The 68,092-nt window shown below is 44.9% G+C and overlaps 7 protein-coding genes across 12 annotated transcripts in view; 3 read left to right on the forward strand and 4 right to left on the reverse strand.

Annotated features, from left to right (window-relative positions):
* Positions 1 to 16,287, reverse strand: part of Pcp4l1 (Purkinje cell protein 4 like 1) — a 19,801-nt gene extending 3,514 nt beyond the window's left edge. Inside the window, exon 1 of the mRNA XM_015492065.2 lies at positions 16,037 to 16,287. Coding sequence (XP_015347551.1) covers positions 16,037 to 16,045 — 9 coding nt within the window. The 5' untranslated portion in view covers positions 16,046 to 16,287. The remainder of the gene's footprint in view (positions 1 to 16,036) is intronic.
* A 10,079-nt stretch (positions 16,288 to 26,366) lies between these two features.
* Positions 26,367 to 32,654, forward strand: Nr1i3 (nuclear receptor subfamily 1 group I member 3). Of its 4 annotated transcripts, none has more exons than XM_015491938.2 (9): positions 26,367 to 26,588; positions 26,937 to 27,076; positions 27,992 to 28,122; positions 29,737 to 29,906; positions 30,121 to 30,260; positions 30,878 to 31,023; positions 31,120 to 31,233; positions 31,407 to 31,527; positions 32,393 to 32,654. In XM_015491938.2, exons 2-9 carry the CDS (start codon positions 26,943 to 26,945, stop codon positions 32,520 to 32,522), a joined length of 1,086 nt encoding a protein of 361 aa, XP_015347424.1. In that variant the 5' UTR covers positions 26,367 to 26,588; positions 26,937 to 26,942; the 3' UTR covers positions 32,523 to 32,654. The 4 variants fall into 4 exon arrangements, with proteins under 4 accessions (XP_015347424.1, XP_015347426.1, XP_015347423.1 ...); XM_015491940.2 differs by having other exon boundaries at positions 31,422 to 31,527; XM_015491937.2 differs by having other exon boundaries at positions 26,368 to 26,588; positions 31,117 to 31,233.
* Positions 32,229 to 38,367, reverse strand: Tomm40l (translocase of outer mitochondrial membrane 40 like). 2 transcript variants are annotated; one of them, XM_015491941.2, is made up of 10 exons: positions 36,162 to 38,361; positions 35,694 to 35,941; positions 35,346 to 35,413; positions 34,955 to 35,047; positions 34,573 to 34,674; positions 34,318 to 34,423; positions 33,995 to 34,117; positions 33,816 to 33,892; positions 33,492 to 33,594; positions 32,229 to 33,354 (listed from the first exon to the last, which is right to left on the reverse strand). In XM_015491941.2, the coding sequence occupies exons 2-10, from the start codon at positions 35,806 to 35,808 to the stop codon at positions 33,215 to 33,217; spliced, it is 927 nt and encodes a 308-aa protein (XP_015347427.1). In that variant the 5' UTR covers positions 35,809 to 35,941; positions 36,162 to 38,361; the 3' UTR covers positions 32,229 to 33,214. The 2 variants fall into 2 exon arrangements, with proteins under 2 accessions (XP_015347427.1, XP_048666124.1); XM_048810167.1 differs by lacking the exon at positions 35,346 to 35,413 and having other exon boundaries at positions 36,089 to 38,367.
* Positions 38,368 to 38,442: 75 nt separating this feature from the next.
* On the forward strand, positions 38,443 to 39,762 carry Apoa2 (apolipoprotein A2). Of its 2 annotated transcripts, none has more exons than XM_015491942.2 (4): positions 38,443 to 38,526; positions 38,696 to 38,770; positions 39,037 to 39,169; positions 39,546 to 39,762. In XM_015491942.2, exons 2-4 carry the CDS (start codon positions 38,719 to 38,721, stop codon positions 39,664 to 39,666), a joined length of 306 nt encoding a protein of 101 aa, XP_015347428.1. In that variant the 5' UTR covers positions 38,443 to 38,526; positions 38,696 to 38,718; the 3' UTR covers positions 39,667 to 39,762. The 2 variants fall into 2 exon arrangements, with proteins under 2 accessions (XP_015347428.1, XP_015347429.1); XM_015491943.2 differs by having other exon boundaries at positions 38,501 to 38,522.
* A 2,679-nt stretch (positions 39,763 to 42,441) lies between these two features.
* On the reverse strand, positions 42,442 to 45,690 carry Fcer1g (Fc epsilon receptor Ig). The gene is made up of 5 exons (XM_015491946.2): positions 45,532 to 45,690; positions 43,564 to 43,655; positions 43,376 to 43,411; positions 42,948 to 42,968; positions 42,442 to 42,807 (listed from the first exon to the last, which is right to left on the reverse strand). The coding sequence occupies exons 1-5, from the start codon at positions 45,578 to 45,580 to the stop codon at positions 42,745 to 42,747; spliced, it is 261 nt and encodes an 86-aa protein (XP_015347432.1). The 5' UTR covers positions 45,581 to 45,690; the 3' UTR covers positions 42,442 to 42,744.
* A 496-nt stretch (positions 45,691 to 46,186) lies between these two features.
* Positions 46,187 to 56,934, reverse strand: Ndufs2 (NADH:ubiquinone oxidoreductase core subunit S2). Its single transcript, XM_015491945.2, has 14 exons — positions 56,778 to 56,934; positions 56,061 to 56,167; positions 53,652 to 53,842; positions 50,666 to 50,786; positions 50,354 to 50,466; positions 49,795 to 49,869; positions 49,537 to 49,614; positions 49,315 to 49,400; positions 48,980 to 49,099; positions 47,834 to 47,963; positions 47,059 to 47,154; positions 46,801 to 46,884; positions 46,600 to 46,657; positions 46,187 to 46,426 (listed from the first exon to the last, which is right to left on the reverse strand). The coding sequence occupies exons 1-14, from the start codon at positions 56,870 to 56,872 to the stop codon at positions 46,389 to 46,391; spliced, it is 1,392 nt and encodes a 463-aa protein (XP_015347431.1). The 5' UTR covers positions 56,873 to 56,934; the 3' UTR covers positions 46,187 to 46,388.
* Positions 56,935 to 60,123: 3,189 nt separating this feature from the next.
* Adamts4 (ADAM metallopeptidase with thrombospondin type 1 motif 4) overlaps positions 60,124 to 68,092 on the forward strand; it is a 9,345-nt gene continuing 1,376 nt past the window's right edge. The window contains exons 1-8 of the mRNA XM_015491947.2: positions 60,124 to 61,206; positions 62,336 to 62,659; positions 62,912 to 63,044; positions 63,563 to 63,733; positions 64,985 to 65,271; positions 65,376 to 65,562; positions 66,019 to 66,194; positions 67,367 to 67,542. Coding sequence (XP_015347433.1) covers positions 60,529 to 61,206; positions 62,336 to 62,659; positions 62,912 to 63,044; positions 63,563 to 63,733; positions 64,985 to 65,271; positions 65,376 to 65,562; positions 66,019 to 66,194; positions 67,367 to 67,542 — 2,132 coding nt within the window. The 5' untranslated portion in view covers positions 60,124 to 60,528. The remainder of the gene's footprint in view (positions 61,207 to 62,335; positions 62,660 to 62,911; positions 63,045 to 63,562; positions 63,734 to 64,984; positions 65,272 to 65,375; positions 65,563 to 66,018; positions 66,195 to 67,366; positions 67,543 to 68,092) is intronic.

The raw sequence follows: 68,092 nt of genomic DNA on the forward strand, positions 1-68,092 counted from the left end.
TATTTAAAAAATAAATAAATAAAATAAAGGGATGTCTATAGCCCCCCAAAAGAGGTTAATCCAAAAAACTAAAGGCCAAATGTTCTGTCTGATATGTGGATGCTGAATCACAATAGGCATAGGGGTGGGGGGAGTGGAAGTTCACAGGCTGGGGGTGGGGGACGGGGATGGGACAGGAAAGACAGTAGAATGAAAATGGGACATAAATTTCCTATGTTCACCAGTGTGACTCCACATCATGTACAACCACAAAAATGGGAAGTTATACTCCATGTATGTAATGATATATATCAAAATACATTCTATTGTCATGTATAACTAAAAAGAATAAAAAATTTTTAAAAAAGTTTAGTCCACACTGAAAAAATATGACATAGATGGATGTGCAGTAATAGGATAACAGCCAATTGTCCAGACAAGAGGGTCAGGGGTCAAGAGGCAAGTTCTATAGTTCTATGATCACTAACTTCAAATCCTCCTTTCTCTATTATCAGAAAATCCCTGACTCTCTTATTTTTGCTTTAACCATTATCCGTTAGACTCTAAACCTGTTGCCTTAATCCATCAACTCTTCTCCCTCTTCCCACCCCTCCCCTTTGAAGGAAAAAAATCTGGATTCCCATTCTAAATATCTCTTCTCAGGTGGCTGTTTCCTCAAATTTTCTTATATCAGCTGACCTTGAGAATTCTTTAATCAAGAGTGTCAGGATTGAACCACCCAGCCTGCCACTTTCCCTGCCAGCTGCCCCACTTCCTGAGCCTCTCCTGAGATTTCTATCCCTGGAATGAAACAGTGGCTCAGTTGCCATCTGGCTTTCCAGGAATCCCAGATCCATTTGCATTAAATTTATGAAAGAGCAAGGGTCTCCACTGGGGAGGACAGAAAAGTGTGTTGTAAGGAGAAGAAAACTCCTAATGCTCAGAATGCCCCTTACACCTTCTGTTGAAAAGCAGGGTGCTAGAGCTTCTACCTCCTTCTCCTCCTCCCTCAATTTTCTCTAGTCAGTTCTCAAAATAGCCACTGTAGACACTGGCTTTAGTTGTTTGCAACTTGCTGAGGTTGCCTCTCACCACTTATATGGTACTCATTCCTTCATTAATTCCTAGACTTTGCCTCAACTTTCCTATTCATTTTCCAGAAATTCTGTAATTTTAGATAAATTGAGGTTCTCTGGTATGTCCATGTACAGGCCATCAGACTAGCCATACTTCAGGTAAACTAAGGAGGCATGGAAGTCCACTCTGCATAAACCAGAAACCACACTGTCTGTAAGAGTACCTTTAAAAAAAAACTCACACCTCTGGAGGAGTGATGCTAACTCACAAAAACTATACAGATCAGTATTTCCCATCCTCTCTCAATCCCTCATTCCAGGCAGATACAGATTATATTCCATTATATTCTCAGTGCTATTCCACTTCTTCTAATATTAGGCTTTTCTGATCAGAAATAACAACAGTGAAATGGTTTAGCAAGTCCTTCCTTCTCCTTAGGGAATCCAAGTAGAGAAACTGGTAAAAATCAAGGAGTTTAGAACATTACCTCACTTATTTTACTAATGATCACATGTATAATACTTTGTGCTCATCACTTTCTGTGCACTTTTAAAACACACTGAATCATTTTTAACAGTCTCATAAAATAGATATTGTTATTATTCTCATTTCACTGATTAGGAAACTGAGGTCAAAAGATGTTAATTTTCTTGCCTAAGGTCATAGAGCTAAGAAGTTACAAAACCAAGATTTGAACTCAGGTAGTCTGGCTTAAGAGTCCAGGTTCTTGAACATTATGCTACACTCTTTCTGAAGATCTCCAACCAAAAGCATGGGTCAATGTGTGCACACTTGAGGAGGATGTTGTGTGTGAGATTGATCTGACTACACAAATTCTCCCACTCAGCAAAGCAATTCCCAGATAGAAAGGAGTCTTAAGAATCATGGTTTTATTCCATTCCCACAGTCAGGCAGCTGAACACAAGGCCTGGCTTCTCAATCCCCAGTCCTCAACACTTTCTTCATATACACGACACAGAGAACATAAAGAACTGAGTCCTGTTCTCCCATTATGGAGCAATCTTATGTGTTATGTGAAAACTTAATCCCACACCATACCTGACAGATGACTGCTCTAACCCTGATGTTTGCTCTGTGGGCCTCCTTACACATACTAGGCTGACCCCTGGGGGACAGTCCTAGCTTATGTGTAAGTTCTTCACTCACAGGGCAAAATCCTACCCCTGCAGCATCTGAAAACTCTACATATAGTATCATCCCATTGCTTTCCATTTCACATGACTCCCTTGCTTACATTAAAACCTATTATTACAAGCTTCTAGTGAGCTTGGAGCTTGGTTCAGTTCAGCCTCATTGCCCACACAGGACTAAATGTTTCTTACTTCTTAATACTTACCAAACACTAATTAGCAACAGTGAGGCCCATCAACACTTGCCTTTCCCTAGAGGGCCTTAGTTTCTTTCCTTGCCTACCTTCCTGTATCCCTTTCCTGCTCACCTTGGGATCTGATGTATACCAATGTTCCATTCCATCATCTAGGCAGTAGTTGCCAGTTCTCCATGAGTATGCTTTTGTATCTTCTTCAACTCAAAGTTTGTATCTTCTTCAACTCAAAATTACAGGCTCTCCTTTCTCGTAGGGAAGAAGGAGGTAAAGCCCAACATCTTAGGAGTATTCCCCTCTACACCACCCTTTTAGGCTTTAAAACTATAGAAAGGAACATAATACAGCAACATCCTTTATTCTCTAGTATGTCCTCCAAGAGTATTGACCTTTTTGATCTACTCCCACTTCTAAAAAAAAAAAAAAAAAAAAAAGGAAGCACTATACATTTGCCCTGTCCACCTCCTCCTAGGACATTTATTAACATTCAAATGAGATCTTGTTGTTCCATCTGCGTTCTAGATCCTATCCCCTCCTCCCCAGGAATCTTGATCTTCACTTTCTTATATATAAAGCTTCTCCCCCTCTTTAAGAAAAAAGGAAAAACCCTTTCTCAATCTGAATTCCTTTTTGAGTACCATTAGAATAAAAAGAAGCAGGTCTAGGACTCAGACTTGGGGAACAACAATATTAAAAGGTTAGGGAGATCTTTTCAACAAATAGTGCTAAAATGATTGAGCAGCCATATGCAGAATAAAACAAACAAAACAAAAAAAGGCCCACCTCAAGCCATACCTTGAATCTTATACAAAAATTAACTCAAAATAGATATAAAACCTTAAACTAGCTGGGCATAGTGGCACATGCTTGTAATCCTGGTGGCTCAGGAGGCTGAGGCAGGAGGATCTCAAGTTCAAAGCCAGCTTCAGCAACTTAGTAAGGTCCTAAAAACTCAATGAGACCCTGTCTCTAAATAAAATACAAAAGATGAGGATGTGGCTCAGTGGTTAACTGTTCCTGGGGTTCAATTCCTAATACCAAAAAAAAAAAAAAAAACACCTTAAACTATAAAACTTTTAGGGAAAAAAAATATTTGCAACCTTGGAGTAGGTAAAAATTTCTTAGATACACCAAATACACAACTCATAAAAGAAAAAAATTATAAATTGAAAAATTAAGAACCACTCTTAGACACTCCTAAAAGAATGAAGGGACAAGCTATAGACAGGAAGAAAATATTTACAAATTACATATCTGACAAAGAACTTGAATCAAGGGTTAAAGATATAGTTCAGGGGCTGGGGTTGTGGCTCATTGTTAGCACATTTGCCCGGCATGCATGAGGTGCTGGGTTCGATTCTCGGCACCACAGACAAATAAATAAAAATAAAGGTCCATCAACAACTTAAAAAAAAAAAAAAGATATAGTTCAGTGGTAGAGTGCTTGCCTAGCATGTGCATAGGCCCTAGATTGTGGAGTGGGGAAAATTTGTATTCAGATTTTTTTCACCAGTACTAGGGATTGAATCTAGGGGCATTCTACTACTGAGCTACATCCCCAGTACTATTTATTTATTTATTGTAGTACTGGGGATTGAATATGGGGCGCTCTATCACTGGGTTATATCCCTAGTCCTTTTTATTTTTTGAGAGAGTTTCTCTTTAAGTTGTTGAGGAGCTCACTAGGATGCCAACGCTGTCCTCCAACTTCAGATCCTTCTGCCTCAACCTCTCAAACTGCTAGGATTACAGACATGCACCACCATGCCCAGTGCTTTTTATCTTTCACTTTGAGACATGGTCTCATAAAATTGCCCAGGTTGACCTCTAACTTGTGATTCTCCTGCCTCTCAGACTGCCCAGTCACTGGGATTAAAGTGGACACCATGCTCAACTAATGACTCTCCTTTAAATAACCAGTATTTTCCATGATACTAAATCGAATGCAAAAGTTTCAGCTCCACTTGAGTAGACTCTTGACTACTCCCCCTTCCTTAACACATACTCCTTGCCTGGCTTCTGAGATATCCTAGTTTTTCCTGGATTTTCTCCTACCTTTCTGGATACTTCTGTCCAACATTTAAGGGTTAGAGATTCTCAAGATTTGGGATAAGTCCTCTTCTGTTCTCTCTTCCTAGATGATCTCATCTCTACCTATTACTTCCTAGATGATCTCATCTGTACCTATTACTTTATACCAAATTATACTTTATACCAGCACTATCCAATTCAGAGACTGACAAACCACAACTCACAGGCCAAATTGGGTCTGCAACCTGTTATTGTAAATAAAGTTTATTGGAATGCAGCTATGCCTACTTGTTCACATATTACATATGGCTGCTTTGGCACTACAGCAGTAGAGTTGAGAACATAGTTCCACAAAGTCAAAAATATTTACTTTCTAGCCCATTAAAGAAAAAGTTTGCAGACCCTTTTACTGTAACTTTCTACAGTGCTAGAAAGCTTTTATATCTGCACTATTATGATATCCACCAGGCACATGTGGCTATCGTGTACTTTAAAATGGAGCTAGTGCAATTGAGAAATAAAATTTATAATTTTATTTTATTACATAAGATTTAAGTTAAATAGCAATATGTGGTTAGTGGCTATCATATTGAATGGCACAGAATGGCATTTCTATCCCAGATCACTGCTCTGGGCATCCACTCTGTGGCTAGTTCAGAGGTTGTGGGGAAGGTATCAGAAGCCAGGTCTTAGCCGGGCTTGGTAGCTCACACTTATAATCCCAGTGACTTCAAAGGCTGAGGCAGGAGGATTGCAAATTCGAGGCCAGCCTCAGCAATTTAGTGAGGACCTCAGCAACTTAGCGAGACCCCATTTCAAGATAAAAAATGAAAAGAGCTGGGGATGGGGCTCAATACCATGTGCTCCTGGCTTCAATCCCCCATACCAAAAAAAAAAAAAAAGAAGCCAGGTCCTTGCTTTTCTTCCCTTTAGCATATATACCTGAAAAAGTGCTGAGGGTGAGAGGAAGGTCTTCTTAGAAAGTAGAATTCATATTACCTGTAAAAAAAGACCCCATTCCTTTTTCATTTTTCATTTTGAGACAGGGTCTTGCTAAATTGCTTAGGGCCTCACTAAGTGGTTGCAGCTGGCCTTAAGCTTGCAATTCTCATGCCTCAGCCTCCATAGTCCCTAGGATTATAGGCATGCACCATTGCACCTGGCTAGTAATTGTATTTTTTAAATTGATGCATTATAATTATACATAATAGTGGGTTTGTCACTTATTTATATGTGCACATAATAACAATTTGGTCAGTTTCATTCCCTAGTACCCATCCTGGTTCTCCCCTCCTCCTCTCTCTAATTATTATGTCTTATTTCTCCTTCCCTACCTTCAGCACCCCTCCAGACTTCATTTCATTGAAAGCACAGTCCATATATTTTATTTATTTGTGTGCCACCTATAAAAACTACAACCCATATCTTGTACATGGTAAGGTATTCAATAGATATTTGTTTATATGAATTAATATTTTCTCAGACTTTAAATTTCTGGAATGTCAGTGCAGTCAAATAGATCACAATTCATATCCTACAGCTGCATAGACTATTTGTTCAAATCCCAGCTCTGCCACTTATAATTGTGTGACATTGGATAAATTAGTAAGCCTTGCTGTGCTCAGATTGATTATTTGCAGAAGAGAGATAATATCTATTTTAAAAGGTGAAAAATAGTAGAGGAAAAATATATAAAGTGCCTAGAGTGTATTAAAATAGTTATTATTCTGAAGTAATATAACCCTGGGTTAAATGTAAGAATAGCTCTATGCTTAGCATATGCAAGGTCCTAGGTTCAATCCCCAATATAGGAAGGAAAAACAAACAAACAGTCCAGGTCAAGTTACTGGGGGTACTGCACAGTTAAAGTACTGGGATCAAGAATGGAGTTAGCGGGGCTGGGGATGTGGCTCAAGCGGTAGCGCGCTCGCCTGGCATGCGAGCAGCCCGGGTTCGATCCTCAGCACCACATACAAACAAAGATGTTGTATCTGCTGAAAACTAAAAAATAAATATTAAAAAAAAAAAAAAAAAAAAAGAATGGAGTTAGCAGGGCATGGTGGCAAATATCTGTATTGCTAGCGACTCTGGAGGTTGAGGCAGGAGGATTGCAAGTTTTAGCTCAACCTCAGCAACTTGAAAACAAAACAAAACAAAAAGAGTAGAGTTACCACCAGGTGCACTAACATTACAGCTATAGTCCTGGAGACTGACAGGCCAGGGCAAGAGGATCACAAGTTTGAGGCCAGCCTCAGCAGCTTAGCAAGGCCCTAAGAAATTTAATAAGACCCTGTCTCAGAATAAAAAATAAAAAGGAGTCAGGCATGGTGGTACTTGCCCATAATTCCAGCAGCATGGGAGGCTGAAAAGGGAGGAGGGAGGATCATAAGTTCAAAGCCATCCTTAGCAAAAAAAATGAAGCAACTCAGTGAGACCCTGTCTCTAAATAAAATATGAAATAGGGCTAGGGATGTGGATCAGTGGTTGAGTGTCCCTGAGTTCAATCCCTGGTACCCTAAATAAATAAATAAATAAGGCTGGAGATGTAAAATAAAAAGGGCTGTCAGTGGTAGAACACACCTGGGTTCAATCCCAGGGAACAACAACAAGAAAGTAGAGCTACCACAGAGTAGACCTTTACTAAATGGTGCTGAATAGCTGGGATTGCTCTAAGGGTCCTTGGGATTTATTCTGCAACCAAAGAACCTTACTAAATGATCTTTTACTCTAAACTAATCCCAAGAAAAACAATCTCCTATCTTCCCAGTATCTGTCCTGTCCTCCAAAATGCTAAGAATGTCTCTAAACCTTTGGAAGCTCATAGACACTTTTTCTTCTCTCTCTCTTCTTCTTCTTCTTCTTCTTCTTCTTCTTCTTCTTCTTTTTCAGTTATAGAAGACAGAGATTAGAAGCAAATAAATCATATCTCTTTGATCAAGAACTTTTGTCCTGGGCTGGGGATGTGGCTCAAGCGGTAGCGCACTCGCCTGGCATGCGTGCAGCCCAGGTTCGATCCTCAGCACCACATACAAAGATGTTGTGTTGCCGAAAACTAAAAAATAAATATTAAAAAATTCTCTCTCTCTCTCTCTCTCTCTCCCTCCTCTCTCTCTTTAAAAAAAACAAAATAAACCAAAAAAAAAAAAACACAACTTTTGTCCTCTCTAGTATCACAAAGATGATTATGTAAGTCTGTTCCTTGCCCCACAGGTTAGTATTGTCTTGGCAAAGCACCTACAGATAGTCAAAAGAGCATCTCAGGTGTTATTTCCCTGCTGCCACTAATGGGAAAACAGTCACCCTATAACTCTAGGCCTGATGCACCCTGCTCCCTCCTCCTGCTGCATTTCTTTCTTCCTTTGTTGCTTTCCTCTTTAATGGTGTTACCACAGCAACCATTGTCACCAGAAGAGGGAAGATAACATTACCCCTGCCTGCTCCAAGCAGTGGGTTAAAATTAATCTTGGGGAGGGTAAACCACCCAGTTTTCCCTGTACTCTTTAAATCATGGAACTCTTTAAAGAGGGATCACAGATTGTTAAGAGCAGTAATAAACAGGAACAGGGTTCACTTCGTTATACCTGGGTCAACTATACCCTGTACTCTTGCATAACATAGTTTGGATGCTGTGCAAATGAAAACACATGATGAACACATACTGATACTGCCACAATCACTGGCAGTTTAGATGAATATGTTACTGGCAGTACTGTTGCCTCTCAGGGGAAGAGGTTAGGCTACACGCTTGTTGCTCCAAAATAACCAGAGTCAAATTGACAGGATGATAAGTTTTAATCGAAGCCAGCTTTGAAGATTTTCCCCAATTTGATCAAACTGCATAAAACACAATCGATTTTCCTTTTTCCATTTTTTTGCTTATTTTGTAAGCTGGTGGGTAGCCAAATACAGCCAGCTAGTAGCCAGGCAGGGTCCCTGGGCCAGGCTGTTGGGTACAAATAAGTACAGGGGGGCTGGGGTTGTAGCTCAGTGGTAGAACGCTCACCTAGCACGTGCGAGGCCCTGGGTTAGATCCTCAGCACCACATATAAAAAATATAAAAGTATTGTTTACAACTACAACTAAAAATAAATAAATATTTATTTAAAAGAAAGAAAAAAATTTAAAAAAAAAAAAGTACAGTTACTCAGAATCCTTATGTCCTACAGGCCAGGGCAGAGAACCTTAAAAGAGTTTGAATCCTAAAAATTCTAAATATGAGCCTTAAAAAGGCCCTTTTCTTGCCTTTGTATGGACTTAAATCCTAAGCTTCATAAAATCCCTACTTGCTCTAGAGATGCAAGAAGTGAAGCAGAACAAGAGTTAGTGGATACTTCCAAATGATTACAAAGAGGTTTTCTACCCCACTGCTTCCCAGGGACTCTTTTATCCCTGTTGACATATTATTCTACAATGTTAAATGAAAGTCACTGCTAAAGGAACTTATAGAGGCATCTGGGATCCCCTGGTGCCCCTGGATGACCCTAGACTGCTGTTTTTGGAGCATTGTTGGAACTGTTTCAATTCTTTCAGTGCAGCAACCAGCTGCAGTCCTCAAACAGTGTCAGAAACTTGCTCAAGGTCACCCTCAAGATAATAACAGAAAAAGAATTAGGAATCCTTACTCCAGGTTCCACAGATACACAATCCTCCCCTAGTATATGGAATATAACCCAGATGCCCTACATCTTGGTGATTTCCCAAGAAAATAATAGAACTGAAACAGTTCTAACTCCCAAGCCCCTGGTTTGTCCCTCTTCCCTTAGCCACCCTACCCCATTTCCTGGAATAGAAGTACCCCCACTGAAGTCAGAGGCAGAATTCCTTATCCATGCCAGCTCATGGTATGCAGTGAGTCAACAACCCCAGCCCAATCCCCCCAGCATGGGCTGCCACAATTTAATGAGTGGTTATTTGTGATACTTTGCACATGGCTTGGAGCTGTGCCTTTACCCCATACTGGGGGATAAGAAATGGGGGAGAGAGTAGTGCCAAAGCATCACTTATTACTATAATCTTCAATGTGCATCCCACCCCTGGTGTTAATGTCCTAAAATAAATGCATTAATCCCCCCACAGCCTACAAGGCAAACACTCAGCTGGAGGGCTTTGTGTGGGAGGAAAGCAGCACCAAGGACAACAGAATGGTAAATGGCACCTCTTTTCCCCAGGTGGGGGTTGGGAAACCTAGGTGGACATGCCTTCAGGAGTCAGCCCAGAGGGATGTAGACAATCAGGATTTGGTGAGCCTGATCAGTATGGAGAAATTAACAAGGTCTAGGTTTCTAAACACTTGTATAAAAGCACTTTTAAGGGATACAGACTTTTTGCAAAAAGTAGTTTGAATCTGCTTCTGACTTCGCTTACTCTTGCAACTGAAATATTTCTGAGGCAAGTCAAACCATTATGAGCAGCAGGTCTGGAGTATGGATTTAGAAAACCATGCACTTCGAATTTTGGAATCCCAATAGGCTTTCATTACATACATCACTTACAGTCTAATACAATCTTTCCTCCCCACCTCTTCTTACTTTCTCCCTCTGGAGGGCTTTGTACTCCTTTCTTGGAAGTCAATTGGCCAAATAAAGGAAAACGGAGTACACAGAGAGTATATACAGCCTGTTTGGTTGTCAAGTGTACTAATTTTACTTATATACCCTGTTTTTCTGCACTGGGTTCTCCAAGTCAAATAAAAGTAAGAGGGCTATAGCTCAGTGGTAGAATGCTTGCCTAACAAGTGTGAAGCCTTGGGTTTGATCCCCAGCAACCGACACATACACACACACAATTAAGAGAACTGCTTTCATAATAGTGTGCTAGATTTCAAAAAGAAAGCTTCTCCTTCTGGTTCTTGATACCCTATAATTAAGTAATTAAGTGAATCAATGATGGACATCAAAAACTAAGAACCTATGGCTGGGTGTGGTAGCCCACACCTATACTCTCATCAACTTTGAGGCTGAGGTAAGAGGCACAAGTTCAAGGCCAGTTTGAGCAATTTAGTGAGACTCTCAGTAACTTAGTGAGACCCTGTCTCAAATAAATAAAAAGGATGGGGGATGTAGATCAGTGATAAAGTATCCCTATGTTCAATCCTCAGTATGAAATGAAAGAGAGGAAGGAAGGAAGGAAGGAAGGAAGGAAGGAAGGAAGGAAGGAAGGAAGGAAGGAAGGAATTTAAAAGCTATGAAAAGCTGGGTGTGGTGGCACAGGCCTGTAATTCCAGCAGCTCAGAAGGCTGAGGCAGGAGGATTGTAAATTCAAAGCCAGCCTCAGCAATGGCAAGGCACTAAGCAACTCAGTGAGAATCTGTCTGAAATAAAATACAAAATTGGAGATGTGGCTCAATGGCTAAGTGGCACTGAGTTCAATCCCCAGTAAAACAAAACAAAACAAACAAACAAACAAAAAAACTCTTTTACCCCCTGTCAAAAAAAAAGCTATTAAAAGATGGCCTCTAGACTTCCTTTTTCATTCATCCCTATCAGTTTAGCTACTTCACTCCAGTATATTCAATGCAACCTTTGTTTTTTCTTTCTGTTCTAGAATTGAACCCAGGGCCTCTTACATGCCAGACAAGCATTACCACTAAGCTACATCTCCAGCTTCAACGTACCCATTTTTAAAGTGACTAGGCATCTATCAAAATGTGCCCAATTGATAAATGTTATCCCCTATAGGTCTCTCATCTCTATTTTCTTTCTTAATGTTTATTAAACCACAACTGCTTGCATTTCTTATAAAATGCATCTTTAACACGTTCATGGCTCAGTGGTAGATGCTCACCTAGTGAGGCACTGGGTTCAATCCTCAGCACCACATAAAAATAAATAAAATAAAGGTATTGTGTCCATTTACAACTAAAAAATATATTTAAAAAACCTTAATGTAAATTAAATGATTCTATATTCATTTGGGTAACAAGTTAAAGAGGTCCAAAGGAAAGTTCTTTTGGGATAAGAAGGCAGTTGTACTGTGCCCTAGTTTCAATTCTAGTCCTGCGTAAACTTTGATAAGTTTGGGTATCAGTTTCCTCACCTTTTAAATGAGAATAATGGGCCAAATGAAAATATCTCTTTAACGAATTTTAAATTATATCACTAAATTTCATTATTTATTTATTTGTTTGTTTGTTTGTTTATTTATTTATTTTGGTACCAGGGATTGAACTCAGGGGCACTCAACCACTGAGTCACATCCCCAACCCTTTTTGTATTTTACTTAGAGACAGGGTCTCACTGAGTTGCTTAGGGCCTCAGTAAGTTGCTGAGGCTGTTTTGAACTTGAAATCTTCTCACCTCAGCCTCCATGGCCGCTGGGATTACAGACATGAGCCACCTTGCCTGGCATCACTAAAATGTTTTGATATTTTATTTGAGATTATCTTGGTGGAAAATAATATATCTAATGTTCTATCTTTAATTTTTTGCAAAATTTAGTTTGTCTTTTTCCATAATAAATCAGACTTATGAAAGACCATTTTAAAAAGAAAAAAAAAAAAAAAAGGAGGGAGGCAGTCACAGAACCACTACCTCGAAGAGACAATTATTGATCCATCTTTTCCTTCTGCACAAGTAACCTGACCTCTATCACATTCATCAATTAAGTCATGAAAGATATATTAGGTCTGTGTATTTGGACTCCAGCCATATTATTTACAGTTGCCTGCACCCAGAAACTTGACATTCTGCACCAGGCATGGCGATATACTCCTATAATCCCAATGACTTGGGAGACTGGAATAGGAGGGTTGCAAGTTCAAGACAAGACTGAGCAATTTAGCAAGATCCTGCTTCAAAATTAAAAGGGCTGGAGACACCACTGGGCATGGTGGCACACACCTATAATTCCTGTCTCAGGAGGCTGAGACAGGAGGATGGCAAATTCAAGGGCAGACTCAGTAATTTAGCAAGGCCCTCAGCAATTTAGTGAGATCTAATCTCAAAATAAAAATTAAAAAGAGCTAGGGATGGGGCTGGGGTTGTGGCTCAGTGGCAGAGTACTTGCCTCGTACATGTAAGCCAGTGGGTTCAATCCCCAGCACCACATAAAAATAAATAAACAAAATAAAGATATTGTGTCCATCTATAACTAAAAAATTCTTTAAAAAAAAAAGAGCTGGGGATGTAAATCAGTGATAAAATACTCCCGGGTTACATCCCCAGTACCAAGGGAAAAAGGGGATGCTGTTCACATTCTAAGGGATAATTGATCACAGCTGCCACTTGGGAGAAAGTCATCTATATTTCCAGGTCACAGGATAAAAAAGTCATCCATTTCTACCAAGTAGAAGCTCCTGCTCAAGCAGCTAAACCAGCTAAAGCAACAACCTAAATTGATGGCCAAGAAAAAGGTAAGCAAGCTTAAAACCCAAGTTCTAGTTTTCTTACTTTGGAAGAAAGATATTTCCAGAGATAAAAGGCATTATCAATAACAAGTAGCCAGTCCTTATTTTATATATTTAATACCACTATAATAATAAATAAAATAAATGAGAGAGAGAAACTTGGATCTCTTCCAAATCCCTACTAGGTTTCCTAACAACTGACTCACAGAAGATATAACAGAATTGTCACTCTGACCTAACATCCATTGTCAGGGAGGTTGCACATTCAGACAGATGTGCAAAGGAAAAAGAATGTGATCCCCAAAGTGTGACATCTCATTCCCAGAAGACAGCAAGAAGAAGAATAAATGAGAAAGTAAAAGCCTTCCACTAATGATCTAGTTGATCTGTCCCTTGCCCCTGCCAGCCAAAACACAGGACAGACACCCAGAGGATTGTCACTAGTAATCCATGACTCCCTTTTCAGCAGAATGATTGCTGGACCAAGGGATTCTTCCCACAAGGTTTCTTACAGATGAAGAATGCAACAGGATCACAGAAGAACCTGCAATTCTACTTTTAAGCAACCAGCTACACTGTATGAAAGGGATTATAGAAAAGAGCCCTTTGGGACCAAATGCATCTCCTCTTCTCATCCTTCACTGAAACTAGGGTAAAGTTATTAAACTATAAGAGACAGACTGTGATTCACAGCAATCAAGTCCTGCTTGCAGCTGTGAATGTAGACAAGCTGGAGATGAGTCCCTGTAGCTCCTCTGTGCATGAGTACACACATTTACAAGGAAATGCTCTGCTGCAGTACTGAGTGACAGCAAAAAGCCACCAAGGCAAAGCAGAGCTAGAGATCCGGTAACCCCAACAGAATCCCTACACTGTTAGTTGCTCTAAGTCTGGAGATTCCTTCCCAGTTTTTATTCTTTAGTTGACATGGGAATCTCTTGAAGACATTCCAAATTCTCTCAATATCATGCAGTTTCTCTAAAGCAAGAAAATAAGCAGATGGGGGAGGTGAAACTTACATAATATTCAGGGTACACAGAACTTTCCTGGCCTGGGCACTTCAGCCTGAAAGAGGAAACCCATGGGGCTGGGTTGATAGAAATGAAGCAGTTTGGAGTCTCCCTGGGGCTCCAGAGCTCTGGGCAACACTTCCGCTTTTCATCATAGATTTTATAAAAGGAAGAAAACAGGCTGGGTCTTTGCCTCTAGGGAAGCAGAGATCCCTAGGGTATATGGTTTAAAGACAACTGGTCTCTGTGTACACCCAGGTGGCTGCTTCAAGATATTATAAATACTCATCCCTGTAGTTAGGCTTAGCTCTGTATTAGGAGGCAAGCATGTATAGCTAAATGGCTAGTTAGAACCAGTTTGCTCTGACATCTAGGAGGCTAGCCAGTCTTGTATACACTGAATTAGTCCCTATCCAAGGATCCTACTCTCATTACTCTGGGAGCCCCTTCATTGGGGATAGCCAAGGCTTACTGTCAAGAAGAGCCTCAAGACTTTATTTCCCCTAGCAAGAGCCAAATTGTTTTCTTTGTTACAAAACAGCTTTGTCACTTCACCAAATGCCACTATAAATGCTAGCCCTTATAGTGTGTCCTACAGAAGGGCCATTCGCTTCTCCCCCAAAGCATAAGCAAACACAAATCTTCAAGTTGGCATAGCCTTCAGATAAACTCCCAGGGGACGGACTGGATTAAAACTCATATTTAGAAACACTGGGGTGGGAAGGAGTGGTTTGAACCTTAGACCTCAGTGAAAATAGAGCAAAGAAAATCTCTCTGCTCATGTTAGAGCTGAAAAAAATCAAGGGGAGAGAAGGTTGATCCATTTTTTCCTTTTCTTTCTGAAGGACTGCCATAGTCACAGTCATAACCAGCTGAGGGACTAAAAACCACTTTGTTTCTTCTTAAGCCCCCCCATACAAGCTGAATTTTCCAGGATAAACTTAGTGGACATGGCAACCAAGACAACATAGCAGTTGGCACTAATTGGCTCCCTAGGTGACAAATTTTAGTAGGAGCCAGCAGAGCTCCTACTGAAAATCTTCATCTTTTGTATCTAAACTGGGACCTGGGCCCCAGAGACCTTCACTAAGATGATATCCTTGGGAATTCTTGTGCTAGTTTTCTATAATACTATAACTGAAAACAGAGACAAATGAACACACAAACACACACACATACACACACAGATAATAGCTAACATACATTGAGTGCCTACTCTGTGATAGATAATGTATACTTTGATTATACCATTTAATCTCATTTAATCAGAGAACAACCTGTATTATCCCCATTTGACAGATAAAAAGTCAAAGCTCAGAAAATTTGTGTAATTTACCTAAGGCCACATAGCTAAGTAATAGAGCTAGGGTCTGACAGATAGTTGAGAAGCTGGATTGAACACAATCTGTATGCTAGGAAGGATCTGTATGCTAGGAAGAGGACTGCAGAAAGCAAGCTTGTGATGTTACTTATCCAGACAACTTTGCTTGGTACCTTTTTTCAGGATATGAGACTGCCTGGATAAGAGATTACAAATACAGTCAGACAATGGGAGGGGTCTTTCCAAAGTCTTGCTTTGACCCCCACCATGGATAGTGTTATTTGAAAAGAGTAGATCAGTTAAAGGACTGGACCTGGCTCCAATGAACATCATAGAGCCCATTCGAAGATAGATGTAACAAGCATTGTAGAAGGAGGTCCACTCTTGAAGGGGACATCTCCCATGGAACTGGACATGCCTCCACTACAAGGCTTGTGAACGTCAGAAATGGTCCCTCCAACATTCCTGACAATGAGTGAAAGATGCCACCTTCCTAAAAGAGGGAAAGTGATCATCCCAGGGATGGAAATCTTGTTGGTTGCTACATGAGGAATATAGGAGTAATACAACCCTAGGAGACAAGGACATAGGTGAAGTGAGGGGTCAGGAGGAGCCTGAATAACCTCAGAACAGTAACAGATGCAGAGGGCAGTACCCCGAGGAGATGGTTTATCACCCGATAGCAGAGTCCCCTCCCTCTATGGCCAATTCAAATCACCTCAAAAGCGGCATCCACAGTTGGCAGATTTAAAGCCTTCCCTTATCCAATCCAGTGCCCAGAGGTGGGAGCTTTCCCAGAGGGGCAATGGAAACCCCAGAGAATCTCCGAGGTGTCGCACTCTCCCTCACCTCCCTGGGACCCCAAGCCGCAGTCTCCTCCCCGCTGCAGCCCTCTCCCGGAGCGCGGTGGGCCTGGCCGCGCCGCTCACCTCGCTCATCGCGGCAGCGGGACTAGGAGCGCCAGGCGCGGCACGCGCAGGTGAGGCGAAGGGCCCTCGGGGATGTGTGGACAGCGGCCGAGAGTTGCCGGGATCTAAGGCAGAGACTCCGGCTGACTACGAGAAAAGAGTAAACGCGGAGATCCGCTGCTTCAGCGCCTGCACCCCTTGTTCTCAGCGTTCAGCTTCCCGCCAGAGATCCCCCTTCGACCCTGTCCTGTCAGAGCCTCTCCGCGCGCCTCCGCCGACCCCACTTTTTATAGTCAGCTTCGGTACCCGCCTCCAGCCTGACCAATAGGAGGGCCCCCTGCGGAAGAGTGACAGCCCCTTGCATCCAGTAGTGTCAGACTCGAGCTTTGCTGCATTTCCAAACTAGGGTAGGACAGACAGTGAGCGGGAAGGAGGGGGAGGCCGTCGGGGGATGAGAACATAAAAAACGAAGTACCGAGAGCAATGAAGGAGAGGTAGAATGAAAGGAAGGAGGAAGAGGGAAGAAAGAGTGTGTTTGAGAAAGAAATGAAAGAAGAACTGGGAGAAAATCAAGAAGGCACGAGGGAAACAGGAACCAGTGAATTAAAGGGGCGAAACTAAGATGTGGCAGGTTAAAATTGAATAGTAAGGTGGCAGTCTGGAGAGACAGACAGACAGACAGACAGACTGGAGCAAGTGAACAATGTTCAATGCTCTGAAGCAAAGAACAGGAAAATTGGGAAGTGCCTATTTGACGTGGAAGATCATAAATCTTAGGAGTTGGGAGACATTTTAGGATTCATTAATCCTATTTCCTACAGGAGGCTAAACAAAACAAAATCTTTCCAACAGAATGTTGATCTTCCAGGTTCACTTGAATAGATAATGAGCTCTTCCTGTTAATTTACAACTGCACTTTTTCCCCCCAGCTCAATCTAACAAATTACTCTTAGCCTCTATTGTGTCATGACTATGAGGCTTTTTTTTTTTTTTTTTTTTTTTTTGGTGCTGGAAATTGAACCCAGGGGTTTAACCATTGAGCCATATCCCCAGCCCTTTTTCATATTTTATTTAGAGACAGGGGTCTCCCTGAGTTTCTTGAGGGCCTCACTGAGTTTGCTGAGGCTGGTTTTGAATGTGCAATCCTCCTGCCTCAGGCTTCGGAGCCGCTGGGATTACAGGCAAGCACCACCACACCCAGAACTATGAAGCTGTTTAAAAAAACAAAAACACACACTGCCAGTGGTAATGGTGCACACCTGTAATCCCAGTGACCAAGACAGCTGATGCAGGAGGATCTCAAATTCAAGGCCAGCCTCTACAATTTAGTGAGACCCTGTCTCCAAATGAAAAGTAAGCTCTCTGCTTCCTACTGCCATGTTCCCAGCTGCTTTCCTCCACCACACCCTTTTGCTGTGATGTTGTGCCTCACCTTGAGACCCCAGGAATGGAGTTAGCCTTTCAATAGACTAAGATCTCTGAAACTGTGAGCCCCAAATAAATTTTTCCTCCTCTTAAATAGAAAAGTAAAAAGGGCTGGGATGTAGCTGAGTGGTAGAGCACCTCTGGTGTGGATACCCAACACCAAAACCAAAAAACAAACAATACAAAAACAAACAAAAAACCCAAGACACACCTTGAACCTATTGTTGTCACTAAAACATGTAAGTCTTGTCTCTTAGAGGCCAGCTTGTTTCCCCTGCAATTCAGGTAGCAACCTACCATTGGGGTGGTAGATATCTAAATACAAAAGCTAACAGAGTGGTCTCTCCCAGAGCATAAGGAACAGATGTGAAAGATGAAGCCCACAATCCAATCTATATAGATTATTTCCAAATAATATGGAAGTTTACTAAATAATTACTAGGCTGTATAATTTTTAAGAAAAAGATGATTAAGGAAGAAAAGAAATAGAACATCTAGGTAAAAGGTGTAATTCCTGCTTGTCTATCTAGCTTTCATTTTTTCTTTTAAAATCCTTTAAATTCTCATGCCTATGATTCTGGGCATTGTAAAACCTTACTTACAGCTTTAGTCAGCCAAGACTAAATATTTTCAGCTTTAGCAGTTAAAATCTTTTGGTGGTGTGTTGGTTTGTTGCAGTTCCAGGGATGGTATCCAGGGGCGCTCTACCACTGAGCTCCATCCCTAGCCCTTTTTATTTTGAGGAATGTTCTTGCCAAGTGGCCCAAGATGACCTCAAACTTGCAATCCTTCTGCCTCAGCCTCCTCAGTTGCTGTGATTATTATAGGCGTGTGCTACCACAACCAACTATTATAACAATCATGAGAGCCTCAGTCAGCAACCACTTTCAGATCAGTTTCAGACCACAAATAGACCTTTCTCTAGTTAGACCCTCTGTGTTTTTACACTTTCTCTGCCTGGTTGGAAACAAAAAAGATTGGGAAAAAAAGATGACCTCTTTTCTGTCATCCACCTTAGATCCTCGACTCTCACTTTCCAATGGGAATCCCGTTGCCTGAGTTACTAAATTTCTAACCAGCCTACTCCTCTGGCTTCCCCCCTTTCTAATGAACAGCTAATTAGCATTGAAAAGATTGCCTTTAATGAAACAGACCTTTCTGAAGTTTTTAAACAGCTATGAAAATATTCTAAAGAGAATTCAAGACCTTATATCAGGGATCAGCAAGCTTTCCCTATAACAATCAAATGATAATTATTTTAGGTTTTGCAGGCAGTATATGTTCTGTGGAGACTACTCAACTCTCCTATGATAGCTTGAAAGAAGCCTGAACAATATGTAAACAAATAGGTATGGCTATGTTCAATAAAACTGTATTTGTGAGCACTAAAGTTTAAATTTTATATAATTTGCATATGCTACAAAATATCCTTATTTTTAAATTTTAGTGTAAAAACCATTCTTAGTTTATATACAGCAAGCTGGATTTGGCTCACAGACCACAAATTGCCAATCCCTGCTATAGATGATTACATGTTCAAGTATGCCACAATACTAAATAGTATGATAATAAATAGTATTGTTCAAAGAAGGAAGACATCAGATAGAACCAAAAGAATCAAAAGATTCCTGGGGAAAGTGATAGGTTGGGCCTTAAAGAAAGAGCAAAATATAGGCAAGTGGAGGAAAGAGAAAGGAAGGAAGAAAAGATATGTCTTCCTGGCATCTGAGTAATAATAAGAGAAAGAATGAAAGAAGACACTTTTATGATCAAGTTGATTCAGGAGATATGTAAAGGTCCTGGATATCAAAATAAGAAAATTAAACATAGCCTTCATACAAATAGAATTTCTATATTATTCTTGCAGAGAAAAGAGCACTGATCTACAAGAGAAAGACTAAAAGCAGGTAGAACTAAGATGGGTATACTGCAGTTGTATAAAACGCAAGAGCCTGGTGACTGTAATGATGGTAATAGAAGAAAAGGCACAGTATCAGGAGACACATGGCATAAGGAATCAATAATACCTGAAGAATAAGAATATTTAGGCGAGGATTCAAAGTGACTCTTGGAATTCAGAATCAGGAAATAGGGAAAATTATAAATCATCCATTGGCTATTAAGCCCACATTATGGCCAGGACCAATGTGGCTGTCAGGATAGAAAAACCCATGCAACACAGATGTTACAATCCAGTAGGCAAGGGACAGTTATGTGAATATAAAGGTATGGTATTGTTGCAGGCACCATAATAGAAGTCTGAGAAAGTGTGGCTGCAGTCCAGGGAAAGCAATAGAAGACTCCTAACTTGAGGAAGCATCAGAAGTAACTACAAAATTGCTGGGCTTACAGATGGCACAGGCCTGTAATCCCAGTAAATCAGTAGGCTGAGGCAGAAGATCTCAAGTTTGAGGCCAGCCTCAGCAACTAAGTGAAACCCTGACTCAATAAAAAGATTTGGAGGTGTAATTCAATGGTAGAGCACACCCCTGGGTTCAAACCCTAGTACCTCCCCATCCTCCCCACCACACACACAAAAAAATGTTAGCTATTTTACTTTTTTTTCTTCTTGGTACTGGGGATTGAACCCAGGGGTGTGCAGTATGCCCATCTTGGTCTACCTGCTCTTAGTCTTTCTCTTGTCAGATCAGTGCTCTTTTCCCTGCAAGAATAATATAGAAATGCTATTTGTATGAAGGCTATGTTTAATAACCACTGAGTCACATCTCTAGATTTTAAAAATATTTCTTTATTTTGAGACACTGTCTTACCAAGCTACTTAGGACCTTGCTAAATTGCTGAGGCTGGTCTTGAACTTGCAATTCTCCTGTCTCAGCCTCCCAAGCTATCAGGATTACAGGCATGTATTACTGCACCCAGAAGCTACTTTACTTTTTTACTGAAGATTTTTATATAGAGGAATCATTAGGGCAGAACATAAAAGAAAGGTAGCACAGTTATAATGTGGAATTAGGAAAAAGAAGAATCCATTAGAGGAGAAAGAAAAAAATAGCTATTAGTATATTGGTGCAAGGGTTGGGGGTGTAGAGAGGAAGAGAATGTAATTGTCAGGGGTTCAAAAGCAGTAGGAAGGTTGATTGTTGATTAGGAGAAACATGGGAGAAAGCCCAGTGAATTCAACAGACCACGGGAAATCATTGATGATTTTAAAGAAAGGAGATTAAAGCCAGATTATAAAGCTCCAATGAAAGGAACCCTTCCTGTTCCAAGAAGTGTTTGTGCCAGCACCTGGGGTGCCAAACAGATTAGAGCAATAAATAGAGCAAGCCCAGATTAGAAATTTGGCTCAAATCCTGATAGCTTTGACACCTGAGTGAGGTTGGCCAGATATCAACTATGAACATGGCAGGTAGGAACAGCATGTAGCAGTAGTTAAGAAGTCAAAACCACCCTCCCCCCCAAAAAAGGAAGAAGAAGAAGTCACAAACCAGTTAGGAATCAGACCAGAGGACTAGTGGAGAGCTGGAGGTATAGCTCTGTGATAGAGCATTTGGCTAGCATACAAGAAGCCCTGGGTTCAATCCCCAGGTACACACACACACACACACACACTCTTAATGGAAATCCTGCCAGAGAATCAGGACAGCAAAGGATGACCAACTATGAAAGACAGTAGCTAAGAGGAAAATAGGAATGTATCCAAATGACCCCTTGGAACTTACAGTGCTAGCGAAATGTCTGGCACAAAATAGGTTCCCCTTAAATATTTATTGGACAAACAAATGGCACAAATATAGGATACAATGCCATGTGGAAAGAGCAGGAGTTTGGAATCAGAACTTAATTCATACCCTAGCCCATTTACTCATCCATAAACTTTCATTATATATGCCTGAAGTAATAAAAAGATGTGGCCCTTGACTTCAGCAACTCATAGTTGATTGACAGAGTCAGAAAGAAACAGGCAATTGTTCTGCAACGTAATTAAGTGCTGTGACAAATTTGTGTGCAAAGGTACAGCTCTAGCCTCTACAGCTCACAGGTTCTCCAAAGTGATCTGCTGCATTCAGGCCAGAAGAGCCAAGAGGATCAGGAAAACCAAGGATGGAGTGTTTGAGGTGGGGGTGCTTGAGGTGATTCCAATCAGACAGAACAACAAGGAAAGCTGCTCAGAGGTGAGTGAGCACAGCCTGTTCAGGGAACTCCAAATGTTTAAGCACATCTAGAGCCAGAGTGCTTTGTGCTAGGTCAGCGGAGGGAAGTGAGGTTAGAATAGATGAGGACAGAGTGATAAATAGGGGCCAGATCACAAAGGACTTTGTGTGACATGCTAAAGAGATTGGATTTTTTTTTTCCCTGAAGGTGATGGAAAGCAAATGAAGAATTTTAAGCAGGGAAGAGACATGATCAAATTTGCATTTTAGAAATAGCAACAGCATGGAGGATGGGTTGGAAGGAGATGAGGCTGGGAATAGGGAGAATAATTTAATAGGCTACTGCAGTGATGAGTGAAAAATGATGAGGCCTTGAACTCAGCTTAGAGATAGTGGGTGGTTAGAAGTCAAGAGACAGAAATAACAGGTCATGGGCATGAGGGAGAGAAATGAGGCTAGGTGACCCCCACCCCCACATCTTCTGGCTTGGCATCTGGGAAAGGGTGGGGAAGAAAAGGAAGAAGGGAAAAAATGAATATGTATCTATTTTCTTCCATGTTCCAAGCACTGTTTGAGGAATTTTACATATATTACTTTATTTAGCCTTCACAATGAACCCAGATAATGGGTGTTATTAACTCTTTCTTCCAGATTAAAAAATAAAAACAAAAATCTAAAATTCAGAGAGCTCAATCCACCAGGCTATGGCCAACACAGGTATTTTTCAGACTCTGGCTCAGGATAGATGTGTTGGAAGAGGATGGGGGCATCAGTTAACCCTGAAGTCTATTTGGATGCCAGGTGCCTTCTGCAGCAGATACCAGTCTCAGTCTGATCCACAGAAGAGACTCTAAAGTTGGGAGACATTTCTGTCTCCCAAGCTCAGGGAGGTCTGTCCCCAAGGCAACTTTATCTCAAAGAACTGTTAGGTGAACTTCTCCATGAACAAAGCTCACAATAATCCCCAGACCTCCAGTCAAGGGACAGCTCTGAGCCAGAACATCTGTCTCCACCTGGCCTCTCCCTAAGCATTAAATATTGACCTAGGAGAGGAAGTGTACCAGTTGGCCCAGCATGATGATATATGAATCCCAGGCCCCATGGAGCTGGGTTAGTCATGACAAATAATTTAGGAAGAAAATGAATTCAAGTATCAAGGGCCAGAGTCACAATTTGAACCTAAGTCTGTATGACTCCAAGGTCCATATTTTTTCCACTTTCTCAAGTTGGGATAGTCACCAAGTTAGATTATACAGAGAAGTTAGTTTGTGGGGAATTGGACATAGTGACATTTTAGACCTAGTGAATTTGAGATGCCTCTGTGACATTCAAGTGAAGTCATCTAATAAACTGTTGGATATATTGTTCCCTTGTACAAATTACTTAAAGTATCTGAGTTGTTGAAAAAAATACTAAAGTCTCTGAGCCTCAGTTTCCTCATCTGTAAAATGGTAATATTATCTATCTTAAAGGGTTAACGGAGGTAAGATTCTTACATAGTACGCTGCTCACATTAGGCAGTCAATAAGAATAAATGAAGCTGGGTGTGGTGGGGCATGGCGGCACATACCCATGATCTCAGCGGCTCCAGAGACTAAGGCAGGAGGATTGCAAGCTCAAGTCTAGTCTGGGCAACCTAGTGAGACCCTGTTGCAAAATTTAAAAAAAAAAAAAAAAAAAAAGCGGAAGTGGCGGGGAGGCACTGGCAATGTAGTTCAGTGGTAGAGTGCTCTTGGGTTCAGTCCCCTGAACCAACTACACACACACACACACACACACAAAAGAATAAATGAATAAAGCACTTGCTACCTATGATATTATGCATATTCATTACTGCACAATTTAGAATGTGATTATTTCCTTTTTTAAAAAGCATATTTTTTAGTTGTAGATGGACACAATACCTTTATTTAGTATTTTTTATGTGGTGCTAGGGGTCAAACCCAGTGCCTCACACGTGCTACGCAAGCGCTCTACCACTGAGCCACAACCCCAGCCCTGCTTATTTCCTTTTAAGATTTAGTAGTTTAATTAACTTAGTCTCCATAGTTAGACTATAAATTTCTTTGTAATACGGATGCCGTCTTTTGTTATTCCTTATGATGCCTAATCAGAGAATGGGGACTTGACAACTTATTACTAGAAAAAAAATGTTGATGTGGAAGTGGATTGGGACCTAAGTATGGGAGATGCTTTTCCTTTCGTTGTCTCTTTCCCACCGGCTGCTTAATCAACCAAGCTAGAAACCTGGAGCAATCTTTAACTCTTCCTCTTTCTCAACCCAGACATCTAGTAGTCACAAAATTCCAAATTACTTCACCTATATATCTCAAAACTCTGTTCTCTCTCTACCACTGTCCTAAACCACCTGATCTCTCACCTCCATTATGGGTTTTCTTTCATTTGTTTGTTTTTCTATTTATTTATTTTTATGGGGTGCTGAGGATCAAACCCAGCACCTCCCACTTGCTAGGTGAGCACTCTATCACTGAGCTACAACTCCAGCCCTGGGCAATAGTAACTGGTTACTTTGCCTCCAGTTCTGCCTCCTCAAATCCATCTTCCAAAGAGTCAACAGAGTAAACTACACAGAACACAGATCTGGCCATGTCATTTCCCAGCTTACCCTTTCAAAGCTCCCTGATGGACTCAAACTGTTTAGTCTGATACATATGGTCCCTAATGCTCTATACATAGCACCACTGTTCATCTGAATATATTTCTTTATGTTTCTTTAAAGGTCTGTCTTCCTACCAGCATTTCAATGCCATGAGGTCAGGAAAGCATCTTATTCATCATTTTGTCCCAAGTATCTAAACACATAGTAGATTCTCAATCAATATTTGTTGAGTGAACAAATTAGTATGAAATCTCAGTCACATTTGAGCAAAGACAACAACAAATATATATACACATAGATATACTCACCATCTCCCAAAGACCAGATCCAAACACCTCTCTAAACTCAGCTTATTTTAAAATACCAAGTTATGCATAGTTGAATATTGTACCACTTGAGGTTAAGGATTCTACCAATTCACTCTGGGAACCTAAATGAGGTTCTTTTTTCAACTTACTATTGTGTGTGTGTGTGTGTGTGTGTGTGTGTGTTTGTGTTTATGACTCTAAGCTGCACTTGGGTTTTTAACCCATCTTTAAAGAAACAATTATAGGTTAGCTCTTAAGAAACTGAAGACATGAGAGAAAAAGGAAGAAGAAGGAAAAAATTCTCTTTTATTCTGTGGGAACAGTTTATGCAGGGCAGAACCAATTAATACCTAGGAATCCTCAATGAGAAGAATCTCTTTTTAAAATTTATTTATTTATTTATTTTGGTATCAGGGATTGAACTTAGGGGTACTCAACCACTGAGCAACATCTCCAGCCCTTTTTTGTATTTTTTTTTTTTTTTAGAGACAGGGTCTCACTGAGTTGCTTAGAGCCTTGCTAAATTGCTGAGGCTGGCTTTGAACTTGTGATCCTCCTGCCTCAGCCTCCCCAGCCACTGGGATTACAGGCATGCACCACTGCACCCTGCTTAATTTTTTTTGTTGTTGTTTCTTTTAGTTGTAGATAGACACAATGACTTTATTTTTATTTATTTATGTTTGATGTGGTGCTGAGGATTGAACCCAGTGCCTCATACATCCTAGGCAAGCATTCTAACCCTGAGCCACAAACCCAAGCCCCCTACTTCTGATTCTTAAACGCATTAATCAGAAGTCCTTCATCTTAACTCCAGACATGCTGTGTACATAGTTTTGGAGACCCACTGAAAAATGAAAACCCTTATTTAAAAAAAAAAATCTTATTTCAGGACTGCAGAGCAGAGCATTGACCCAAGCAATGAACTCCTCTGAATGCAGGGCCTAGTGCAATCTACATAGGTCACATCTGAAGTCAGCTCTGGCACAGGAGTTCACAAATCAACCCCAGCTACCTCTGATTTACTAGAATTCACTCTGAATTAATTCTCAGCCATTCATAGTAAGAAAATGGGACCCTCTTCTAGGCTCTTAGTTAGACCAATTCCTCCCACCCCACTTACCGGGGATTGAACCTAGAGGCACTTAACCACTAAACTACATTCCCAGCCTTTTTTTTTTTTTCTTTTTCTTTTAATATAAGCTGGGAATTGAACCCAAGGAAGCTAGACAAATCTCTACAATTGTAGACAAATGAGCTACAGTTACAGCCCTTTTGTCTTTAATTTTGAGACAGGTCCTAAATTGCTGAGACTGGACTTGAATTTGTGATCCTTCTACCTTGTCGTCCCAAGTCTCTGGAGATTACAAGCCTGACTCTTTTTTTTTCCAGTTGTAGATGAACACAATATCTTTATTTTATTTTTTTAATATGGCTCTGGAGATCAAACCCAGTGCCTCGTATGTGCTTGGCAATCTCTCTCCCACTGAGCCACAAACCCAGCCCTTCTGCCTGGCTCTTAAATTTTTTTTATTACATCCTTCCATTTTATTTCTTTCTGAAGCCTAATTTTAAAGTCTTTTTTAAAAGAACTTTTCTGAGTCTGGTATAATTGTAAGATATCATTGTTAGTAAAATAGTTAATTTTACTACTGACATAGTGCATGTGAAAAGTTTGCTCTGTCTCTCCCTTTCTTTCCCTCACAGCTTGTCCAGGATCCATGTATAGAGGAGGCTGCAGATCTACCCTGAAGCTCAAAAGTAGAAAAAAAAACTTGGTGAGCCTGATAAGAAGCAGCTTCTAATGAGTCGTGAGGTCCCGCCCACCAGGAACCCTCCCCATGTGCCACCAACCAGCACCTTGGGCATGCTGGTAAACTTCCTACACAGGCCTTTGCCCTAGGTCCAGAGTATGTGCCCTACCTACCTTGGGCTCTGAGAGCACCCAGAGGCCACATACATAGACATCCCTTGTTTTCCAGGTAGTGAAAAATACCATAATTGCTAACTCCTGAGATCACAAGGAAAGCAGAGTCACTGTGGGAATTTGGCAAGACGCATCCTGCACCAAATTCTGTGGCCTGTGGTGTGTTACCTAAGAGAAGCAGGTAAGAAATCTTTTGGGGTCCAGGTGTGGTGGTGCACACCTGTAATCCCAGCAGCTTGGGAGGATGAGATAGGAAGATTTTAAGTTTGAAATCAGCCTCAGCTAGCAAAATTCTGCCTGGGGATGTAGCTCAATAGTAAAATACTCCTGGTTCCTGGGTTCAATTCCCAGTATCCCCCCACCACCACCACCAAAAAAAAAAAGCTTTTTGTTCAGGGCCAGAGACTTAAGCAACTGTCTTGCTTTTAGTATAAATAGTGATGGGGAGCAGGTTTGGAAAGAGGCTCTACAGAAAGAAGAGAAAGTCACAAGTGGCTCAGAGCTGTCTGCTAAATCTTCTTACATTCAGGGGTCCATGACAGCCACATCAACACCTGGAATCATAGCTAGTGGGGAAGATGAGCCAAGGAACTGTGTGGTGTGTGGGGACCGAGCCACAGGCTATCATTTCCATGCTCTGACGTGCGAGGGCTGCAAAGGTTTCTTCAGGTAAGACCCTCCTCCTCCATAGAAACAACCCTGTTCCCAGCTCCTATCAGTCAGCCTTTAAACCCTGGCACATGCCCAGCCTTGTCCAGCTACATTCCTCCTGTATTTAAGTCTCACTACTCTGTGGCTAGCACTCTACATCTTGCCAACCACACCACTGTATAAACTGACGGCATGATAAAAGAGAGAGGACCAAATGTTTGTCCCATGCACACAGTCCATTTGTTCCCCCCCCCCTTCTGTGTGCGTGTGTGTGTGTGTGTGTCAAGAGTACTTATTATGTGCCCACTGCAAAGCACTAAGGTAATACTATATTGACTAGGCTTGCCCCAATGATCCTGTGTGTTGTGCTTTATTCACTCCTGAAGTGCTTTGAACTTGTGCTCTATTCACTCCTGAAGTTCTTTGCTGAGTGAAGGTGGGAGACAGCTGTAGTCCCAGCTACAGAGGCTGACATAGGAGGGTGGCAAGTTCCTGGCCAGCCTGGGCAACTTAGCAAGACCCTGTCTCAAAATAAAAAATAAAAAGGGCTAGGTATGGGGCTGGGGTTGTGGCTCAGTGGTAGAGTGCTTGCCTAGCACATGTGAGGCCCTGGGTTCGATCCTCAGCACCACATAAAAATAAATAAAAATAAAAGTATTGTGTCCAACTACAACTAAAAAATAAATATTTTTTAAAAAGGGCTAGGTATGTGGCTCAGTGGTTAAGGCCTCCCCACCCCAGGAGGGTTTGATTCCTAGTACCATAAAAATTAAAAATGTCTCTGTTGGGGCTGGGGTTATGGCTCAGTGGTCTAGAGTGCTTGCTTAGTACGTGTGAGGCATTGGTTTCAATCCTCAGCACCACATAAAAATAAATAAAATAAAGGTATGTGTCCATCTACAACTAAAAAACAAAAATGTCTGTCTTTCACAGACGAGCAGTCAGTAAAAGCACGGGTCTCACCTGCCCCTTTGCTGGAAGCTGTGAGATCAGCAAGACCCTGAGGCGCCACTGCCCGGCCTGCAGGTTGCAGAAGTGTCTAGGTGCTGGCATGAGGAAAGACAGTGAGTTGGTCTCCTACCTTCCCAGTTGTCCATTGACTGTCTCTGTGTTTTGTCTTTGTTCCCAATAGTACATTTTGCATTAACAAGCACAGTAAGATTTTTTTTCCAAATTCGACAGATGATATCACTATTCTACTCAAAACTTTCAATGGCTCCCCATCTCTTTTAAAGTACAAGATCTCTTGATCTGGTTCCTGCATACCACCTTTCAGACTTCATTTCCTCTTTCCCCCTTGCCCAATCCAGTCCAATGACATTGACTTCAATGTTCTTCTTAAACCCACCAATCACACTCTTCCCCAGGACTTTTGCACTCCTCATTCCCTCTACCTGAAAAGTGCTTCCCTTGGTATTCATATGGCCGGCTTTTTTCTTTTATCTCTTGAATATAATGCCTATCACCTAGTAGATGCTCTATAATTTTTAATTAATTAATGCTTTCTCTGTGCCAGGTAACTATGCTATGCTCCCAATAGATGATATAACTGGGACTCAAAGAAGTTAACTTACCCAAGATCAACCAGCTAAAAAGTTGTACAGTCAGTATTCAAATTCAAGTCTGCCTGATACTAAACTCTTGTTTTTTCCATAAGATTGCAGTACTTTTCAATAGGATGGAAAGAAAACTATCTATAAACCAAAAGATCTTAGTTTGAATTCAGTCTGCATCATTTGTTTTATGACCCTGGACCTGTTGCTGGAATCTAAGCCTATTTACATTTCTGAAAAATATGAATAATACCTACTTTGTCTACCACAGTGTTGTTTCATCCAGTGAAATCTAACCTCAGAACCTTTGAAATTATAATGCTGTGTCGTGGTTTGGATCTGGAATGTCCCCAAAGTCTTATGTGTTGAAGTCTTGGTCTCCAATGCAGTAATATTCAGAGGTAGGGCTTTTAGGAAATGACTGGATCATGAGGGATATAACCTCATCAGTGGATTAATCCATCTGATGGAACTAATAATTTGAATGGACTATTGGGACGTGATTGAAACTGTAGGAGTTGGGACCTAATTGGAGTAGCTTACTGGGAACATGCCCTGGAAGGGTTTGTCTTATCTTCTTCCTCATCTTCTTCCTCCCTCTCTCTGCTTCCTGCTGCCATGAGCTGAGCAGCTTTTCTGCCATGATGTTCTGCCTTGCCTCCGCCCCAAAGAACAGAACCAGCCAACCATAGACTGAAATTGAGTCAAAAGAAATGTTTCCTCCTCTAAGTCATGTCAGGTATTTTGGTCATGGCAATGAAAAGCTAACATATTATACAAACACAAGGGGCTGCCTTAGCACTTTATTAAGCCCCTCTTTATTGTTTCCCCCCAAAGCCAACCATCTTATACCTTTCCCACTTTACTCTCCATCCTTCTCTCCTTTCCCACAGTGCATTGTTTTCTGCCATGTGCCTTACAGGTAACTGAGGTTGGTGAAAGGGGGCAGGAATTCCCCACACCTGAGGTCTCTAGGAGTCAATCAAGTTCAAGGAAGCCTCAGGAACTCTCCTTCCTTCCCCAGTTCTTCCTTGTGTAGGGCGGTTGAGGAATCCCAGATCAGGGACTGGCTGAAAGATGTTCTCTGCTGGTCTAAATAGCTTTGTTACATCTCGTCTGGTACAGTGATACTGTCGGCAGAAGCCCTGGCATTACGACGAGCAAAACAGGCACAGCGGCGGGCACAGCAGACTCCTACACAACTGAGTCAGGAGCAGAAAAAGCTGGTCCAGACCCTTCTGGGGGCCCACACTCGTCATGTTGGCACCATGTTTGACCAGTTTGTGCAGTTCAGGGTGAGCACTGATCGGGGCTGAAAGTGACCAAAAGGGTATCTAGGAGGTGGCCTAAGGGAGAGGGCTGTGTACCATGTACCAACAGAGGATAGATCTTCTCCAGAACCCCAGTCTGGGCAAGTTCCTCTAAAGAACCTTTCCAAGATAAGGCTGGTGAGGCCTCAACAAAAGCCCTAGGAGCCAGGGACTCTGGCTCACATCCTGATCTCTACAGCCTCCAGCCTACCTGTTCATCCATCATCAGCGTTTGCCTACCCTGACCCCTGTGCTACCTCTGCTCACACACATCGCAGACATCAACACTTTCATGATGCAGCAAATTATCAAGTTCACAAAAGATCTGCCCCTTTTCCGGTGAGTGATCTTCCCTTCTCTCTCATGAAGCAAGGGCTTCATAAATTATATACCATCTTCATCTCACCCCACCCCTAAAAGTTGCTGATCAGATGGGCATGGTGGCTCATGCTTGTAATCCTAGCTACTCAGGAGGTTGATGAAGAAGGATTGCAAATTCGTGGCCTGTCACAGCAACTCAGTAGACCCTGTCTCAAAATAAAAAGTGCTGGGGGTGTAGCTCAGTGGTAGAGAGCCCTTGGGTTCAATCCCCAGTACTAGGGTTGGGGGAGTCCTAACACACATGGTGGTGCATGCCTGTAATCCCAACAATTTGGGAGCTTGAAGCAGGAAGATGGCAAGTTTGAGGCCAGCTTCAGCAATTTAGCTAGGTCTTAAGTAACTTATATGAGACCCTGTTTCAAAACAGAAAATAAAAAGGGCTGGTGATGTAGCTCAGTGGTTCAGCATCTCAAAATAAAAAAGTCATTCAACAAATTACCACACCCCTTAGTCTTTCCAAGCATCAGGTCTCAAAACCAGGTTTGTTGTTAAGTGTGTCACTCAGGACCGGAAGTTCCTCTCCCTCTCCTAAGCTCAGACTTGTCTAAAATGCCCTTTTTTTCGTTTCTCCACAGATCCCTGCCCATGGAGGACCAAATCTCCCTTCTCAAGGGAGCAGCTGTGGAAATATCTCACATTGCACTCAATACCACTTTCTGTCTCCAAACACAAAACTTCCTGTGTGGACCTCTTCACTACACAATGGAAGATGCAGCCCATGGTGAGAAGGTGCTAGAGCAGTAGGGGCATGTGTCCTTGTGGTATGGGATGAGGTGAGGTGACCTAGAGGCTCTAAGCCTCATATCTCCTACAGCAGGGTTCCAGGAAGAATTTTTGGAGTTGGTATTTCGCTTCCATGGGACACTAAAACGACTGCAGCTCCAGGAGCCTGAGTATGTGCTCATGGCTGCTATGGCCCTCTTCTCTCCTGGTGAGCATTTCCCAAAGCCCAGAAACTTTGGTTCCACCATCTCTACCCAAACTGGGTCCCTTGAATCCATCCGTCCATAGCCATCTAGCCTTTAAACCTTTGGAGTGGGTCTCTATCATCCTCAGACCCTGGGACACTGTGCAGGCCTCCCCCCTCCCCCTTGTCCCTCCCAGCTCTCTCTCTTACAGATCGGCCTGGAGTTACCCAGAGAGAAGAGATTGATCAGTTGCAAGAGGAGATGGCACTAACTCTGGACAGCTACATCAAGGAACAGGAACCAAGGCCCCGAAATCGGTAGGTGGGAGCCTGGGAGCTTGGAGGCTGCACTGGGGAAAGAAGAGGTTATGGAAAACACTGAACTCTGGATGAATGCTTTTCCTGTCTTTTCCTTTGGCAAACCAGATCTCTTGGGGTCTGGTCCTTTCCTCTGGCCATCCCAGTTGCACAGTTCCAGCATTCAAATTGCTCTTACTGATGCTTAATCTCACTTTTTCCAATTTTTTTTTTTTTATTCAGTAGAGATGCAAAGTAGTAGCTCACAGGCTCTTATAATAGCATTCCTGAGATTGATGACATCTATCACCTTAGCACTACAACTTCTCCAGACTAAAGTGGACCATTAAGAATCTTGCTCACTTTTGTTCCTTGGCCCTTTCTCGCCTCTCCACTTGGCCAATTCCTTGAATTTTTCATTTCCCTTGAAGTTAGGGTCATTCACAGTTTTGTGTCCCTGATTCAGGATCTATCTAGGCTCTGAGGTATGTGCAACTTCTGTTCTTACTCATTCCTCAATAAGTCAGTTTGCCAGAAGGAGGATACTTTGTACCACAGAACAACCCACCCATCTTCTAGAACTTGCTCTAGAAGGCCAAACCCTCAGACTCTACTCAGTTGAAGTTCTGGCAAGGTCTGGGGCTTCTTTCACACTTGGCCCTCAGAGTTCAGGAAAAACTGGGCATTGTGAGAAGATAGTATCAGACAGACACTCCTTTGGGGACTTTTCAACATTTGACAGATTTTCATATCAGAGCATGATTTTCTCTAAATTTCAGACTTAGCTTCACTGAGGGTCAATTCAGTGGGTCAGGGCCTCAGGACAAGACTTCTAGCTGTCTTATTTCCTTCCTCTTCCCTGGTAACCCCACTACTTCCTTCAAAGGTTTCTATATGCAAAGTTGCTGGGCCTGTTGGTTGAACTCCGGAGTATTAACAACGCATACGGGTACCAAATCCAGCGCATACAGGGACTATCTGCTATGATGCCACTGCTCCAGGAGATCTGCAGCTGAGCCCCAGCCTGGCCTCCTTCCCCAGCCCACTTGGGACACACTGGACTGGAAAGGGGAAATTGCTAGGACGAGGAGAAAGGGAGTTCAGTGATTGTAATGAAAGACTAAAGCAATAAATGCCTCTTCATGCGATCATTGGGGTACTTAGGGGTGACCGTGGGGATAAGGTTGTCCTTTGGATGCATAGAAGATGAAGAAGAGGAAGCCTCAGGCTAAGAGGTAAAACTTCTGGGAATGGGTAGGTCCCATTTTTCAATGCCCAAAATTTAGCCCTTCAGCCCTACTTTCTCAGCCTCTGGGATGGGAAAACAGGATGGGGAAGTTATCCCATGCAGTCTTTTCTGCTCTGGAGAGGAAGGAGCTAGGGGCTTTAATCCAGAGGAAAACAAAGATGGAAATGAAGGGGGGAGTTCAACCAGACATATTCCTTAATCCTTCTCCCTTAGTCCAGAGCAACAAGAGCGTGGGGAAGATGATACTGGGGCTGGTGGCAGAAGTGGGAGCCTCAAACCACTGCCTTATCAGCTGACCCAGTGGCAGCGCCAGTTTTGAGAAGGGTATGGTCCTGTTCCCCACTCTGCTCCTAGGACCTAGAGGTCACCCATCGAGGTGGGCTCTGGAGAGGAGCCTTGTCTCTGGCCCTAGGACACCTGACTCAGGTTCCAGCTGTGGGGGCTGACTCTGGGACAACCTCAGCCCACAGTGATGCTGAAGCCACAATGGAATCTGTTGCGCCAATGATTAAGGAAGGCTCCAAGGGCCAAGGTGACGGGCAGCGGGGGCATCTTCTTCTCCAGCACAGCACCTACACACCAGTTACTATCCACCAAGCCTATTGGGAAAGAAAACATCAACTAGGTTATTGAACAAGACTTGGAGAAAAGGGTTGGCAAAAATAAGGTAGAACTTCCCTCCCTCTGCATCCCCTGATCCTTCAGCACTTCTGAATGCTGTCACAATAACTCTTACCTCTAAACACCATGTTGGCCTGGGGCAAAGTCAGGTGGTAACCAAAGGAGAAGGTTGTGTCTTGTAGCCTTGTGTTTGCCTCAAACTCCACTCCAACCTGAACCTGAAAAACAAGGGCAAGGATAAGAGGGGGATTCAGTCTTGGTGAAGACCAGAGGGGCCCTGACAGGGGATCAGCAGAATGAAGACATCCATGAAAATGTATACCTTGTGTGGGTAGGAAGAATACTAGGCCAGCAAGAGCCTGGGGGGGGGGGGTTGTCTACAGAGGCAAAAGTTTATATAACTGACTTGCTAGCATAGGGCATGAGATCAGTAGCTCACCTGTTCATTTGCCCTGTGGTAATAGCTTGCATGGGCCCCACCAGATCCCACATTCAATGTAGCTACCCAGTGTACAGCTGTAAAAAACAAAATACAAGGGGAAAGGAGAATTACTGTAGTAGGATGCATTCCAGGGACCCCAGCAAAGTCCAGAATTGCCATTCCACTTCACCCCATACCCGAGTACTTCCCAGCCAGAGTCAAGATGGCCCCCTCTTCGCCCGGCCGCCGGTGATAAACTAGCTCTCCTCCTAGCACCAGTCGATGAGTGAGGCTCTGCAGAAAGTGAGCGACCATGATCACTGTGGGGGAGTGAGGAGACACGGAGTCAGTCATAGAGACAATAGTGAGGCCTACTCCTTCACCCCCAGTTCCCTCCTACAACCTGCCCCAGAAATTCCTTTTCAAACTCCCAAACTGTACAGAAGATGAGGAGGCATGTCCAACATTAGCAAATAGAACCCTGTTTAAGGTTCAAAAGAACCCTGTCCCAACTCCTCACCCGATTCCCCAATCAGGTCAGGATTTCCTAGGGTCAGAGTGGCTGTGTAGTCATCTCCTCGATACTCGCCATCAAACTGCCATGTCAGGAACTTGGCCTGTTGTGTCTGTGTGGAGAGAGCAAGAAGTAAAATCTCCAACCATCTTTTTATAATCACTATTGCCTCTGATCCTCCCCCTGGCTTCCCCGGGGCAGGATACCCATAGAGGAGAAAGAGAAGTGCCTCGATGGATGGAGGCAGGAACTGTGGGTCACCTGGAAGACAGCCTTAGCTCGGAGCCGCTCTGCCAACAGAAGCAGGACCTGGGCGTTGAGACTTCCACTGCTGTCCATATCCCCTACCACAGTGGGGAACACCTGGTGAGGAGTGTAGACCAGTAAGGCTGAGCTGGGTAGCATTACTCAACTTAAACCCAAACACTGGGATTTCATTAACATTACTCAGCGCCCCCTGGTGGAGACACAAAGAAAAACTCTGGCATCGTTTCATAGAATTGTTTCCCCACCCTTTGCCATTCAGAAGAGACAGAATCTGGTTACTGTCAATTCTTCCCTGAACACACACATTTCCTCCTCCTCCAGACCTAAGTCCCAGGTGCGCTTTTAGAGAGTGGACCCAGGTATGTGGAGCCCTCACCTCTGTGGGGCTGAGCTGCCAATCCCCTGCATAGGCTGCATGGAGGTGATAGCCAGGCAAGCCCAGGGCACTCATGTGCACAGTGTGAGCCACCTGCAGAAAGAGGAGTCAATGGAGGAAGAGAGCATCCATGTTTCATTTCAATACCTCATCCCACCCGTCATCTTCTCCCCATTCAGGGGGCCTTTTAAGAATCCCAAATATCCCAACATATGCAGTGGGTTAACAGATTTAAAGCACCAAGTCCCGCAGGCAAGGGAGGTAAAGAGAACCCCACATCCTCCCTCATTTGTCCCACATAGCCTAGCTAAGGCTGGAGTGCAAAAAGGAAAGGAGGATCCAAGGATAGGCACGAAGGAATGGTAAGGATGGGACAGAGAAGTGGGAGCACCTGGAAATGGCTGCTCAGAACCTTGTTGACAACGAGCTTCACTCCCTCCATCTGTGCTGGGAATACATCTGAAGGGGGTGGGGGGGAAGGGAAGGAATAAGCACAGACAAGGAATCCCTACCCAAAGAGATAGTCTCCCCTTTCAATCCCATATGAAGCACTGGAGGGATTGACCTCCTTTCAACTCTTCAAACGAAATGCTCCACTTCATTTGGGCACCTGATTCTCCCTGAACTGAATGCCGCAGCTGTGATTTCCCCTTTTCTGTTCCCATCACCGGACATCAGGTTTCAAGATCCTCCCTTCCTCCGCCCATTCAACTTGAGATCCAAATGACAGAGTTCTCACCTTTGCATAGCCGGTGCAGCTCATCGAAGCTCCCAGGGTTGGGTAGAGGTTCCTCTCGGCGGGGGCTCCGGCGGGGCAAACTCCCCATCGGTGCCAGGCCCAAAGTATTACCCATTTTAGTCCAGAGGACAGGGAGGGGCCCGGGTTAGCCTGGGAAAGGATTCTGGCTTCCTCTACCCCCCACGGGCCCCACCCCCCATCATCAGGCTCCCCAGTCTCAGAAACTTCCACATGATCGAATGCTAGTCCTGGAACAGGAAGAGTGGGGGGAGAGAGCACCGATGGAGAGATAGAACCCTAGGCACACTCCCACCCCATCTCTGATCCCTCACCCCCACCTGTCACCCCTGTCCTCGCTCCCATTTTCTAATCCTAACCCCCACCACAGACCTCACCTGGATTCCTAGTCTTTCTAATCTTCATTCCCACGCCCTGAGGACAGGCCCGCAATAGAACAGTAGCCCTTACCATCTCAGACCATCCTGCGGTCCCTTTCCCCCCGGCACACCCCGGTCATCTTGATGGGGGCAGCCATCTTGGTTAATGGCAAAGCTTCGGCTTCACGTTGCATTTCCAAAGTGGCCATGAGCGCCATCTTTGAACCGGGCAAAGGAAACTACCTAAGACCCAACCCTCTCCAGATTCGGTCCCGCCCAATGGGTGGGAAAAAAGGCACTTCGATCTCCTAGTCGCCAATGAGAAAGAAGGAAGCAAAAGAGTGGCAGGCATGGCAGCCGGAGAGCTTCACCCTGGCGGGGCAGAGGCCAGCGGGATTTGATTGGTGGTTCCTTAGACTTCTGCAGAAGGCCTTAGATTGCCCTGCCTCTCCAAGGTCGAGATAAACCTGTGAACGTTCAAACCACTAGAGGGAGTATCTTGTCGCTTGGGTCGCTGAAACTCCTTGCACCGGCCACGAAAAAAGTGAAACTACAGCCTGGAGGCTGTTTTATTTTTGGTACTGGGGATTGAACCCCCGGGAGCTCTACCACTGAACTACATCCCCAACCTTTTTTTTTTTTTTTTACTTTTTTTGAGATAGGACTCGATTAGTTGCCGAAGCTGAACTTGTGATCCTCCAATCTTAGCCTCTAGAGTAGCTGTGATTACAAACGTGCGCCACCACACCCAACTCAGATTTTGTGTTTAGTGATGAATGATGAAGGAATGTCCCTGAAGACTTCTTTCGAACCTAGTTCATATCATGCCCCACATCCCCATTGAATCCACAGCCCTCCACAGCCCGCCTCTAAATGACACATAAGCACAGCTCTTCCCCAGACACAAACCCCCTCATCTTCTAGAGGTCTACACCTCTCAGGAGTGTCCCCTCTCGGTAGAAAGGAAATGGGTGTGTGACAAAACGTTTGGGGTAGAGGAGCAGGCTCTGGGCAGAACTATTCCTTAAAATACCATCTAAGCCCAGCGGCTCCGGAGTCTGAGGCAGGAGGATCGCAAATTCAAAACCAGCTCAGAAACTTAGTGAAGCCCTAAGCAACTCAGTGAGGCCTGTATCTAAATAAAACACAAAAAAGGGCTGGGAATGTGGCTCAGTAGTTAAGCGCCCCTGGTACACGTCCCCCAAAATAACAACAAAAACAGGTACCTCTATTGTTAATCCTTCTTTCTTTGAGTTTTCAGGCAGGGTGAACAAATAAAACCTAGGAATAAGTTTCCAGACCACAAATGTGCTCTGCCTTAGGGCCAGGGGCAAGCAATAGACTACACTCAAGAACTATGAGCTCTACTGGGGAATAATTGAAAACGGAATAAAATTTTTTAGCCTTTGTTCCCTACCTTCCTCACTAGCTCCCACCACTCCCTCCCATCTTTCAGGAATGTTCCACATACCTAGGGAGCAAACTTTGAGGGCAATAGGGCGGAAGATACAAATGCTTCTGGTATCTAGTTAGCTAATTCTACTGAAATGCTCTGGACCTAGGAATGTAACCCCCCTCCCCTTAATTAGGGCTGGGACAAGGGCCAGGACCTTGGCCATAGGTATTCTATGGCCCCTGCTAATTCAATATTGGCTGACCACTGCCTTGAACTGATAAGGCAGTCAGATGACCAGGTATATTCAACCCTTATCCTAGCAGGAGCCTCTTGTGTCTTTTCCTGCCAGAGCTCTCCAACTGAGAGAGGAAGGGCAGAGGCTGTTTTCTGAATTTGTTTTTATTGGGGGAAGGGTATGCTCATTGATCAGCAACCAGGAGGGCCATTCTGGGCTCTGGGTTGTTTTCTCCCCCTGTCTCATTATACATTAACTGAAAAAGGACAGAGTCAATCACACCTGCCCTCTGACCCTGACTCTCATTCTCCTAACCCCCATTCCCTTCACTACTGCCCCTAATTTCAACTGCTTTTTTTTTTCTTTTATTCTTTTCCCCAATACTTATCTTCAAAGTTGCAGTGAAGACAAGTAGGGTTGGGGAGATGAAATTTACTCAGAAAAGAGATAAAAAATCAAGGATCAAGGGTTTGATGTCAGAGCTTTCCAGAGAAATGATTAGAAATCTTGCTTCCCCACTGCATACAAATCCAAAGATAACTAGCCCTAGATCCCAAAAGAGTCAATCTTAAACAGATGGATGTGTACACTTTTGCCCTTCACTAAGGCCTGTACCCTCTGCTTCTCATTTCATCTCCATGAATTCCTCGTTTCTTGTCCTCTCCTCCCCCATTTCTCCGATCTGTTTACTTCAACATGGTCCCTCCCCCAATATCTCCCCAGAATCTCTATCACCTGACAGGGGGTGGTGAAATGGACAGGTATATAGTCCCTGCCTTTCCAGCCAGGCCAGCAACAGACACCAAAGACAGAGACGCTGAGTAGGTATGGTGAGAGAGCAAGAGCTGTGGGCAGCATGTGAAGAGGACTGGGCTTTGATGGTGGAAAGGAAGGGAACCAGGGTGGAGAGGGCTTCTGGATGTGAGATCCCTGGGGAGGGGGTGAAGCCCATTTGGCTTCATCATCCTTCCTCACCACCAGCACTATATTCTAGGCCACCTTTCTACTGTCACCACGATGAAGCTGCTTGCAATGACTGTGCTTCTCCTTACCATCTGTAGCCTTGAAGGTGAGTATGATATGGAGGGAGGGGGACAAAGAAGAACAGGAGATGGTGGTCCTCACTACCCATTTTCTGTGTTCCTATGCCTCAGTCTGGCAACCACGGAGCTTTCCTCTCTGAAGTCCAGAAAGAAAAAAAAAAATCCAAAGATTTGTCTATATATCTATTTGGAAAGGGGGCTGAGAGCTGGGGTGGAGAATGGCAGAGGTATGGTGGGAGACCAGGACTCATTGCTGGGGACCCAGTTGAGAAAAGTGTGCCTATGTTTCTAGGGGCTTTGGTTCGGAGACAGGCTGAGGAGCCAACTCTGCAGAGCCTTTTCTCTCAGTACCTCCAGACTGTGACGGACTATGGCAAGGACCTGGTGGAGAAGGCCAAGGGCCCAGAGCTTCAAGCCCAGGCCAAGTAAGTGTCAGGGGTAAGGGTTTGGAGGTGGGACAGTGGAGAGAAGGAACAGAAGATGGAAGGTCTTACTGGAGACTGACTCAGGGGTGGGGGTTAAGAAGGATTAAGCTTAAACTGGGGAGAAAAATTCTTCCATTGCCCATAGATCGTGTGTACCTTTTGGACAGATAGAGGCAATAGGAAGTGGTCCCTGAATTTCAATCTCTAGAGTCTATTGCTCTGTCCAGTGGCGGGCTTGATTCTCCTACTAGGTGCTTTGCCATGGCAGGAGGGACCAGAGACCTAGTTCATTTTGCTCCTTCTCACCACCAACAAGGCTCCTCCCTGCCAGTCATTAGGTTTCTTCACACTGACCTCTAATCCCTCCCCTATCCAGGGCTTACTTTGAAAAGACGCAGGAACAGCTGACACCCCTGGTCAAGAAAGCTGGAACTGATCTGATTAACTTCTTGAGCAATTTCATGGACCTCAAAAAAACACAGCCTGCTGAGCAGTGAGGAGACCGTACCATTTCTTCCAACCCCAGGGACCAGGCCTAGTGTCCCTCTCCCTACCAACTCCCCATTTTCTACAATAAATGTGGAAGGATTCAAGTTGTGAGTCTCGTGTGTTCAGGTGACTGGGAAAAGTGGCAGAGTTGGGAAGGAGTAGAAAGAAGAAAAAAAGATAAATCTGCTTCTAAAAGGGAGAAGGGTTTGGGTGTGGAGGGATGGAGAAAGGGTTGAAGAGACAAATGATTGAAATGATATAGCAGTGGTGTGTGGTATGCCTGTGATTCTTCCTCAAGCCCAGGGAATCTCCCACAGCCCAGGCATGGCTCTGCCGTGGAGTGATAGTGCCACTGCATAGGACATGGAACTGTGAAAGAAAGGAAGGATTCATAAACTCAATCCCTAGACTTCTGAAAATTACAGGAAATGAAGGCATCCTTCAGAATTTCCCCTTAATCGTTCTAGAAAGAGAAAAATATCTTCCTCAAAATGAGTCCAGTGGTGTGACCCAAGACCCTTTCTTTCCTTATGAGTAAGGAGAATACTCTTGTTTCTCCATCTCACAATAAAAGAGAAACCCTGGTTTCACTCCTTTCCCTAAAAGTGTTCTAATTCTTCCCTCCTTTCAAAACCTCTGAAAGCTTGGACCCATTCCAAGCCCTTCCCCTACCATTATCCGGGCACTATTCAAAGAACTGGCCTAGTAACCATCTTAGAGCCTGGAACTGGTAGCCATCTAAAGGCCTGACAGTTATCTAACTTGGTGGACATGGGATATAAGAGATGCTGTGATACCTGGATTAAATGAAAATGGAAATCAGGTTGGGTTGATAGGGGGAGATACACAGTTCTAAAATGAGGCCTTTTCCAATAAAAATGAATTCCTATTTTACTTATTTATAGTATAAGGAATCAAACCAGGGATTCACACATACTAGACAAGTACTCTACCACTGAACTACAACCTTAACCTCCTCCTTTAAAAGTTATTTTCTCGGGGCTGGGATTGTGGCTCAGCGGTAGAGCGTTCCCCTAGCACGGGTGGGACCCCGGTTCAATCCTCAGCACCACATAAAAATAAAGGCATTGTGTTGTACCCATCTATACCTAAAAAACAAATATTTTTTAAGAAAGTTATTTTCTCTGTATGTCTAGCTACTTGGAAGGCTGAAGTAGGAGGATCACAAGTTTGAGACCAACCTCACCAACTTAGTGAGACCCTGTCTTAAAATAAAAACTAAAAAGGACTGGGTTTGTAGCTTAGTGGTAGAGTGCCCCAGGTTCAATACCCAGTACCAAATTAATTAATTCATTATAACAGTTATTTCCCTGTCCCGGCTCATTTCATATACAGCATCTGAAGTCATTTTTCTCCAGGAGACTGGAAATGGCTTCAATTTATTCTATATATTGATCAACCTCCTTAATCTGGCATTCAAGACTCTCACCATTCATAATTATTCCCCTACCCTTTTATTTCAAAATATCTACCTTTTCTCATGAGGCAAAGTGTACAGAAACAAAGATTTATTAGTCTGTTATTTGCAAGGTGACAATTTGGACAAGTTAATTTCAAAAAGCCTGAATTTCCTTAGGAGTTGACAAGTGAATCAAATGGTACAACTGAAAAATAGTTTGAGAAGCATAAATTACTACCAGTACAAAGTATTGCTTGGCACAAGGGGTTGCTGGAAGCTTGGGGACCCTAGACCCATTCAAGAATGCCTGCTGGGTTAAAGGTAGAACTGGCAGCATCTCAGGAAGTTTAAATACTTCCAGGCAGAGCTTTCTGGCAGTTCTGGAAACAGGACAGGCACAAACATGGGATTCCTTGGTCACTCACCCATGGGCTTGGGGGAGATGACTTCTTATCTGGGCCCAATTTGCTTCCCTTTGCCTTACCTGTCTTTAATCCCTATTTGGCCATTTCTCTAAGGTCCCTTTCTCTATGTGTGTATGTGCTACTAGGGATTGAACTGACCTACATTCCTGAACCTTTTGATCTTGCTAAATTGCCCAGGCTAGCCTCATACTTTTTTACTTTTTTTTTTTTTTTTTTTTTTTTTTTTTGAGTGCTAGGGATTGAACCCAGGGCTTTGTGCATGCACGGCAAGCACTCTACCAACTGAGATATAGCCCCAGCCGTGGCCTCAAACTTTTGATTCTCCTGCCTCAGCTTCCTGAGTCACTGGGATTACAGTAGTACACCACTGCATCTGGCTCTTAAAAGTTCCTCTTACCTTAGCATTCCCCTTAAAATCACTCTTTCTAGAAAACCTTCTATTAGGAGCTTCACATAACCCTGGTTATCCCATTTTTTTTCTGCATGGTTGGCTTTTCAACTGTGCTAATTCCCATATGCATATACTGGATTGGTACATATCTGGATTGGTGAAAATCTGGGATTGGACAGTCAGGCTCCCCCACAATCCAACAATTGTCAATTTTCAGACACAGAAGGCCACATTGTATGCAGATGTCATTTCTTAGGTTCTGATGTCTCCAAACATGGCTACATTCCCAGCAGAGTGGTGTGTAGGGAGCATACTCCCTGCTCTAGTTCTATCTCAGAGCATCTGGGGGTCAAAGGTCTCATCCCTCCCCCAGCTATAATCAGCATTCATTCCTTGTTTGAGCAAAGTAGCTTTTAAAGTTCATTAAACTGTGAGTTCTGTGAGGTCAAGAACTGAGTTTGCCTTACTCAAAACTGCACCTTCAGTATCCTGCCTAGTGCCTAGTAGAGGCTGAATAAATATAAGATAAATGAATGAACAGATAGAGTACAGTCTGTGGCAGCTTTATTAAGGATCTCCCTTCCCATTGTTTAACAAGAGTTGGGGAGGGGGGAAGGGAAGAATGGTTGGGCAAGGGAGTGAGACTAGAAAATAAACACATTGAAGAGCATCTGAGCATAAGTCTTTAAGTGGGAGGAGAAATCCCTGGTGTACATTAACATGAGGCCTGGCATCATTATAGGGATAAGGTCAGTTGGCATTAAGAGTGTGGAGGCATATACAATGCTGACCATAAGGGCTGGGAGGTGAACTGAAAGCCACAGAAAGATGTGACCAAGGATATCTAAAGCTATTGGGGTGGTTTCTCATACTTCAGAGTCTCATATGTCTCCTGGTTCCGGGTGCTCAGGCCCTGAAGGTGGGAGTCAAAGAATGGTCAGGGGTTTGATCTCACCCAAGAAGCCCCACCCACCCCACAGACCTTGCCCCAAGGTCACCCCAAACCCCACCCTCTTTTGCTGATTCTGAGGGGGCACAATTAGGCTCACTCACCGTGTAAACACCATCTGATTTCTGCAGAGAGGAAAGGGGCAAGGCATTACAGACCCATATCTCTTTGAGGGCTCTTCAGCATCTGCTTTCCCACCCAGGGAGTATCTGGGTCACGGTCAGAGTTAGCTGCCTAACGCTGGAGGTCATTCACATGATAGGGACATGAATACACATTTGCCAACATGGATACAAACACAAATAACACACAACTCTCATGCATTCATTATCACCCTGTGCTTGATTCTTCCCTGTTACCTGCCAGACATTTTACTTGTGGCTTGGCCAGCTGGCAGGGTAAATAAGGTAAGGTGCTAAGGTGTATGCAGATCAGTACAAGAGATGCATGCTCTCCCAGAGGACTCAGACCCTAACTCTAGAAGGGCAGAGTCTGAAAAATTATCAACACCCACATGTGGGAAGGTCCATACCTCATAGTTGGCTATAGCTGCCTTTCGAACCTGGATCTGGAGTGGAGGAAAGGTAATCCGTGAAGAGGAAATTAGAGGCCCATCCCCTTCCCTCCAAGTGGGAGAACCCCTTGGGTTCCCCTTCCTCCATTCCACACTGCTGCCACCCTCCCACTTCTCCTTCTAGCCCTCATCCCACTTTGCCTTACCTTGAGTCGACAATAGAGCAGGGTGAGGACAATACCATATAAGAACAAGATGGCGTCCAGGATATAGCAGAGCTGAGGCTCTCCCAGGGCCTCTGAGGGGATAGAGGGTACCAGGGGGTCAGGGACACGGTGGTGGGATCTCGTGCTCAGAGGAGAGAAGGGAAAGACTTAGAGGGGATCCCTTTTAGGAAAGAAACTCTATGGTCCTTTCTGAACTCCTATTTTTCTTACTTTTCTCTATTCTCCCTTACCAGAGAGTAGGGATAGAATAAAAAGGGTTCTACTGCAGTAGGACTTACATGGTTTAAGAGTTGAAGACTTTCCCCTTAACCCCAACCCTCTTTAGCACTGTGGTTCTTTGGGTTCCATTGAGCGCTTCATCTATTCTCAAGGACAGATCTAAATTCACTGGGCTGAGACCAAAACCTCAGCCCAGCCGGGGAGGGTGATAGAGAGGCAGTGGCAAATTTCAGCTTAAGAAACCACAAGAGTGTCTCCGCTAAGTCCTGTGACCTGTGGCTGAGAGCTGGACAGGAAGGATGTGAGCTGGGGAAGGGAGGGAAGGCAATTACTCTATTATTGGTCATCTCCCAGCCTCAGCCTCATTGCTTTCTGTCCCACAAGACGCTTAAATATGCCAAAAACAAAGTATCTACTTTCCTATGCCTGCCACTGGCTCTGCACATGGAGCTGGGGAAATGACTACAGGCTCAAGGGAATGATCCCAAATTAAATGCAAAATATGAATTCTTCCTCCTGCTACTCTGCCCTGTTACTCACTGTGAGCCTCTCAGAGGGGAAGTTTTGTATGATTAAAAAAAAAAAAAAAAAAATCACATAGGATCTGGGCTTCCCAGACTGTTCCCAGCCTGTATCAGAACTGATGGGATGCATCTGACTAATATGGGCCAAGTACTGACATCAGTAAAATACTTTTTATTCTGTAACACATGCACAATATTACATAAATCTCAAAACTACCCTGTGAAGGAAACATCACTGCCGTTTTATGGATGACGAAACCCAGGCTTTCGGAAAAGCTAAGTAACTCATTCAGGGCCACAGTTAAGCAAGAGACTGGAACTGAAATCTAGTATTTTCTGCCTCCAAAGCTTTTCCTATGCCCTGGAGCTCTGGCCTCCCTCTCCATCCCATGACAGCAGATAAGTGGCTCACTTAATCCTTTTTCTCTACCTCAACTGGGTTGGTGGGACTCCTCAGGGCCTTCTCTTTCAATTTCTCCAGTTTCCTTAAAGTTAAACAACTCCTTCCTCCCCAACTGACACAACCTCTGTTCAGAACAGAGACACCCTCATAGCATAGACAACCTAAAGTAAGCAAAAAGTGAGAGTTCTTCAATTGACTAGAGTCTTAGAGCTAGAACCTTGTTATTTGTGCCTCTGTTTCTCCGCTGATGCCCAGGTCTCTAGAAACAGGCATTTCATATGGCCCACCTTCCTATCAGCTCGTGCTGTAGTGATGATCCGCTGAAACAGCTATCATGCCTACTTATCTTGAATACCCCTTGTCTTGCTCCTAAGTCCAAAGACAGGCCTCTGCTCTCTAAAAGGGAGTTTTGTATATTTATAATTAACTACAGACCAACTCCCCCTAGACAAAACCAAGGATACCACAAAAATAATGCTGATCAGGGAAAATGGAGCCCTCTCATACAAGACCAGCTCTTCATACTAAACAAATACCTGCTTTTCCTGCCAAACTGACAGTTTCAAAGCCATCCTGAAGTCAGTCTGGAATAAGGTTGGAAAGGGACTAAAATCAAAGAAACCATGACTAGTGCCTTGGATAGGACCTGGATAGGACCAGACTCAGGGTCTCTGTATCTCAGCCCTGTGCCCACATGCCTACCACTGGCCTCCCTCATTCTGTCCCTGACTAGAGCCCTCCCATATATGCTCTTGATTAACACACTGAGGCCCAGCGCAGTGACGCTCACCACACTCTCACCTGCTTGTTCAACCAAAAGGAGTAAGAGCAAGATCACTGCTGGAATCATCTTGGGCAGGGGGCTGAGGAGCCGAGAGCTGGGATCGGACGCTGACAGCACTGCGCAGCTGTGCTCTGTGAACAGTTCCCTGACCACAGAGTTCCCCCCCTTCCTGCCACGCCTTCCCCCACATTTTGGCCCCTTCCCCTTCCTGCACTAGAGACTGGGCGGCTCCCGGAAGGGCTAACTAGGGGAGCTAGAGGATCTGGACTCTAAGATTCAGCCCTTCGATGACCAACCTCAGCCCACGGAACGAGGGGACTCTCAAGCTTGGGAAAGGCTATCTACACTGCCACCTTTCATTCCGCCCCTGTTCATAGACACACGTTTGATAAACTGACTTGATAAACTGCCCCTCAAGATTCCCTCTATACTCTTAACCCTTACCACCTGAAACTTTATACCCAGTCTTGATTAAGGAGCTTACCATTTTGTGTGGACATTGAGGTTAAGGCAGAGGGAACTGAGGGAAAAAAGAGGAAATGAGGAATAGAGAAGTGGAAAGGGCAAGAGTCAGCAGAGGGGTGGAGATGAGCAGGAAAAATTGCTGAGACCTAAATTTAACAGAAAAACAAAGTGAAAGACAATAAGATACCAAAAAGACATATCAGAAGATTGGGCATAGGGGCTGCAAGGCAGCTAATTTATTATAATTTTTCCTTTTTAGTACATGCACAGAAAGTCTGTACAGATATATGTGTATGTGTACACACACGTACATACACACGCGCGCACACACACACAGACCCATTTTCAATGAGGAACAGGCTCCACAGAGGAATCTGATAGACAGGGCAGGTCAATGCTGTTCCCCTGCTCACCGATCTACTTCTCCAAACACAATATCTTGGGTACCTAGGTCAGAGAATAGAGAGAAGTCGTGTTACCAAAGAGCCAAAGCTCATTACTAAGTCCAAGAGACGGAGGCCTCAAGTCCATGTCAGTCTATGCCGAACAGGGAGTGTTTGGTTTCCCAACCACAGCCTGACACCCCTTGTACCTCCAGTACACAATAGGATGCCTCATACCTATAATGGCAACAACATCTGCCAACATGTGTCCCTTAGACATCTTGTCCAAACCAGCCTGGAGAGACAGAGAGAGCAACAGTGTGAGCAAAGATTTGCAGGGTAGGAGGAGATGGAAGAAGATTTCATAAAATCTCAACCAGGGTCAATAAATTTCTGGATTAATTTATTAGCATTCGAATCACTGGGATTGGTTCTTACCAAGTGGGCAAAACCAGGAGCTTTGATCTTGCACCGATAAGGGCGGCTACTGCCATCAGACACCAGGTATACCCCAAACTCGCCCTGTGCAAGGAAGAAGGTTGGGTGCCACTGTTAATAGGAAGAACATTCTTCCCTGCCAACAAAACCTCTCTGTTCATCCTCACATCCTCTTGCTGATGAGAGAGCATTCTGTTATATGTCTGTCTATAGCCACTCACCCCACATTTGGCCTTTCCCCTTCCCTCTTCTCCTCACCTTAGGAGCCTCAATAGCAGTATACGTGGCTCCTGGAGGAACCTGGTATCCCTCAGTATACAACTTGAAGTGATGAATCAATGACTCCATGGAAGTCTAAAGGGAGGGAAAACAGAGCATTAGTAAACCAGACCCAAATTCTTTCTCCTGAGCCTTCCTCCAGCACAAAAAATAATGTGTCCTCTTCAAGTCTAAAAACCAACACGGAAGCAGAGAGAACACAGAATAAAAGAGTGCCACAAGACGCTCAGAATCTTTACAATGTGCCAGGCCTGGTGGTGCACACCTACTACTCAGGAGGCTGAGGCAAGAGGATCACAAGAACAAGGTCAGCCTCAGAAACTTACTGAGACCTTTTTTTTTTTTTTTTTTAATTTATTTATTTATTTTTGAGAGAGAGAGAGAGAGAGAGAATTCTAACATTTATTTTTTAGTTTTCGGCGGACACAACATCTTTGTTTGTATGTGGTGCTGAGGATCGAACCCGGGCCGCACGCATGCCAGGCGAGCGCGCTACCGCTTGAGCCACATCCCCAGCCCAGAAACTTACTGAGACCTTTGTTTTAAAATAAAAAATGAAAAGAACTGGAGAGTAGCTCAGTGGTAGAGCACTCCTGGGTTCAACCCCTCCCCCAGTACCAAACAAACAAAAAGACAAAAAAACAAAAAACAGAAAATTCTTTGAAAAAGCAAAAATAGGATTGAATCCAAGGCTACTCCTCCCTGGCCACCAACCCCTTCCCAATACCCTCCTCATCCTCTCCCTACGGCCAACCTTCATCTCTGCTCGCTTAGGTGGAGACACTTTAGCATCATCAACCTTGATCTCCCCAGAAGGCATCTTGTTTAGACACTGTAAGATGATGCGAAGGGACTGGCGCATCTCTTCCACCCGACACAGGTACCTGAAGTCAGTAAAACAGACTCAGAACAAGGCTGAGGAGCACATATGGGGCTGGAAAGATAACTTCTGATTGACCTCAAGAGAGTTAATAAATGGTCCTCACTCTTTTCTCCTAATACAGCATTTCTGCTTAGAGTGGTTACCCATAGAGATCCTGCAGTATTTTGATTTTACTACAGCCTTTCTCCAAATCCTCTTTATTTTCTCAGACCATGGCCTGTAGTATTTCCCTGTTTATCCTCTCAAATACTTTCTGGGACTAAAGAATGGAGGAGACAAGCACAGGGGCAAATGCCTATAATCTCAGCAACTTGAGAGGTTGGAGCCTTGTAAATTTGAGGCCAGCCTCTGTAACTTACTGAGGCCCTAAGCAACTTAGGGAGACCCTGTCTCAAAATAAAAAAACAAAGAGAGCTGGGACATAGCTCAGTGGTAAAATGTCCTTGGATTCAAAGCTCAGAAACAAAAAAGAAGAAAAAAAAATGAGAGAATCAAATGGAAAAACAAGCAAACAAAACAAAACAGAAAAACAATAGTAGCAAATCTTACTCTAATCTTACTCAGGGTCAGTGAAGAGGAGTGGAATTTAAAGCTTAGAATCTAGTGGAAAGAGCACAGGATCAGGCAGATTCTAGTCTTAACCACTACTAACACAATAATCCCAGGCTAATCCCTAAATTTTATGCCTTAGATTTCTCAGCCATAAAATGCAGCCCAAACTAGTTCTCTCTAAGACAGGGATAGCATAAGGGTAAGATAAGATACCAGGTATGTGCAATGTAGTTTGGGGATTTTGTTTTGGTTTTGGTTTTTGGTACTGGGATAGAACCCAGAACCTTGTATATGTTGAGCAAGTGCTCTCTCGCTGAATTACACCCCCAGCTCAAGCAACCTAATTTGACACAGGAGCTCCTATAGGGACTTGGAAGTAGGGTAAAAAAGAAAGTAGTAAAGAGACAAGTTAAGCAGGGGAACAAGCTGGACAAGCAGCTGAGAAAGGAAGGACTGGGTCCTTACCTATCATAGCAGTCTCCTCGAGAACCAATCGGAACATCAAACTCAACCTGATCATAAACATCATAGGGCTGAGTCTTCCGCAGGTCCCACTGGATGCCTGAGCCCCGAAGCATCACTCCACTGTAGAATAGACAGCATAAGGGCCACTTTCCACAAACCAAGAAAGGAGGCACATTCTTCCTTAGTCTCCTCCTTCCCTTCCTGACATTCTGGGCATGAGATACAAACTCAGAAAATGGCAAAGAGGGTGCCAAATATTCTTTCAAGCCAAGGTACTGTGCTGGAACTCCCTACTCCTATCCCAACCCCTAAGGAGAGAAGTAGTATTCTCCTACCTAAAGCCATAGTTCAGCGCGTCTTCTGCTGTCACAACCCCAATGTCAATAGTTCGATTTCGCCAGATCCTATTGTTGGTCAGCATCTATTAATCAAGAAAACTGATGTATTAATGCTCTTTATAACAATATTTAAATTCGTCTATATTTCTTTACAATTGGAAACTAAAATTCCACATGTTCTTTTAGGGGGGATTTTTTCCCCATTGACTTCTATCTTACCTCCTCTACCTCATCAATCCGAAGAGAGAAGTTCTTAGAAAACTCATAAATATCATCCATAAGCCCAAGGGGTAGGTCCTAGAAGCCAAATGGAGGTAATAATGAAAATAGTACAGTCTCCATTAAGGACAGTCAGCTCAGCAACTCTCCCTCATGGCTACAGGGTTAGTTTCCATCAGCCAGCACTGCCCTCCAGCGGCCACAGAGGGAAGAGGCCTATACTGGAGATTTGGGAGGCAGGGAAGCCCACTCACTTACCTGGTGCACTCCTCCTGGGCGGATGTAAGCAGCATGCATTCGGGCTCCAGATACTCGCTCATAGAATTCAAACATCTTGATAGGACACATTGGGAATCAGTGACCTCTAAGTCCAACACACTATACCACCTTTTTTTTTTTTTTTTTATGCTGGGATGAAACTTAAGGCCTCACACATGCCAGGCAAATGCTCTACCAAAACCATTCCCAGCCCCCACTACCCCATCTTCTGCCCTTTTTATTTATTTTTTAGTTGTAGTTGGACACAATACCTTCATTTTATTTAATCCATTTTTTAATGTGGTGCTGAGGATTGAACCCAGGGCCTCACGTGCGGTGAGCACTCTACCACTGAGCCACAACCCCAGCCCATCTTCTGTCTTTTTATGTTTGACTAACCCCTCATGATATGGAGTTCCTAAGAATAAAACTCAAGTAAATATACCTTCTTCTTTTAAATAGTCTCTCCATGTTCTCTTTTTCCTTTTAATCTCGTTTCCTTCATGCCCTCTCTACTTTCACTCTTCCTCCCCTATTCCTATCCTTGCCTCCCTCATACCTTCTCCCTTTCTTCAAACATCCAGAAGAAAGGGGTCATGGCTCCAATGTCCAGGGCATGTGTGGTTACAGCCATAATGTGGTTCAAGAGTCGTGTAATTTCTCCAAACAGCACTGGAGAGAGGCAAAGACAAGAAGAACAGAAGGATATAGCAGCCAAGGATTCATTCTGAAAACAGTCTGGACAGAGCCTGGGGTCAGAGTAATGAATACCAACCTTGAATTCAACGTTCCTAAGGTGGAGAAGGGGTAGGGTAGAGAAGGCATGGTACTGTGCTCATAATGGGCAGCAAGAATAAGTGGCAGAGCATACCTCGGATCCACTGTGCCCGGGGAGGAGGCTGGATGTTTAGTAACTTCTCCACAGCTAGAGAATAGGCCTGTTCATTACACATCATGGACACGTAGTCTAGTCGGTCAAAGTATGGAAGAGCCTAGGCAGAGGGAATAATCTAGGTCATATCTAACAAGCCCAGGAAACCACATTCTGGCTGCCAGAAGCCTTCCTTTCAGTGGACAGGAGTCCCAGCAGTGCAGGATGAAATATCCCAACAGCCAGTAGTATGCTGGTAAATGTTTCAAAACTGGCTCTCCAACATGAGGGGAGGATCCTAATTTGCCATTTTTGTCAATTCCATAGTGAAAATACTCCCACTTTAAAGCTATCAACATTATGTGATGGAATGCAGCATTGGGAAGAGCAGCACACCAATATATAGTATTTGTAATACAGAAACACAATAGTACCTTAAAGGCAGCCCAGTAAAATATAATAATAAATAAATAATAAATTCTGAGTATTTCCTGCTTTTTAATTTATTTTTTTTGGGGGGGGGGTACTTGGGGTTGAGCTTAGGGGTGCTCGACCACTGAGCCACATACCCAGCCCTATTTTGTATTTTATTTAGAGACAGGGTCTCACTGAATTGCTTAGCACCTCACTTATGCTGAAGCCTGCTTTGAACTCGTGATCCTCCTGCCTCAACCTCCTGAGCCACTGGGATCAGAGGCATGCACCACCATGCCGGGCTTCTTTATGATTTTTAATGCATTTTATTTATTTGTTTGTTTGTTTATTTATTTATGGCATTGGGGATTGAACCTGGGGATGCTTTATCGCAGAGCTGCATTCCCAGTTCTTTGTCATTTTTTAAATTTTGAAACAAGGTCTTGCTAAGTTGCTGAGGGCCTAAGTTGATGAGATCAGTCTCAAATTTTAAATCCTCCTGCCTTAGTCTCCTTCCTGAGTCACTGGGATTTTAGTGCACCACAACATCTGGTTTAATGTATTTTTTAACTAATATACAAAAACATAAAAATTGGGGCTGGAGATATAGCTCAGTTTGTAGAGTGCTTACCTCACATGTACAAAGCTCTGGGTTCAATCCCCAGCACCACAAAAAAACAACGTAAAAATTATATATATTAATAAGGTATAATATACTGTTTCCATACATATGCAGAGTTTTAAGTATTTCTTATCTGTCTTTTTTTGGGGGGGTAGGTTACCAGAGATTGACCTCACGGTACTCAACCACCGATCCATATCACCAGCCCTATTTTGTATTTTATTTAGAGACAGAGTCTCATTAAATTGCTTAGTGTGTCACTGTTGCTGAGACTGGCTATGAACTCAGGATCCTCCTGCTTCAGTCTCCTGAGCTGCTGGGATTAGAGGCAAGAGTCACCTTGCCTGGCTTCTTATCTGTTTTTGTTTGTTTGTGGTACTGGGAATTGAACTCAGGGGTACTCAACCACTGAGCTACATCCCTAGCCCTATTTTGTATTTTATTTACAGACAGAATCTTACCGAGTTGCTTAGCACCTCGCCATTGCTGAGGCTGGCTTTAAACTCACGATCCTCCTGCCTCAGCTTCCTGAGCCACTGGGATTATAGGTATGTGCCTCCATGCCCTGCTTCTTATCTGTTTTTAATTAATGTATTGTCATAAAATTAAATTTTTTAAAAAATCACAACCTTATATAGTTTAATTTTTAATAATGTCTGTGTTCAATAACTGGCTCACAAAAATCCCCGAAAATTTACCATTTACTCTCTTGCTAGTCAGTATTAGCTGGCACCAGCACATCACTCAACAATCCTCTGCTCCAAGTGACACCTCTGCCAAAGACTGGCCTAGACTACTAACTCTATTTTCTCATAAGTCTCTTAAAACTGAGCAGGGCACAGTGGCACATGCCTATAATCTCAGATACTTGGGAGGCTGAGGTAGAAAGATTCCAAGTTCCAGGACAACCTGGCAAATTTAGTGAGACCCTGTCTCAAAAAAAAAAAAAAAAAGATGGGCTAGGGATGTAGTGCAGCGGTAGAGTGCTCCAGAGTTTAATCTCTAGTACAAAAAAGAAAACTGAGATGTTGAAGTCGAGAAAGGTAATCAGTCTTAGGAGTATCTGGGAGCAAGAGATTTAAGAAAAACAGAGCACCAGCTAGAAATGGTCCTTCCCCCAGAAGGCCAAGAAAAACGAAGTCCTAGCTGTCTACTGAACAACCTTCAGTTTCCAGGAAGGAGGCGGAGCTAAAGTATCTCTTGTTGGGACAGCCTGTTCTTGTCCTGATGTCACTGTGATGTGGGATAGTGCTACAGGGATTAACCCATAGATGCCAGAACCAGAATCTGCTGTTGCCTATAATTCTCTGGGGGAATCATGCACTAGTCACTGTTCATCCCAAAACACGGCTGAGTCTAAATCCTAACCCCAACACCACCATTATGTTTTCAGGACCTTTCTTCGTGACAGTAAGAAAAAAACTTCAGATTCCCAGATCCAACTCCTTCAAGTCTGACCTTCACCACTTGGGTCACACGGTTCTCCTAAAACAGGCAAACTGTCACAAATCCCCTCCCAGTCACTCTGACTCACTGAGTGTTTCAAAAACAAACTTAGACAGCTGGAAGATACAAGAATCAGCTGTTAATCCTAGAGGGCTGACGTCTTTCTCCTCTTTCTCTGCCCTTAGGGACACTAACTTTGACGCTAGTATAAGAGCAGGAAAACTGAGGCACTAGGGTACTAATGGTCAAGGAGTGAACCAAGTTAGTCATAGAAAAATTAAGAGTGTGGCTCTGGGTCCAAAGCACTGCTACTGGATAAACGAAATCCAAAGGACTCCATCCCCTAATATTACCCTCCATCTTCCCAACCAAGACTGTCCTAAAAACCTCAATGTGCTACCCTCCTCAACACCATCCTTCTCTGAAGTTTTGGGGCAGCAAACCTTACAAAGTGCCAGGCTAAAACCCACATCCCATCAACAGACCCCTGTTCCCCGCTCACACCTGCAGATAGGTCTTGTATTCAATGAGCTTCTCAGTGCCTCGATGAAGGAGCCCAATGTGAGGATCACATTTCCGCACCATCTCGCCACTCAGTTCCATCACTAGTCTCAGGACTCCATGGGCTGCTGGGTGCTGGGGCCCAAAGTTCAGGGTCAGGTTGGACACCATTTTGTCCTTTGGAGGGTCCACATCTGAGAAGTGGCAAATAGTTGAGAAATAAATGGTAATTCCCATGGGAAACTCCAAGAGACAACAAGAACTTAGTCTCTCCCTATAGATCTTCCATCTCCCTATTCCATACCTTGTTAATTTACTAATCACCAAAAGAACTAGGGAAAGTTCCATCAGAAGAGGAAAAAGGGAGATCTAAACTTTCCGATGAGAAGGACCATGAATCTCACCAGGTGTGGTGGAAGGCTGAGACAGGAAGATCACAAGTTCAAAGCCAGCTTCAGCAATTCAGAGAGGCCCTAAGCAACCTGCCTATCTCAAAATACAAAGGGCTGGGGATGTAGCTCAGGGTAAAGTGCCCCTGCCCCTGGGTTAAATCCCTAGTACAAAAAACAAAACAAAACAAAAAACCATGAATCTCATTTTATGTCTCCTAGAACACACTTACATAACCCTTTTCTATGTCTTCATCTTTTTTTTTCCCCTTGTACTAGGGACTGAACACAGGGGCATTCTACCATTGAACTACATCCTCAGCACTTTTTATTTTTTATTTTGAGACAGGTTGTGGGAGACCAACCTCGCACGTGACTGGGTTAACTCCCCTGCTGGGCGATGTGGCTGTCTGGTAGCAGCCATGCAGCTATACTGCCCCATGGGTGGAGCTACGCTCACCTGTTCCTTTGTAATATTACCCCTTGCCCTGTTTAGGATACAATGTTCCACGGAAGTGCCTTGTGTGTGGTCTACCTAGATGTCAGTCAACCTGCTGACAGTGGACATCATGAAGATGGACTCAGCCCCCTGAAACCTGACTCCTTGCCTCATTTGAATAGCTTCTCCTCAATAAAAGAGGTCAGTACATCTCTCTCTCTCTCTCTCTCTCTCTCTCTCTCTCTCGCTCTCTCTCTCTCTCTTCCTTCGGACCCTTAAGGTCAGAGGAGCTATCACAGTGACCCCAAAGAAAAAGGTATTTGTGTCTCTTGTGTGGTTATTTTGCATAGCCCAGTTAGCCCAGTTTACCTGGAGTGACCCCTGAGCCTTTTAGTCTTGAACAGAAACCCAGCAACAGGTCTCACTAAGTTGCTTAGTACCTCACTAAATTGCTGAGACTGGTCTTGAAATTGCGATCCTGCTGCCTTAGCCTCCGAGAGTCTCTGGGATTATAAGTGTGCGCCTCTGCACCCAGTCTTGATCCAGTTTTAATCTCCCTGCAGTTTCCTCACATTTGGGATAATACCCTCACAGCATTGTTGGAAGGATTAAGTGAAATAACACATACAAAATGTTGCACAGCTGGATATAGTGATATATGTCTGTAATTCCAACTACTAGGGAGGCTGAGGCAGAAGGATTTCAAGTTAGAGGCTAAACTCAGAGGCCAGCTAAAGAGTGGACAACATCAGTGGCAGAAACCCAATAAATAGACTCCTGAGATAATTGTCTAATATAAGATAAATATGAACAAGAGCGATGGCAATGAAAATTAAAAGAAAGAGATGACCTGGTATGAATATATGTAATCGAATGACTTACTAAACAAAAACATAGAAGCCAAAAGAGAAAAAGAGTCAAAGATTACTAAAAAGTTTCAATTCTGAAGAAATAAGAGAAATGAGGGTATTACTGATCAGAAAATTTTAAAAAATCAAGAGCCAATTTTAAAAAATTATTTTAAAATTATTTTTATTTTTATTTATTCTAATTTGTTATATATATATATATATATATATATATATATATATAAAACAGCAAAATGCATTACAATTCATATTACACATATAGAGCACAATTTTTCATATCTCTGGTTGTACACAAAGTAGTGTTAACACCATTCGTGTCTTCATACATGTATTTAGGGTAACTGAAGAAGAGCTAATTTTAATGTGGGAAAAAATATGGTTTGTATTCAAGTAGGTTATATTTGAGTGCCAGTGGGGAAACTAGCTTGTCCAGATGGAAAATGTATTAAACCTGGAAAAAGGTAACACTAATTATTGAAATTTGGTAGGAACCTTTAGGTAATAACTAGGACCTACTCTTTCTTTTCTTCTGGAATGTCCTTCTTTTCCTTGTCTATCCTGCAAATACCTGTTATTATCATCAATATGTTTGCTGAATTGGGTGGTGAAAGAAGCAAACACAGCAGAGGCTAAAACTTGCCTGAGACAGAGGGCTTAGCAATCAGCATGGGGCAGGGATGGCTGTGGTTTGAGACAGTGGGTTCTGGGTACTTACCATTCCAAGGTGGAGGCTTCCAGTGTGCTGTTTCCTTGGTGGGGTACATGACAGCTCCCCCAAACTGCTGTGCCCATTCCACATCTGGTTGCCATTGCCGAGCGCCTCTGAGAAGTTAAAGACAAGATTCTAGACAAAGGGAATGAACCCATGCTTGCTTCCTCCGTTTCCGATTCTATAATGCCCTAATTTCTGACAGAGATAGTATAGCTTTGGCAAAATAAGGTAGAACTTTAGGGGTTACACTCCTACTAAGACTTATTTCTGCGTTCACTCCACCCATCATCCTTGTGCATGAAATACTGGGGAACCTGGCTCCTTCATATTTCCATCAATTCATGTGAATGTGAGAAAGGTGTTTCTATAAGGTCATCTTAAGAGGGTGGGGGGAGGGAGAGGAGAAAGAAAAAGAGAACGGAGAGTGAGGGAGTGAGGTTCCTTGGCTGGGCTCTGCTTAGGTATGACAGGAGAGGTGCACTCAAGTTGTCTCCCACACCACTGATTCGCCGCTGGCACAACGAGCTCAAGCCCCTGTTCCCTTCCTTAGCCACAGCGGGCTCCATTGCATCTCGGAGCCTGAAAAAATCAGGTCTGGGCGAGGGGACCACGGGCCTGGGTCATTCTTTCCTAGGGGGGTCACTGGGCCCATGGAGTGTCCTCATCTTTAGGAAACTCTATCATTGAGGAGAACATATCGAGGACTGCCCTCGATCTCACCTGCTGGGCTGAATCGACAGACGGATCCCAGCCCCGGGCCGCAGCGCCTGGGTCCCGACACCCCGGAGGCTGCATAGGGCCCTCAGCGCCGCCATTTTACCCTGGGTGCAGACTGCTGGAAGGAGAACCGGGCGGAAGTGATTCCTGCGCGCCTCCTTGTGGGCTTCTCGTCTATTAGCTCAATAGATCCACCATCTGGGAAGCTGGCAACGCCGTCTGCTACGAACCTGACAACATCCGGGTTTTGCGACTTAGCTTCACTTGCACTTAAATAACAGTGAATGCCGCCATCTTTACTTAGGGCGGTTTCTCCCACGGCTCCTGGTTGGCTTTTCCCGGCGTGAGCTAAGGGAACTTGCCGCTGTAGCAGGGGCAAAGTTGCACTTCGCCTTTTCTGGCAAAGCCGGTCTGCGTGTACCTGGGGAAATGTCCACTTGCTCCGTCCCTGGCTCACTTTCATGTGGGTGTTCCTAATCTCCCTTCCACCCTGGTGTGGTCCTGCCCTCCTGGGGTAGCCCCAGGCTTTGCCAATAACCTCCCTCTCACGGAATGCTAAAGATTTCTAACAGGGAAAGCCAGCTAATTTCCAGATGTCCCAAATGAGGATAGGGATGGTGGCCCAAGTGCGTCTGGGTAGGTCTGAGAGCTCCCGCCAAACCAAAACAAAAACAAAAAAGAGTAGGACGCCAAGGCCACCAGCATTGGTGGAGGGGGATGCCCGGGTGGGTAGGAGCCACCTCATCCCAGATGGGGGAGGGAAGATCCTCCATGGGTGACCAGATATCTTGTAGGCATTCTGAACCTACAGAATCACAAACCCATAAAGCTCCCCTATAGATGTCTCATACTCCACTTCCATTCTGTCAGTCTCTTTTTCCCTGCATGTCTTTCTTTGCCTCAAGCCTTGGTAGAGGCTAAAAGCATAGAAATGTAATCGCACCAGGACTCTGATCCCGATTCTGTATGGACAGAGTTTTCCCATCTTGAGGTCTGGTTCCTGTCTCTTCCTCTGCCTTCAAGTCCAGTTCCAGCTGGGCCACCCACCCGCTGAATTTGTACAATTTCCCACCCTGAGAGTGGAAAGAAGCCTTCTCCAGATCTCCCCTAGGCAGGGTCCCTGGGACAAAGCCCACCAGCAGTGCAACAGGGTGGAGCATGCAAACCAGGGGAGTGGCAGAAACAGCTGCAAAGAAAGGGAAAAGCCAGACTTCTAGCATGAATATTGACCTAATGGGAACTGTACCAAAGGGTGGGTCCAGATCCGTGGCTGTGGGAACTGGCCGGGACTTAGGAAGGACAAGGCAGTCTCTGCAGAATCAGAACAGAGGCTTGGTCCCCTTTCCCTCCGATGTCCTCACCCTTTTCTTTGGCCTTCTCTCCCTATAGTTGAAACACTAAATACGTTGATGAGGTTGGGGGGGGGGCTGTATTTATTTGCCTTAATCCAGCCTAGGAGAAATCAGGATATACTTGGGCTGCTTGGCCCTGGGGGCAACTTGAGCTGGGACTGGGGTGACTGCTCCTGGGGGGCTGCTTAGGACACTGCATCTTTTGTGCCTTCTCTCTGCTGCCAACACCCCCCACACATACTGCTGTTGCCACTCTAAGGCCCTTTGTCTTTCACTGCTTAGTCACCCCCTTTGTCTTCATCTCAGATGGGGGGATGGAAAGGAGCAGCAGGAGTCCTCTGGTGATAGCTCCTCTTGCCCCTGCCCCTTCTAGCCTCCCATCCCTTGTCTAATTCCTCTAGCCCCAGCCCCTTCCCCTCCCGTAAGACCAGGGAGGGTCAGGGCATGTGGTGGGTCAAAAGACAGGTCTTGTAGTTACCATGGGGTGGGTGATATAGGAAGTGATAGGCACCAAGGCAGGTATTAGTGACCTGGGCAGGAAGGGAGGAGGAGATGAAGTATTATGGCGGATATGATGTGGGGGACAGGAGGTGACATGGCAGAAAGTGATTAAGGGAATGGGGGCAGGGGGAGGTGATTCCCCTCTAGGAAAAGGAAGGGACTGCTGACTCCTGCACTCTCCTTCCTGGGGATTTCCTGGGGAAACAAGTGGCTGTAGGGTGGGCTGAGCAGAAATTGCCCCTACTTCTGAACCCTTTACTTCCTTGCCTTGAGAATTCACCTTAAGACCCCTCTTCTGAGTCACCTCCAATCCAGAAGAAAAGGAATCATTTGCTTTCTTTCTCCAACACCACCCCTTCTCCCCAGCCTCTCTCCTCACCCCAGACATACTCCACTCTTTCCCCATCCCCATGGAGAATGAGAAATCAAAGATTACTAGATATTCCAGGAACTATTGGCTTTTCAGGGCAAGGTGGGGACACAGAAGGGAGCCAGGTTGGGGATTTCCTCAGGTTGACACTGGGTAATTCTGAGTTCTTGAGAGAGCAAGTCTTGCCTCTACTGGGGGCTTGCCAACTTGAGGCTGGGGAGGGGTTAGGGTAGTTGGGAGTGGGTAGGAGCAGGGCCAAGAGCCTGGGGGAAGCTGCTGGGAGCTGGGCCAGGGAAATGGGGAGTCAGGAAGCAGGGGGGGATCCTGGGGAGTGGAGGCGGAATAGCTGTTCCGGGCTTTGTGGGGGTAACTCAGGAAGGGGGAACCTGAAGGAGAGGAGAAATAAGGTGCCACTCTGGATCCTCTTTCTATAGGAAAAAAAAAAAGGTTATTAACCCTCCCTGCAGTGTTGTCTGCCTCTTTTATATATGTCCATTCTAGCAGAATCATCCTATCTTTGGACAGTAAGCTCCCTGATCGCTGGCTCGCTGGCTCGCTGCCTCCCCCATCTTTCTGCCCCCTCTGCTCTCTCCAGCTGTTTGGTCCCATCCTGAACTATGTCAAGGTACCTCCTTTCTTTGTTCTGCATTGTCTGCTTCCTCGTCTGTTCCCCACCCTCTCTCCCCCAGAGAGCCGGCTCAGTCCCCTTAGCCCTGGCAATCAGCCTGTGAGGGCAGAGGGCAGCATTGAGGGAGCCTTGGGAAAGGGGAAGTCAGCCAGGTCAGACAGTAGGAGCGGGAATTCTCCCAGGGTATGATTCTATCTGTGCGTGTTATCTAGGCCCTTTCCCTGGCTCCCTACCTCCCTTGGGGCTCTGTCCCACCAAAAAGGGAAAGAGACAGCTAAGGGCTGAGTGTGGGGTTTGGGAAAAGGCTATGTCATCAGCTGGCTCAGTTCCTATAATCCATCCGGCTGCTAGAGATTCCCCTCCCCTGGGCAAGTCCCATTTTTTTTTTTTTAAAGGAAAACAAAAATTAGGATTTTGGGAAGCAAAGTCTGTGTCCCACTGACAGAGCTCCCGGCTGAGTGGCTTACAGCTCAGCCAATCACAGAAGCTCTAGATGGATTAAAAGAGCTGGCGGGGAGAAAGGCTGGGGAGAACCCACAGGGAGACCCATGGACACTTAGACACGAGAGAGACAGGAGGAGAGAGACAAAGGCACAGCGGAAGGAAAGGAGAGAGAGACAGGGCAGGCTGAAGGCGAAGCCAGACAAAGTTGTACAGAAGGAGAGGCCAGAGAAGCTGCGGAAGACACTGGCAGGGAAAGACAAAGATCCAGGAGAGGAAGGCACAGGAGGGCTGTTTGGAGGAACCAGACCCCTGGGCACCTCTCCTGAGTCTAAGGGTTAAGTTTTCTCCATCTCTTCTGAAGGTCCTCAGCCCCTCTGAAAACTGCCTCTGACCTTGGCACGAATCCTAGCCCCCAGGCTTTAGAGAGGAGCTTTCCACAGCTAGAGTGTGGAGGACTTCATGCTCCAGATGGCCTCAGTTCCTCCCAGCTGCAGCGCCTGTGCCATGTCCCGGACCAGCTCATATCCCGGGAGGGGCTTGGCGGGGTGCTGGCTGTGGGGAATCCAACCCCGCCTGCTGCTCCCCACTGTGCCCCTCTCTGGGCTGCTGTGGCTGCTGCTGCTGCTGCTGGCCTCCCTCCTGCCCTCAGCCTGGCCGGCCAGCCCCCTCCCCCGGGAGGAGGAGATCGTGTTTCCTGAGAAGCTTAACGGCAGCGTTCTGCCTGGCTCAGGGGCCCCCCCCAGATTGTTGTACCGCTTGCTGGCTTTTGGGGAGACACTGCTACTGGAGTTGGAGCAGGACCCTGGTGTGCAGGTTGAGGGGCTGACAGTGCAGTACCTGGGCCAGGCACCTGAACTGCTGGATGGGGCAGAGCCCGGCACCTACCTGACTGGCACCATCAACGGAGATCCAGAGTCGGTGGCATCTCTGCATTGGGACGGGGGAGCGCTATTAGGAGTGTTGCAGTACCAGGGGGCTGAGCTCCACCTCCAGCCTCTGGAGGGAGGCACCCTTAACTCTGCCGGGGGACCTGGGGCTCACATCCTGCGCCGGAAGAGTCCTGACAGCAGCCAGGGTCCCATGTGCAACGTCAAGGCTCCTCCTGGGAGCCCCAGCCCCAGCCCCCGAAGAGCCAAGGTAGGTAACCCTGGAGTCTGTGTCCTGCAGTGTCCTTCCTCCATGTCTGTCCTACTGACCCCTATTCACCCTCTCTCCACCCACTTCTACTTCTGGCTATGCTGCTTCCCTTCCTTCTGTCTGTCTGCCTTTCCTCTCTCCACTGGCCTCCTGTCTTGGGAAGGGTTCTCTCTCTCTCTCTCTCTCTCTATCTCTCTCTCCCCCCCCCAACCCTTCTCCTAGCCAGACCACTGATCCACTCCAAGTATTCCTGGAGGTGGGTCAGATACTCTAGGCTGGGAATGGCTGCTTTCCCTTATCCCACCCCCCTACCCCTGCTTGGCTTTGGCATCTCCTACTGGCACAGTCCCCAACAATAAAGCTCTCCTAACAGCCCCCATGGCTTTGGCTCTTTTCTCTGCCTCAGTGATTTTTCACCCCCACCCTCAGCTAAAGGAGTAAGGTTTGAGTCCCAAGGGATTGGCCTCTGGCTTCTGATGCTGCCTTGAAATTTGTTCTGGCAAACTGCAAACTAGGACAAGAGTGGGCAGGGGAGGAAAGGCATCCCAATACCTCCTCTGGTCAATCCCCTTCCCACACTGTGGACTGACTGAGGCTGCCTGAGGCTCCATCCTTTCCTCCCTCCCACTCCTGTCTCCCCCTTCTTCCCTTCCTTCCTCCTCCCTCTCTAGGTTTAATCCAGACCAGACGCTCCCTCCACACCCGCCACGCTGAGATCTGGCCCTGGCTCTAGCTGCTGACTGAATTGTTCCTCCAACCACACAGGGCAGACACGTTGCAGCCCAGCCCTCTAGCCCTAGTCCCACAGGCCCCAGCCGCACTCAGGCCTGGGTACCCCAAAACACCTCCTGGAGGCATTCCAGTTGCTTTTCACTTCTGGGGCCCACAGTTCCAGGACATGGCACCCCCTTCTTTCCTTCTCAGAACCAACAGCTGGGTCCTCAGCATTACCCCAAAAGTCCTAGAATTTGGGATGGGGGGAAGGCCCAGCCCAGATCCGTCAGGAATCTATGGGGTATGTGGGGCCCAACGGGCTGTGCTGAGTTTCAGACCCAGGAAGTGATGGAGGGGAGTGATCATGAGTCTCAGAGGCCATTTCAGGATCCTCCTCTCCCTTTTTTCTCTACAGCGCTTTGCTTCACTGAGTAGATTTGTAGAGACCCTGGTGGTGGCAGATGACAAGATGGCAGCCTTTCATGGTGCAGGGATAAAGCGCTACCTGTTGACAGTTATGGCAGCAGCAGCCAAGGCCTTCAAGCACCCAAGCATCCGCAACCCTGTCAGTTTGGTGGTGACTCGGCTCGTAATTCTGGGGTCCGGTGAAGAGGGGCCCCAAGTGGGGCCAAGTGCTGCCCAGACCCTACGAAGCTTCTGTGCCTGGCAGCGTGGCCTCAACACCCCTGACGACTCAGACCCTGACCACTTCGATACAGCCATTCTGTTCACCCGCCAGGTGAGGCTCCACTCAGCTCCACAGGCCAGGTGCCAAAAACACCAAGAAGCACCTCTAAATAGATGGTGTTGGAAATAGTGCTCACGGAGTGGGACAGCAGGATGCCTGGCCCTGGCCAGGCAGCCATGTGTGGCTATCTGGGCCTTGACAGTTCTGGGTACCCAGTGCTCAGGTCTCCACTAATCTGGGATCCAGCCTAACAGATCCAAATGTCTTCACCCCCCATGCATCTTCTATGATCCCTCTCCACAGGACCTGTGTGGAGTCTCCACTTGTGACACTCTGGGTATGGCTGATGTGGGTACTGTGTGTGACCCTGCTCGGAGCTGTGCTGTCGTGGAGGATGATGGACTCCAGTCAGCCTTCACTGCTGCTCATGAACTGGGTAAGGTGGGAGTGGTGCCATGGGGCACCTGGGATGGATAGCAGCAGTATCTGGGGAGCAGTATCCCCCTAACTAAGGAGACAGTGAGCTCATGGGAGTACAAACAAGAGTCCTGATGTGTTCCTTCCTCCTCCCAGGCCTAGGTTCAGCTCTGGATGTAGATGAATAGATTTTCTTATTCAAATAAGATAGTATATGGAAACCTGCTATAAAGTATATGTGTGTGTGTGTATGTATGTATGTATGTTTAGAGGGGGAGTAAGTGAGGGAAGGGAGGTTCAGGATTGGTAATGTTGGCTAGAATGAAAAATGAGTAGGGAAGGGTCTTTCCTTTGGAGAAGGGGAGATGGAGCAATGGTGGTTCCACGTTGAGGAACTCTTAGAGCACCAGAAAGGGGTTGGGGGCAGGATTGGTTAGGAAATGGATCTGATCGTCCACAGCTGCAACCAGATTAATAATGGAGTTCCCTGCAGGCACAGGGAACCCTTAGTCACTAGCAGGACCTCTGCCCTTACAGGCCATGTCTTCAGCATGCTCCATGACAACTCCAAGCAATGTGTCAGTTCGAATGGGCATGGGAGCACCTCCCGCCATGTCATGGCTCCTGTGATGGCTCATGTGGATTCTGAGGAGCCCTGGTCCCCCTGCAGTGCCAGCTTCATCACTGAATTCCTGGACAATGGATATGGTAAGAAGTGACACTCATCTTTCCCTGTGTAGGATTCAATTTCTGCCCCCACTGGACTCTCACTTCCACTATATTTCCCATAGGCCACATTGACTCCCCTATACTTCCTCTGCAGTGTGGAATGGGGTGAGAAATGCTGCTATCTTTGTGTGGTTCCTACTTCCTTTGAGAATAAATAGCACAACTAGAGAAGGCAAATTTTGGATCAACAGAATTGGAACCTGACCTAAGGGCTAGAACTGTCCTACACTGAAATGGACTAGTTGTTGATGGAAGTGATTACCTTGTCTCTGAATGAAATGTACCAGAACAGCAGGCTGACTGTCACTAGGCAGAGGTTGGTTGATAAGAAGCAGACTCTAGAATCCCATGGTAGCTAAGAACAGGTGGGAAGCTGGGCATAGTGGCTTATGCCAGTAATCCCAGCTACTAGGAAGGCTGAGACAGGAGGATCACAAGTTTGAGGCCAGCCTCAGGATAAATGTGGCTCAGAGGTAAAGAAGGTCTCCTGGGTTCAATCCTCACTACCAAAAAAAAAAAAAAAAAAAGGTGGAACAACTGTGCTTTAGATTTCTATCCTATCCTTCTTCTTTAGTTGTATACAGATGCAAGACTGTAAATCCCTTCACTTCTCCATGTTTGTATCTAATGTATAAAATGGTATAATAATGGTGACTACCTTATAGGTATTTGCCATGATTAAATGTGATAGTGCTGATTAAATGTGATAGGTCAAGCATTTAGATAATCCTCATTGGATAATAAGCATTCAATAAAGCTTAACTGCTATTTATTTTATTTTTTAGTACTGGGGATTGAACCCAGGGCACTCAGTTTACCACTGAGCTATATTCCTAGTGCTTTTTAAAAAATTTTTTTATTTATTTGTTTTTATGTAGTGCTGAGGATCGAACCCAGTTCCTCACACATGCAAGGCAAATGCTCTACCAACTGAGCTATAACCCCAGCCCTCTAGTGCTTTTTATTTTTTATTTTGAAACAGGGTCTCACTAAATTGCTTACAGCTTCACTGAATTGCTAAGGCTGGCCTCAAATTTGTGATACTCCTACCTCAGCAATGGGATTACAGGCATAGCTGCAATTTAAAGCCTCTTTCAGGGTCAGGATTTTTTTTTTTTTTTTTTTTTTTCCCCTAGGATCCCTCAACCCAGGGAGAATAAGCTTTCAGCTGGCAATCCTGAATTCTCTTCTCAGTCCCTTGCTGACTTTGTGCCTCAACCCCCTTTCCAGGACACTGTCTCTTAGACAAGCCAGAGGCTCCACTGAACCTGCCTGTGACTTTTCCTGGCAAGGACTATGATGCTGATCGCCAGTGCCAGCTGACCTTCGGTCCTGACTCACACCATTGTCCCCAGCTGCCACCACCCTGTGCTGCCCTCTGGTGCTCTGGCCACCTCAATGGCCACGCTATGTGCCAGACCAAGCACTCACCCTGGGCCGATGGCACCCCCTGTGGGCCTTCACAGGCTTGCATGGGTGGCCGCTGCCTCCATATGGACCAACTCAAGGACTTCAATGTGAGACTCTAGGGCAGGAGTTGGATAAAGGACCTGGGCGAGTGGGGACTAGCCCTCAGTCCATAAGAGTCCTTATCCTATCTTTCCATTCTGTCCTTCTTTAGGTTCCACAGGCTGGTGGTTGGGGTCCCTGGGGACCTTGGGGTGACTGCTCTCGGAGCTGTGGGGGTGGTGTCCAGTTCTCTTACCGGGACTGCACGAGGCCTGTCCCCCGGAATGGTGGCAAGTACTGTGAGGGCCGCCGCACCCGCTTCCGCTCCTGCAACACTGAAAACTGCCCAACTGGCTCAGGTGAGGCATGGGAGGGATGGGAGCTCTAGGGAAAGGATGGTAAAGAGTAGGAAGGACTGTCCCAAGAGGTGTTGATTGCCCCGGCTGCTTGGGGAAGTGACTTTGCACTAAAGGAACTACCCCTCTCAGTCTATGGGGAAAAGAAGTGCCATGCAGTTTAAAGTGCTAAGTGGAACCATCAGGCATGGTGACACACACTTTCAATCCCAGCAGCTTGGGAGGCTGAGGCACGGAGATCATGAGTTCAAAGCCAGTCTCAGCAACTTAGTAAGGCTCTAAGCAACTCAGTGAGATCCTAACTCAAAAAATAAAAAAGACTGGGGATGTGGCTCAGTGGTTAAGAACTCCTGGGTTCAATACCTGGTACGGGGGTGGGGGTGGAGGGAGGTGCTGCTAGAGGAGTTTTGGGGATAATGTGAGGAGGGAGAGGATCTGACTGTCCATTTCACCCCATAGCATTGACCTTCCGTGAAGAGCAGTGTGCTGCCTACAACCACCGCACTGATCTCTTCAAGAGCTTCCCAGGACCCATGGACTGGGTCCCTCGCTACACAGGTGTGGCCCCGCGGGACCAATGCAAACTCACCTGCCAAGCCCAGGCACTGGGCTACTACTATGTGCTGGACCCACGGGTAAGGGACAGGCACCCCTACACCCTGTTCGTGTTCACATATTCCCCAGTGATCCTTCTGCATTCTGATGGCAAAGATTTTCCAAAATTGCACCATCGCTGGCATAGCCACACCATGCCAGCCCATGGGTCTACTCAGACTTATCTGTCCAAGAGTATTGGGAAAACAATTTGCAGACGGTTGCTCTAGGCTGTCCCCATTTCCCTGCTTCTTTCCCTCTCTCTTTCGTCTTTCTGCATTTGGTGAGAATGGAAGTGTGGGATCTTTGGGGCAACTCCTCAACCCTCCTTTCTATGGGTTCCTCTGTCAAATTACAGTGGTGGCTTCATTAGACTAATGGAAGCCAGTCCTTCAATGGACAAGCTTCTGGAAGTGCCTGATGTTCCTGCACTCCCTCAGTGTGATAGGGCGATCAATGGGTTGAAAGTGGAAGAGAAAACAAACCCTAGTAGTATTTGGCTCCCTCTCTTTGCCCAATCTGTGGAGAATTCCTGCAGTTTGGCTGCCCTCTAGTGTCCATATGAAGACAGTACCATCAGATTCAGGAGTTGTGAGTGGGTCTCTGACAGACCAAAAGTTGGGGGTCTTAGTTCCTTTGCTTGCCATATCTGTAAATTTTAGGCAAGTTCTTTGCTTTTTATAAACCTTAATGTTCCATATCTAAAAACCTCAAATAACAGTTGTGAAATTTGATTTGAGATTTATATATATTTTTTTCTTTTTGAAACTTTTGTAGTACTGGGGATGAAACCCAAGTGTGCTCTTCCACTGAGCTACATCTCTAGTAATTTTTATTATTTATTTTGAGACAGGGTTTCATTGAGTTTCCCAGGCTGGCCTTGAACTTGTGATCCTCCCTGCCTCAGCCGCCCGAGTTGCTGGGATTCCAAGTGTGCACCAATGAGCCCTGCTTGTGTTCATGCTTGTAGAGCATTTAATTTAGCACACTGCCTGACTCATAGTCAGAACTCTGAAAATGGTGGCTTTTATATCAGTTGTTATGATTATCATCCCGTACAGTGTCTGGGACTCATCCTACATACCATTCACATCCCCTACCTCTCCCAGCTTTTCTGACACCTCTTCCCTTTTGGGACCTGGGTTGTATTTGGCTTATCAACCTCTTCTCACTTAGGAAGAACCCATTGCATTGTTACTTCTCTTTTCTTCAGGTGGTGGACGGAACCCCTTGTTCCCCAGATAGCTCCTCAGTCTGTGTCCAGGGGCGCTGCATCCACGCTGGCTGTGACCGCATCATTGGTTCCAAAAAGAAGTTTGACAAGTGCATGGTGTGCGGTGGGGATGGTTCCAGCTGCAGCAAGCTGTCAGGCTCTTTCAGAAAATTCAGGTTCCTTCACCATTTGTTTTTTGCCCTCTACCTTTATGGATGCTGTTCTGGGGATACAGAAGTGAACTCAACACCGTTTCTGCAGTCTAGTGGGGAGACCGATGAGTAGGCAGTTATGATGCCATGACTCACATGTTCCACAGAGAGTGGCACAGGGTGCTGTGAGAGCCCTTATGGGCATCAAGGATGACTTCCTTGGGAGTGACTATAAATTGAGTCTAGGCTGGAGAGTAGGAACTGGACAGGCATCAGAAAGTATGTATGGGGGGGGCACTAGGAGGCACCTGAATAAGAGAATAGTGGATATAGCTGGATATGGTGGCATCTACCTGTAATCCATCTACTTAGGGAGCTGAGGCAGGGACATGGCAAGTTTAAGGCGAGCCTCAGCAATTTAGCAAGCCCATGCCTCAAAATAAAAATTAAAAAGGATATAGCTCAATAGTAGAGCATCCCTGGATTCAATCCATCCCCCCCCCCGGAAAAAAAAAAAGAGAGAGTAGTGGGTGTTCCTGTCCAGGTATATGGTTAGGAGGGAACATTTGCATGT

Source organism: Marmota marmota, unplaced genomic scaffold (genome assembly GCF_001458135.2).
Source record: "Marmota marmota marmota unplaced genomic scaffold, marMar, whole genome shotgun sequence".
NCBI lineage: Eukaryota > Metazoa > Chordata > Mammalia > Rodentia > Sciuridae > Marmota > Marmota marmota.

Bases quoted from the DNA above. Each gene is read 5' to 3' on its own strand.
- Nr1i3 (XM_015491937.2), top strand. From the start codon at position 26,943: ATGACAGCCACATCAACACCTGGAATCATAGCTAGTGGGGAAGATGAG. The intron at 29,907-30,120 runs GTGAGCACTGAT...TGATCTCTACAG, and splicing joins ACCAGTTTGTGCAGTTCAGG to CCTCCAGCCTACCTGTTCAT. The intron at 31,024-31,116 runs GTGAGAAGGTGC...TATCTCCTACAG, and splicing joins AATGGAAGATGCAGCCCATG to CAGGGTTCCAGGAAGAATTT.
- Tomm40l (XM_048810167.1), bottom strand. From the start codon at position 36,164: ATGGTAAGGGCTACTGTTCTATTGCGGGCCTGTCCTCAGGGCGTGGGA. The intron at 35,048-35,693 runs GTGAGAACTCTG...CTCTTTCTGCAG, and splicing joins GCTGCACCGGCTATGCAAAG to GTGGCTCACACTGTGCACAT. The intron at 34,118-34,317 runs GTGAGGAGTTGG...ACTCCCCCACAG, and splicing joins TGACCTGATTGGGGAATCGG to TGATCATGGTCGCTCACTTT.
- Apoa2 (XM_015491942.2), top strand. From the start codon at position 38,719: ATGAAGCTGCTTGCAATGACTGTGCTTCTCCTTACCATCTGTAGCCTT. The intron at 38,771-39,036 runs GTGAGTATGATA...CTATGTTTCTAG, and splicing joins TACCATCTGTAGCCTTGAAG to GGGCTTTGGTTCGGAGACAG. The intron at 39,170-39,545 runs GTAAGTGTCAGG...TCCCCTATCCAG, and splicing joins GAGCTTCAAGCCCAGGCCAA to GGCTTACTTTGAAAAGACGC.
- Fcer1g (XM_015491946.2), bottom strand. From the start codon at position 45,580: ATGATTCCAGCAGTGATCTTGCTCTTACTCCTTTTGGTTGAACAAGCA. The intron at 43,412-43,563 runs GTAAGGCAAAGT...CCTCCACTCCAG, and splicing joins TGCTCTATTGTCGACTCAAG to ATCCAGGTTCGAAAGGCAGC. The intron at 42,969-43,375 runs GTATGGACCTTC...TCCTCTCTGCAG, and splicing joins CAGCTATAGCCAACTATGAG to AAATCAGATGGTGTTTACAC.
- Ndufs2 (XM_015491945.2), bottom strand. From the start codon at position 56,872: ATGGCGGCGCTGAGGGCCCTATGCAGCCTCCGGGGTGTCGGGACCCAG. The intron at 56,168-56,777 runs GTGAGATCGAGG...TTAACTTCTCAG, and splicing joins CTGTCGATTCAGCCCAGCAG to AGGCGCTCGGCAATGGCAAC. The intron at 46,427-46,599 runs GTATGAGGCATC...TCTCTGACCTAG, and splicing joins AGATGTTGTTGCCATTATAG to GTACCCAAGATATTGTGTTT.